The sequence below is a fragment of the Nicotiana tomentosiformis genome, chromosome 11 (genome assembly GCF_000390325.3).
Source record: "Nicotiana tomentosiformis chromosome 11, ASM39032v3, whole genome shotgun sequence".
Taxonomy (NCBI): domain Eukaryota; kingdom Viridiplantae; phylum Streptophyta; class Magnoliopsida; order Solanales; family Solanaceae; genus Nicotiana; species Nicotiana tomentosiformis.
This window is the reverse complement of record NC_090822.1, coordinates 83,596,344-83,668,432: the sequence shown is the minus strand read 5'-3', so window position 1 is coordinate 83,668,432 and position 72,089 is coordinate 83,596,344. Positions and strand designations below refer to the sequence as shown.

The 72,089-nt window shown below is 37.7% G+C and overlaps 3 protein-coding genes across 4 annotated transcripts; 1 reads left to right on the top strand and 2 right to left on the bottom strand.

Moving 5' to 3' along the window:
• Positions 1-37,127: 37,127 nt before the first annotated feature.
• LOC104114300 (protein SLOW GREEN 1, chloroplastic) lies at positions 37,128-38,577 on the bottom strand. Its single transcript, XM_009624705.4, has one exon. The coding sequence runs from the start codon at positions 38,355-38,357 to the stop codon at positions 37,404-37,406; it is 954 nt and encodes a 317-aa protein (XP_009623000.1). The 5' UTR covers positions 38,358-38,577; the 3' UTR covers positions 37,128-37,403.
• A 7,543-nt stretch (positions 38,578-46,120) lies between these two features.
• Positions 46,121-50,047, top strand: LOC104114301 (zinc finger CCCH domain-containing protein 17). The gene is made up of 3 exons (XM_009624706.4): positions 46,121-46,448; positions 47,582-47,692; positions 47,871-50,047. Exons 1-3 carry the CDS (start codon positions 46,317-46,319, stop codon positions 49,770-49,772), a joined length of 2,145 nt encoding a protein of 714 aa, XP_009623001.1. The 5' UTR covers positions 46,121-46,316; the 3' UTR covers positions 49,773-50,047.
• Positions 50,048-53,827: 3,780 nt separating this feature from the next.
• LOC104104975 (uncharacterized) lies at positions 53,828-66,488 on the bottom strand. Of its 2 annotated transcripts, none has more exons than XM_009613197.4 (6): positions 66,303-66,488; positions 65,762-65,894; positions 64,719-65,330; positions 56,408-56,888; positions 54,716-54,797; positions 53,828-54,169 (listed from the first exon to the last, which is right to left on the bottom strand). In XM_009613197.4, the coding sequence occupies exons 1-6, from the start codon at positions 66,336-66,338 to the stop codon at positions 53,966-53,968; spliced, it is 1,548 nt and encodes a 515-aa protein (XP_009611492.1). In that variant the 5' UTR covers positions 66,339-66,488; the 3' UTR covers positions 53,828-53,965. The 2 variants fall into 2 exon arrangements, with proteins under 2 accessions (XP_009611492.1, XP_009611493.1); XM_009613198.4 differs by lacking the exon at positions 66,303-66,488 and adding an exon at positions 66,201-66,298.
• Between the last annotated feature and the right edge of the window lie 5,601 nt (positions 66,489-72,089).

The following is a 72,089-nucleotide window of genomic DNA, read 5'->3' as shown; positions in this document are numbered from 1 at the left end:
CCATCTGCATTTTTGTTTATGAATTTTATGTTTCTTTTGTGCTTTGGCAGATCCACTAATGGCTATTAATCAAATTGGGATAGCAACAAATTAAAGTGGTCCAGATTCAATGAAGCCATGATTTCTCTTGCTTTATTTCCAAAAGTCATAGTGTTAATGAGCACTGACAATCTCCAGGTTTTATATTTAATTCTTTGTCATAACAAAGTAATAAATGTTATGAAAATAATTATATTATGGATATTTATTTATTACTCAGCTATAGATAATTTTTCTGAAGAAGATTATCCATTTAGTACTCTGTTGAAGTTTATCTACAAGCAGCTGATGCAGACAGGTTGCAAGCAGCTCAATGAAATAATGTGCAGCAGCTTCTTATTAAACAGGCAGGTTGCAAACAGCTCATGCAGATAGCTTACAAGCAGCTAAAGAAAAGTCTTGCCGCTGCTTCCTGAAAAGCCTCGCAGTTGCTTCTTTTATTCTTTAAATAGAGGAGTGTTCAGTTCATTATGTACATAAGTTTGAAGTTTGAATAATATATCAGTTTCTCTCTATACTTGTCTTTACTTTACAGTTTTTATTTTATAATACGTTATCAGCACGAAGCTCTAACCATCTCGAGAAAATACTTTGAAAGTATCAGAGGTACGAACTTTCTTTTTCTAAATAATGTCAAATCTTTCTAAACTTGAGTTTGTAGCCCTGGATATATCGGGCAAAAGCTACATGTCTTAGGTGCTTGATGCCGAAATTCATCTTGATGCGATGGGTCTGGCAGACACCATCAAAGATAAAAATCAGGCATCAAACCAAGACTGTGCCAAAGCAATGATATTCCTACGCCATCACCTTGATGAGGGCCTAAAAATAGAATATCTTACTGTTAAAGATCCAGTCACACTGTGGAATAATTTGAAAGATGGATATGACCACCTGAAAATGGTCGTTCTTCCACATGCACGTTATGATTGGACTCATCTAAGGCTACAAGATTTTAAATCTATCAGTGAGTATAATTCTGCTATGTTCAGAATTATTTTCCAATTGAAACTATGTGGTGATAATATTACTGATCATGATATGCTGGAGAAAACTTTCACCATTTTTCATGCCTCGAATATGCTCCTGCGGCAGCAATATCGAGAGATGAGATTTAAAAAGTATTCTGAACTTATTTCACATCTTCTTGTAGTCGAGCAACATAATGGGCTATTAATGAAAAATCATGAAAGCCGACCTACTGGTTCTTATCCATTCCATGAAGTGAATGAGACGAACTCCAACCAAGCTAAGCGTGGAAGAGGACGTGGCCCAAATTGTGTTCATGGCCGTGGTCGGGGAGGAAACTCTAATCGTGGTAATAACAATGCACCAAAAAACCCTCCTCACCACCAGCAGTGAAAAAGGAAGGAACAAAAGTATAAAGCGGTGCAAGCAACAAAGCCAGAAAATGCATGTTATAGATGTGGAGGTAAAGGGCACTGGTCACGTACATGTCGTACGCCAAAACACCTGGTTGAGCTGTATCAAGCCTCCCTGAAGAAGACAGAGAAAAATGCTGAAGCAAATTTTATTTATGAAGATAATTTAGACTTCATGCATTTGGATGTAGCTGATTATTTTGCACTCCCAGAAGGAGAAACAAGTCATGCGATCGGTACTGAATATGTAGAAATGTAAATATTTTAATTTTTGTTGTTTGTAGTAGATAGTATGGTTATGTAATTCTTGTACATAAATAAAAGTTATGCTTTGATAATAATATTTACTATCATATTTATTTTGTTTATGTCATTTTGAAGAATATGGATAATCCTCAAATTATGTTTGGATCAAAGACCAATCATGAAGATATTTGTGTAATTGATAGTGGAACAACACATGCCATATTCAAAGATCAGAAATACTTTTCTTATTTAAATAAGGAAAAAGTAAATGTTTCTACAATTTCTGGTAATATAAGTTTGATTGAAGGCTCCGGAAGAGCTATTGTATTTCTGTCCAAGGGAACAAAACTTATTATAGACAATACATTATTCTCCTCCAAGTCCCGAAGAAACTTGTTGAGTTTTATAGATATCCGCCGAAATGGGTATCATGTTGAGACAATAGATGAAATGAACATGGAATATCTTTGTATTACAAAGAATATTTCTAGCTAGAAATGCATTGTAGAAAAGTTACCAACTTTATCTTCTGGCTTATACTATTCAAAGATTAGTACAGTTGAAGCACACTCTATCGTAAATCAGAAGTTTACTGATTCAAATACTTTTGTGCTTTGGCATAGCCGTTTGGGCCATCCTGGATCAATAATGATGAGGTGAATTACTGAAAATTCGAGTGGGCATCCATTAAAGAACCTGAAGATTCTTACAAATGATGAATTTTCTTGTGATGCTTGTTATCAAGGCAAAATGATCACTAGACCATCACCAATGAAGGTTGGCATTGAGTCCCCTACCTTTTTAGAACGTATACATGGGGATATATGTAGACCTATTCACCCACCAAGTGGGCTGTTTAGATATTTTATGGTCCTAATAGATGCATCTTCAAGATGGTCTCATGTTTGCCTACTATCATCTCGCAACCTAGCGTTTGCAAAGTTATTAGCCCAAATAATTCGATTAAGGGCACAATTTCCAGATTATCCTATAAAGGCTATTCACCTTGATAATGCAGGAGAATTCTCATCTCAAGCTTTTGATAATTACTGTCTATCAGTTGGAATAAAAGTTGAACATCCTGTAGCTTATGTTCATAATCAAAATGGCCTTGGAGAGTCATTTATTAAACGACTGCAATTGATAGCAAGACCACTACTTATGAAAACAAAAATTGCCCACTACTGTTTGGGGCCATGCTATCTTGCACGCAGCATCACTTATCCGTCTCAGACCAACACATTATAATAAATATTCTCCGTCACAATTATTTTTTGGTCATGAACCAAATATTGCCCATCTACGAATTTTAGGATGTGCTGTATATGTGCCAGTAGCACCACCATAACGCAGTAAGATGGCCCTCCAAAGAAGGTTAGGAATATATATTGGGTTTGAATCACCCTCTATTATTCGCTATCTTGTACCATTGACCGGAGATTTATTTACTGTTCGATTTGCAGATTGTCGATTTGATGAAATAAATTTCCTACAATTAGGGGGAGAGAAAAAGGAAATCAAAAGAGAAATTGTGTGGAAAATTTCATCATTATCTCATTTTGATCCACATACCCCTATATGTAATCAGGAGGTCCAGAAGATCATCCATTTATAAAATATAGCAAATCAAATGCCAGACGCGTTTACTGATTTGAAAAGGATAACTAAGTCACATATCTCTATAGAGAATGTGCTTATACGAATTGATGTCACAGCAGGACCATCTACTAGCATAAGAACTAGTGAACCTAAAGCATGCCTGAAGCGTGGTAGGCCTTTAGGTTCTAAGGATCGAAATCCTAGAAAAAAAAAATCGACAAATGATCAAAATGATATTATGAAGGGATCTCCTAAAGAGACCCAAGATCTAATTAGTTATGAGATTCCTGAAGAAATTAATGAACCCGAGACTCAAGTGAGTGAGGAACTTTTAATAAGTTCTACTAGTGATGGGATTAATTTAAATCGATCTAAAATAGTGGTGGATAATATTTTTGCATATAATGTTGCACTTAACATTATGCAAGATAGTGAGGATTGTGAACCCCGATCTGTCGAAGAATGTCAACAAAGATCTGATTGGCCAAAATGACAAGGGAAAATTCAATCAGAATTGAACGCACTTGCTAAAAGAGAGGTCTTTGGACCAGTAGTCTAAACACCTGCTGGTGTAAAACCAGTTGGTCATAAATGGATTTTTGTGCAAAAAAGGAATGACCAAAATGAATTTGAAAGATACAAGGCTCGCCTTGTCGCACAAGGATTCTCACAACGACCTGAAGTCGATTATGAAGAAACTTATTCACCAGTTATGGATGCCATAACATTTCGATATCTCATCAGTTTAGCCTTACGTGAAAGACTTGAAATACATATGATGGATGTGGTTACAGCTTATCTGTACGGGTCACTTGATAATAAGATTTACATTAAAATCCCTGAAGGATTTAAAATGCCTGAAGCATATTCAAAATCTCGGAAAATGTATTCAATCAGATTACAAAGATCTTTGTACGGTTTAAAGCAATCTGGGCGCATGTGGTATAATCGCCTTAGTGAATATTTACTGAAAGAGGGTTACATAAATAATGTTATTTGTCCATGTATTTTTATAAAGAAAATGACATCAGAATTTGTTATACTTGTTGTTTATGTTGATGACATAAATCTTGTTGGAACTGCAGAAGAGCTCCAAAAGACAATTGAATATCTTAAGAAAGAATTTGAGATGAAAGATCTTGGAAAAATAAAACTTTGTCTTGGATTGCAAATTGAACATTTAGCAAACGGGATCTTTATGCATAAATCTGCCTATACAGAAAGGGTCTTAAAACGCTTTTACATGGACAAAGCGCACCCATTGAGTACACCAATGGTTGTTCGATCACTTGAAGTGAATAAGAACCCGTTCCGACCTCCAGAAGAGGATGAGAAACTCCTTGGTCCTGAAATACCCTATCTCAGTGCAATTGGTGCACTTATGTATCTTGCTAATACTACAAGGCATGACATATCATTTTCTGTTAATTTACTAGCAAGATATAGCTCTTCTCCTACTCAGAGACATTGGAATGGGATTAAGCATATTTTGCGATATTTAAAGGGAACTTTTGATATGGGTTTGTTTTATGCTAACAAAGGTAGTGCATATCTTGTTGGTTATGCAGATGCAGGTTATTTATCTTATCCCCATAAAATTCTATCTCAAACCGGGTACGTGTTTACATGTGGAGGTATTGTCATATCATGGCGCTCCACAAAGCAGTCAATTGTTGCTACTTCTTCAAATCATGTTGAGATAATAGCTATTCATGAAGCAAGTAGGGAATGCATATGGTTGAGATTAGTGATTCATTTTATTCAAGAAAAATATGGTTTGGAGTGTGATAAAAGATCCACAATTTTATACGAAGACAATGCTACATGCATAGCCCAATTGAAGGGATGATTTATAAAAGGAGATAGAATGAAGCACATTTCACCAAAATTATTCTACACACGCGATCTTCAGAAAAATGGTGACATTGATGTGCAGCAAATCCGTTCAAGTGACAATCCGACAAATTTATTCGCTAAATCTTTGCCAACTTCAACTTTTGAGAAGATGGTATACAAGATTGGAATGTGAAGACTCAAATATTTGAAACAAGGTTTTCATCAGGGGGAGTAAAATACGCGATGTACTCTTTTTCCTTACTAAGATTTTTTCCCACAGGGTTTTCCTTATAAGGTTTTTAATGAGGCAGCTAGAAATGCGTATTACTAAATATGTGTACTCTTTTTCCTTCACTAGGATTTTTTCCACTGAGTTTTTCCTAGTAAGGTTTTAACGAGGCATAATACATTTTAATGAATATCCAAGGGGGAGTGTTATGAAAATAATTATATTGTGAAAAGCACTTTTGAGAAAAATACATTTAGAAACAGTTTTTAAAAGTTTGGCCAAACACTAATTGCTGCTCAGAAGTATTTTTCAAATTAATTAGCCAAACACAAATCGTTTCTCACCACTTTTGAGAAAAACTTACCAAAATAAGCTGATTTTTACAACTCGGCCAAACATGCTACTAGTATTGTTATCACCCGCGCACACTAGCATGCTACAGGTCACCCATTCATTTGATTAACATCTATATTGTACAACTTATAGAACTTTATGGAAATTAATTCACTTAAGTAATCAAATTTAGAATTTGATGAGAAGATTTTGTTACCAACCGAACCTTTTAACCATTATTTTCATATATTCTTCCACTATAACTAATGAAATATATACAACATCTCAAAGTTTGCTTTCAATTAAGCATTCTCATATAAAATGAAACAGATAAGATGACATTATTTTGCAAAAGAGAGTCTAACTGTCTGATCCTGTAGAAAATCAATTAAGTTGGCTTCAATCATAACTAAGTTGGAAGTCCATTAAAAGTGAAGCAAAGATGATATGATAACATTGATTTTGTAGACAATTAGAATAGTGTTATCACTGTCAGTGTATTAGCTTTTACATTTTCAGGCAACAGTGGATTTGTAGAGTTTCTTAGTAATACTTATAAAAAGAAAAGAAACTATATGGACTTTCTATCTAGTTTTGCGAAATACTGATAACTGTATTGACTTATTAAGTTATCCCGATGTTAATAATAATAGGAATTAGATATTGAGATTGATAATGACGCGCGAGATTATTTAGTGAATATGCTTTTATTGGTAAATATTTGGTTAGTTAAACTAAAAATGAAATATACGATGTATAATATAAAATATGTGTTGTTCTTTATTATTAAAGTTCATTTATTGAAAGCATAGAAAGAGTTCGAGGAGGATTATTACAAATTGGGATTAATCTAAATAATTTAATCCCCAACAAGTTTTTGCGATACAAAAATAAAATATGCGAAGGAAGGAAATTTCAGTATAGGGTATCCGAATTGATTCCTATCATTCTTCTTGTCTTTGCATTCTACACCAAGGAGTCAGCTACCTTATTAGCTTCCCTATATGCGGATAGTTTACCCGTAAAACATTACAATTAAATTTGTAACGTAATTTACAGACACGTGAATTAAATTGATCCGAGAAGATAAAATGATAAATAACAAAATTAAATAAAGTAAGAAACAATTGAAGAAAAGATGAGCCTTGTCCTCGAATTAAGCTTTTCCGGTAGCAAGAACATATAAAGAACAAAGTACTTGGCAAAATAATGTCAACAGAATAAGAAAATAAGTTTAGCCTCTTTTCATACAAGTATTTCATGTCCTTTCATGAATGCAATTTTTTTTCATGTCCTTTCATGAATGATTTTTTTTTAATTTATAGCTAAATTAAGGGAGACAAAATCTCTAAATCAATCTCCTTTTTAAAGTGAATAAAGACCCATCTTGATAGCTGCATATTGGTTGAGCGTAAATACTAAGATTTTATATAATGGTTGTTCCTTTAATGCTGACTTCTTCAACCGGTGTCTTGCTTTTAAATTCTTCTCTCCGGTCTTGATGACATCGGGACTCGTGCAATTCCGACCACATGCTTAGATCTGTTGTCTGTTATTTGCTGACTCATCTCCTACGTGTCTTTACTACCATGTATTCACTTGACGAACATCCATATATCATATGCTAATTTTACCCTATAGAGATAGTCCCCCTACTTTTCGGTGACTCAACTTTAAGTGACCGAAAAGTAGATAAGACCCCCTTTTATTGGCGGAAAAGTTCTTGAACGGTTCCTGACACTTGAAAACACGCACGTCTTTTTGCATTTAATGAGCCAAACACGTGTTTTCATGTGATTCAAAAAGTATTTTGCTAGTTATCTAGGTAATGATGGCCTTGCATTATGCCGACTATAAACATCTCTCTTTTCATCACTTTCATCTTTCACTTTACAAACTTCCTTCTTCGAGTTTTCTTAAAGGTTTTCTGCAACTCCCCTCTTCTCAATAAAACTTTCAAATTCATAATTTCCGTCACCATGTCTTCTACTATTTCTTCCTCCGGTTACACATGCACTTACATCGGTGGCGGCCTATCCAAGATGAATAGGTCCAAGAAATCCGACGCCGGTCCTCCATCTACAAACATGATCACCCTTTCTCAATTAAGTTACGAGACAGATCTCCATGTTCAAAAGGAACCCTCTGACCTTGAAAATGACATAAATAGAGTTGTTGGTAGATACCGCTCTTTTATTTCCCCGGCCAGTATTTCTGTTGTAAAAAAAAATTGTGGCTGGAACAATATTGAAGTTTTAGCCCCTAGTGAAGTGGAAAGGATTACTTTAAGCAAACCAGGGTACATGTACGTTTACACGTACTCTTTCTCTTTAAGGCTTAGAAAGTAATAGATCCCATCATCTTGGAGTTTCGCCGGAACTACTGAGTTTGTTTAGTTCAAGTAGGACTGTCAATATGGCGAACAGTGGCTTGTCTTCAGTTCCTATGTTCTCGGGCATGTGTAATCCTTACTCTTTATCATATGATCAACCTCTACGCCCCTAAGATATTCTTTAGAGGTATGGTCAAACTTAGAAAATACGGTCACCATACCATCATCACTAGTGTTGATAATGACAATGATCGTGACTGGATGAAGAGGTTTGTTGTTGTCGCTCCTTGGGACATTTTACCGACGTCAGCATCTCTTATCCTCGAATCTTGGAACTACACTCGTAAGCTTTCTTAATATCCTTCCACGTGTTGAAGGATCCCCCCTACAAAACTTTATTTTATCTTATTTCAGTCACCCGTTGGTTTCCTCCAGTTGTTAAAAACCAACCTAATGGGTTCAAGAAATTCTAGATATTTCCATATCGGAATCTCGCAAGTGGAAAGAAATTTCAATTAGATTCAACTAGAAGGCCAAGAATCATGGTTAGTAAAACTTCCCATTTCCTTTCTTAATCTTCAACTATATTCAGTATTAATCCTGCTACGGTCGAGGAGAAGAAGGCAAGAATTGAGGAAAGGCTCAAAAGGGTCACAACGCAAAATCGCAAACACACGAAGACCAATACTGATCTTTGCCGGACCTATGATATCTTAAGAGTTGATAATGATCTGCTACAGTCAAAAATCCAAAAGCTCCAAGCCAAACTCCAAGATCAAGAAGATTCTTTCCTGCTTGAGAAAACTCATGCAGTTTATCTAATCCGGAGAAAAATTTTGAAGGATGCCAAAGAAGGCATTTCAAACATAGATGAATGCATCGCCGAAGCATTTAATTTGGAGACAACTACCTTCGAGAACATTCCTTCCCTACCCACTGCCTCAAGCTCCTCGACACTTACTTTGTGTCCTCTAAGACCGAGGAAGGAGTTTAAGATGAAGATGATCAAGATAAGGGCAAAGGTATTGAACATAATATTGAGCAACCTTCTTCTTCGAAAACTGCAGCGGAGACTTCTCATCCTCCGGACTCTGCTGATAAAATAAATTATTGTATTACATATATTTTTTTCCTTTTTGTAATTATACCGGAACCTCTATTGGGTTTGGAGTTTTTATTTTTGATTGATAAAGTCTGGAGATTTTTATATTCTGTTAAATTTAGTATCGGGCATTCCTACTTTCAGTTTTTACCATTTAATTATGAGGGTATCATAAGAGATAGTCCTTATGTTTACGGTGCTCTTGAAGAGGACGTCTCATGTTTTTTTCGACACTTACATTTGAAGGTTAAGTAACATTAAAATGAAAAAGAACAAGTCATATCATTTGGAAAAGAAATAAGATAAAAAATGGGACTTTATTTATTCATTGTATTTCAAAAATACATTTACATAAGCCAAATTTTTTTTAAAAAATCGCTTAATTAAATAAAGCTGCCAATACATGTAGCTAACTTGTACTACTTATTTCTACGAGATTGTTCATGCATTCCCCGATCCTGACTCGAGTTCTTTCAAAAGACCTGAACTTTTAAGTTCAACATATAATTCCCAGCTCTAGCAACCCCCTATTTTATTGGCACTTTTAATGTTCTGATATACAGTAGTTTTCCTCCCCCAGTGTTTGGATACAAAGTATCAGAATTCGAACACTAGAGTTCTTGTTGTCATCAATGATCCTTCTTCGGAGTACGCTTTATGTTGTTATCTCATTAAAAATCTTGCAAGAAAAATCCATTTGGGACAAAAACTGGACGAAGGTAAAAAGGGTGCAGTGCATACTTTCAGTATCATTAAGGATCTTCAACAATAATACCTTTTGAGGTGAATTACGTTTAAGTTGTTTGGTAATTTTACTCCATCTTAATTTTTCAATTGATATGACCATTTACCGCTTATAGTTGACATTCGATAAGGTTAACCAGGTTGGTCTCAACTTTCCAGCATTGACTTCTCGGGTATTATGAGTTACCTTCCGTAAAACTAAATCTCCGATTTTCAAATATTGAAGATTTGCTTTGCGATTACAGTATATTTCCATCCTTTGCTTGTGTGGCACCATTCTTACATAAGCCAAGTTCTCATGCTCCTCTAGCAAGTCCACCTTTATTAACATTGCTTCCCCATTTTCCTATTCGTTTGCTCGGGAATACATCATGGTCAGTTCCCCAATATCCATCAGAATACAAAATTCTGCACCGTACACAAGAGAAAAAGGAATTTCTCATATGCTTGACTTTGCCGTTGTTCGATTTGTCAATAATACTCCCTGCAACTCTTCTGGCCATCTGCCTTTTGCATCCTCTGATTTGTTTTTGAGGTTTTGAATTATCACCTTGTTGGTTGGCTCCACTTGACCGTTAGTACTTGCGTGGTATGGGGAATATGTGATCCTTTAAATCATCAATCCCTCTAGGAATTTTGTTATTTTGGAACCTATAAATTATGGCCCAATGTCACAAGAAATGTCTTTTGGTACTCCAAACCAGCAAGTGATATGATCCCAAATAAATCAATCACTTCTTGCTCTTCAATCTTCTTGAAAGCACATGCTTCAACCTACTTAGTGAAATAATCAGTCAAAATTAAAAAAAAAATTACCTGCCCAATCCCTTGAGGCAAAGGACCGACTATATCCATCCTTCATTTCATGAATGGCCATGGTGACACCACTAAATGCAAAAGCTCTGTCAGCTGATGCACCAATTGAGCATGACGTTGGCATTTGTCACATTTTTGTACAAACGCCTTTGCATCTTGCTCTATCCGGGGCCAATAGTAACCGACCCTCATTAATTTGAGCACAAATAAATCCACACCGGAGTGATTTCCACAAACTCATTTATGAACTTCTCTCATCACGTAAGTGATAACTTATTAGTACCTTCTTCCTTTAGTTTAAGTCAGAAAGTAGTGATTTTCGTTTTCAAATCTAATAAAATTGTATGAATTTCAGGCATGTTGGAGGATTGGAGAGTAACGAAGAAGTCTAACTCAAAAAGAAGTATTCCAGCTCAACAAGGAAAAATGAGAAGTGCAAGCAAAATTTCGGTCCGCAGAAGTAATTCTACGACCGCAGATTATGCGGTCTACAGAAATAGAACTGCGGCTGCAGAAGAAGCCCTGAAGCCTCAGAGGAGCTTTGTAAAAGCACGGCCGGCACACCAAATTGTGCGATCGCAAAAGCTGATCGCATTGACAAAGTTTGAAAAGTTTAGAGAAGCTGCAAAAGACCAAGTATGAAGCCTCTTGAAAGTGCGGTTTGCAATCAAAATATGCGGCCACAGAAGCTGAAGTGCAGTCACAGATGGAGTTATGCAACCACAGATTTACTACTCATGCAAGAGCAGAAGAAAAAGTGTGGTCCGCACATGGAATTGTGCGGCCGCAGAAACTCCCGAAGGATATTTTTGTCAGCAAATTTTTTAGCACTATAAATAGACGGGAAACACTTTTTAGAGAAAGTTTTGTATTCCTAGCAGCTGTAGCGGTTATCTTTTACCCTTTTGGTAAAGTAGTGATCAACCCTAGTGAGTAAATCTTATGGGTTATTAATTCTAATACTTGCTTATGATTGAGTGTTTGTTATTTAGCTTTGTTTATAAAATATACCTAGAATTAATGGTTGCAAACATGATTCATGCTTATTTGACTTAGTTCTTACTTGAGAAAGAGGAACTTAGTCTAGGAAAATTTGGCTGACGAGAAATCGAGCTAGTTAAAGTTTTGGATAGTTTGATTAAAGGGTGTGAACTAGATATAGGGAAAACCAGACTTGGACTTATATCAATTACTTGGGTTGCTACCAAATTGGACTTGAAAAGGCCAATTTGGGCATAACCACTTTATAACCGAGAGGTATTGAGTGGTTACTTGAGAATTGAGAGTTATAATATACTCCAATCCACAAAATAATTATTAAATTAGTATACCCATTAGGTTCGCACCTAAGTGAAGGTTACACCCCTAGGCTTTTCTCCAATTGTTTAAAAACACAAAAAACAATTTTGCTCTCTATCTCTAGTTGCTTTTACTAAGTTTAATTTCTTAGTGTTAAAATTTGATATCAATCACCTTTTGTTTGGAATCATATTTAGTTATTTCACTTTCTCTCTTCAAGTATCTACCTCAACACCCATTGTAAACTCCCTGATGAATTCGACCCCGACTTAGGTTGGGTATTATAATTGCAACGACTATTTTCATTCATTATTGAGTGCAGATTGGACGTGGAACAATTTGTGGCGATGTTGTTGGGGATTTTTTATGGTATTAACTATATATTTTAGTGTTTTCTTGAAATATCTTGTTATCCTCCATGATACTAATTTGTTGAAGTAATCGTAGGTACAAAATGGCGAACAATAATCTCGAAATTTACCATTGGGCGAGGTGGATGACGAAGAGGAGCAACTCGAGGAAATGCCTCAAGCCCCACAAGAAAACTGCTGAGGCCGTGGTCCACAAGCCAATGTGCCTTCACCTCCCCCACCTCCACCACCACAACCACAAGCAGCGCAACACCGGATTTTTCCCAACGATGGTTACACAAGTGCAATAGTCCCCTCTCGCATTAGGGCGAAAAACTTTTAAATTACCAATGTGATGCTAACTTTACTTGAGCAATGAGGCTTTTTCACTGGGGCGCTGAATCAAAAGGCTTATAAACATTTGAAGGGTTTTGTGGATATGTGTTAGGGGAGCAAACAAACAAATGTTTCAGAAGATACTTTGAGGCTAAGGCTTTTTTCCTTCTCTTTATGGGGTAAAGCTTTAGATTGGTTGGAACGCCTGCCTAACCATTCTATCCATACCTGGGATGAATTGGCAGCAAAGTTTATTGCTAAGTTTTTATCTCCCAGGCACATGGCTACTCTTAGGGATGAAATATTGGTGTTCAAGCAAGATACCAATGAACCTTTGCATGAAATTTGGGAGCGGTATCAGACAATAGTGAAGGAATGACTAAACAATGATACGACCGACAACATGATCCAACAAACTTTCTTTCGTGGTATTAATACTACGAACCAATGTGTGGTCAATCAAATGTCCGGAGGCAACTTTATGACAACACCTTATGCGGAGGCATGTGAGATTCTAGATGAAATGATGGAAACTTCTTCGGCTTGGCAATCCCGAGCTAATGTCCCCCAAGGTAATCCCAAAATGATTCATCTTCATAAAGACTTTCAAGATCATTGGCAAGCCATTGCCTAATTGACAACAACTATGACCCAACTCGCTAAGGCCCAACTTCATCAAGTTCAAGCTCCTAAACAAGTTCATCCTATGGAAGGGGTAAATGTGTTAGTCAACAAGAAGAGGACCAAGGGTCCACGATTTCAATCCCGAGTGGAAGATTATGCACAAGATGATGGTAATTTTGATCAAGATGAGTCCTATCATGAGCAAGGAAAAGAGGTACAATTGGTGAACAATTACCAATGGCAACATAGCAATTTCCAAGGCTCCAATCAACAAAAATGGTGTTCTCAAAATAACCAAGGCAATTGGAGTCCTAACAATTAAGGGAATTGGCACAACAATAACAACCAAGAAAATTAGAGTGGAAACAACCAAGGGAATTGGGGAGGAAACAATCAAGAAAGTTGGAAAAATAATAACAATCAAGGAAATCAAGGGTCGGGTTTTCAAAGGCCCCTAATGTACCAACAACCTAATAACCCACCTCTTTATCCTTCCCATGGTTCAAATTATTCAAACAATGAGATGGGACACATTTATAACATGTTCAAGTAAATGATAGAGAAGAATGTCGATTCATATGCCCAACTTGCCTCACATACCACATCAATACGTAATCTTGAAGTTCAAATACGAAAAATCTCTCAAGATCTTAATACTCACCCTAAGGGTGCACTACAAAGTGGTAGTAAACCCGAAGGGTGGTAACAACACGGGGCATGCCATGGCGGTTATCACAAGAAGTGAAAGAGACGGGAATACACCCAACTCAAATGAAAGCGACTTGTGGATAATGACCAAGTGATACAAGAGAAGAAAATCTCAAACAATGATGTTCAAGCAAGTGATGAGGTTTGGATTGACATTGATGATAGTGTGAAGGAGACCCAAGAGGAGATGAACCCGTCTAGAGATTACATTATTGACATACCGGAGCCGGTAGTGCAAAAGGCTAAGGCACCCTAGCCTAATCCTCCACCTCCTTATCCTCAAAGACTTGCCAAGCAAAATGGTGAGAATCAATTCAAAAAGTTTATTCAAATGATTAAAAGTATCTCTATTAATGTGCCATTGTAGAAGCTTTGGAATAAATACCCGGTTATTCCAAGTTTATGAAGGATATTGTGACCAAGAAGAGGTCGATAAATTTTGAAACTATCAAAGTCGCTCATCAAACGAGTGCAATTGTTCATTCCATGGCTCCTAAGTTGGAAGATCTCGGTGCTTTCATAATTTCTTGTACTATTGAGAGTGTCAATTTTGCTAAAACTTTTTGTGATCTTGGGGAAAGTATCAATTTGATGCCCTATTCGGTGAGTAAAACTTTGGGAATTAGGAAACCAAGACCCACATCTATGAGGCTACGAATGGCTGACTGTACCATGAAGAGGCTGTTAGGAGTGATTGGGAATGTTTTGGTCTGGGTTGATAAGTTCATGCTTCCGACAAACTTTGTTATTCTATTGCGAGGTTGATTATAAAGTGCCTATTATTCTTGGGAGATATTTACTTGCTACGGGTAAGGAGCTTTCTGATGTGAAAGTCGAAGAACTCACTTTTTGGGTTGGTGATAAAAAAGTGATATTTCATGTGTGCTATGCGACAACCAAATAATGATGAGGTGTGTTCTTTTATGGACTTGATGACTAATGTTATTGTTGATGATACAAGTGCTACAATCAATGTTGGTGATATGTTGGAAGTCATTTTTCTCAACTTTAATGATGATGAGATGGATGGTTTTATGGAATGTGTGAACTCTTTACAAGGAATGGGTCGTACAACTATGCACCTCGAAAATTATCTTTGGATATTGATAATAGGAAGACTCCTCCGACAAAGCCTTTTATTGAAGATCCACCTACTTTGGAGTTGAAACCATTGCCACCATACCTTCGATATGAATTTCTTGGCCCTTATTCTATTTTACCGATTATTCTTTCCTCTTTTTTGACTAACGTGTAGGTTGATTCCACATTGGCGATGTTGCCAAAGAGGAAGAAGGTTATTGGGTGGATTTTGGTGGATATTCGGGCTATATGCCCCACATTTTGCATGCATAAGATCAAGTTGGAGGATGGTGCTAAACCGTCCATTGAACATCAAAAAAGACTCAATGAAGCCATGCAAGAAGTGGTCAAGAAGGAGATTATCAAGTGGTTGGATGTTGGGGTTGTCCACCCCATTTCCGATGGTTCATGGAGCTCTCCGGTTTAATGTCTCTCAAAGAATGGGGGCATGAAGGTTTTTACCAATGAGAATAATGAGTTGATTCTCACAATAACGGTCATTAGTTTGAGAGTTTGTATGGATTATTGTAAGCTCAACAAAGTCACAAGGAAGGATCACTTTTCACTTCCTTTTATGGACCAAATGTTCGATAAATTGGCCGGTCGTGCTTTCTATTGTTTCTTTGATGGTTATTTGGGCTACAACCAAATTATTATTGCTCCAGAAGATCAAGAGAAACCCATATTTACATGTCCTTATGGTACTTTTTCTTTCAAGCGGATACCTCTTGGTTTGTGCAATGCACCGACGATTTTTCAGTGGTGTATGATGGCTATTTTTACGGATATAGTGGAAGACTACCTTGCGGTCTTCATGGATGACTTCTCGGTGGTTGGGGATTATTTTAAGGATTGTCTTGCAAATTTGGACAAAGTATTGGCTAGATGTGAAGAAACTAATTTGGTACTCAATTGAGAGAAATGTCATTTCATGGTTGAGAAAGGCATTGTCCTTGGCCATAAGATCTTAAAGAATGATATTGACGTTGACAAGGAGAAGATTGAGGTTATTTATAATCTTCCTCACCTTGGTGAAGGGTGGGCAGAGTTTCTTAGGCCATGCAACTTTCTACCGTTTCATCAAAGATTTCTTTAAAATAGTGAACCCATTGTGTAAGCTTTTTCAGAAGGATGCTATGTTTCATGTCAATGATGATTGTATGAGAGATTTTAAACAATTGATGCTCAAGTTGATAACTACTCCTATCATTACCTATCCAAATTGGAGTTTGTCGTTTGAGCTCATGTATGATGCAAGTGATATAGTGGTTGGGGTTGTTTTGTGGCAACATGTCAACAAAGTTTTTCATTCAGTTTACTATGCTAGTAACCCAATTATTAATGCACAAGACAACTATACCGCTACGGAGAAAGAGCTCCTTGATATTATGTTTGCAATTGAGAAGTTCCACATATACTTGATAGGTGCCAAAGTTTTTGTCTACACGGATCATGCAGAGCTTCGCTATCTTATGAGCAAAAAGGAATCTAAAGCTCAGTTGATGAGATGGGTGCTCGTGTTGCAAGAATTTGATATTGATATTCAAGATATGAAGGGTAGTAAAAACCAAGTGGTGGACCATTTGTCTTGTTTGGAATAGGAGGGGAGGCCACATGATGGCCTTGAAATCAATGACTCCTTCCCCAGTGAGCATCTTTTGGCACTATCAATGGAAGAGGTACCGTGGTTTGCGGATTTGGAAAATTTTCTTATGAGTGGTATCATAACGAATTGAGTTCTCTTCAAACTTACGAAAGAAGCTCAAAATAGATTGTCTAGGCTACTAATAAGATGAGCCATACCTTTTTCGGATTTGCACGGATGGGGTAATTAGGAAATATGTTCCAGAAGAAAAGCAAGGTTATTTTCTTAGAGCTTGTCATTCTTCGCCATATTGTGGTCATCATGGTGGAGCAAGTACAACAACTAAAGTTCTAAGTTGTGGTTTCTACTGGCCTACTCTCTAGAGAGATGGAAATGGCTTGGTGAAAAGATGTGATGAATGTCAATGGGCAGGTGGAAGTTCAACGAAAAATGAGATGCCTCTCAGAATCATCTTGGAGATTGATATTTTTGATGTTTGGGGAATTGACTTCATGGGCCCTTTTGCGAGTTCTTGTGGAAACACTTACATTTTGGTCATGGTGGATTATGTGTCCAAATGGGTTGAGGTTGTTGTCTTACCCAATAATGAGGCTAGAAGTGTAGTGGCTTTCTTGAAGAAGAATATTTTTAAAAGATTTGGTACTCAACGTGCAATCATAAGCGATGGGGGGTCACACTTTTGTAACAAGGCTTTTGATACTTTACTTAGAAAATATGTTATCACTCACAAGGTCACGAATCACTATCACCCACAAGCTAGTGGTCAAGTGGAAGCCTCCAATCGGGATAAAAATAGTATCATGAATGGTGAATGCAAATCAGACGGATTGGTCCAAGAAGCTTCATGATACGTTATGGGTATATCAGATGGCTTACAAAACACCTATCAGAATGTTCTCATACCATTTAGTGTTCGGTAAAGGTTGTCATCTTCCGGTGGAACTAGAGCATAAGGCAATGCGGGCCTTGAAGAAATTGAATCTTGATTGGGATGTAGCCGCTAACTTGCGGGCTACACATTTGAATGAATTGGATGAGTTCTGGTACCATGCTTATGAGAGTTTGTCCTTGTACAAAGAAGAGATGAAATATCTTCATGACAAGTACATCAGAACAAAGAGTTCAAAGACGGTGATCTAGTGTTGTTGTTTTACTCAAGGTTGAGGATGTTTCCGGGGAAGCTTAAGTCCAAGTGGAGTGGTCCGTTTGAAATTGTTAGTGTGACACCCATCGGTGCATTGGATTTTAAGAACAAGAACAATGAAATATTTTGAGTCAATAGTCACCAGGTGAAGCACTATTTTCCTAATTTCAAGAATTTTAAGATAGTACATAACAAAAAAAATTTATAAAAATTAAATTAAAATCATAAAAGTATAACAAATAATCTATTTAAAATATTTATAAATTATAATTCAACTATGAATAATACGAAAAGTATGACATATATCATAAAATAAAAATTAGTTGCAACGTCATTACAACTCAAACATCAAAATGTACTGTATTCGATGCAAAATCTTATATGTATCTCTTAAGGCTCTTAAGGAGTAATGAATCTTGAAAGAATTTAGAGAAAAAAAAATATGCACTATTATATAATAAGGACATAACAAAATTTAATAAATAAATACTTTTAAATGAAAGATTTATTTAAAATTTACTATCATAGCAGTCTCATAGATAACGTGCAATAATTTTTATTTTAATTATGACATAAAATACTCTCAGCTTAATGATTTATGATTAAGAAAAAAGTAATTTTGAATAGTCAACGATTTATTAAGAAAATTTGAGGATTTACAATGTTAGTTACACACAATTGTATAAAGTTCTATTAGGCGAGCCCAGTACGCTGGCCGTTGGGTGTGTCTGAGGCGTAAGCCCCGATGATCGAAGCGTAAGTCTCACAGAACTAAGCCCCACACATAAGCCCAGGGGCGTTTTACGAGTGCTCTGACCCAATGCGAGCCCCGGGCGAGTCTCAATTCTGCCTTTTAAAACAGAGGATGTTATTTGTTATTTTTAACTTGACTCGAAGTGTGCTACAGGGATGAGTGTTAGATGAAAAATAGAAGACAAGGATGTTCCGTCAAAATAAAAATACAATGCGGACCGCACTTTTTCTTTGTGCGGACGCAGAAAAAGATTGCCATAGAGAAGCCCTTGTGCGACTGTAGATTTCATTTGTGGACCGCACTTGCAGGAGCAAACATAGATGTCAAATGACAGGTCCTCTGAACTTTTCACCTGTCAGTACGAGGAAAAAGTGCAACTTCTCGAGAATTGTGTGGCCGCACTTGTAATTGTGCGGACCTTGCATTAGTTGTGGAACCCTGAAGGCCAGGTCGAAGAGTGCGGTTCGCACTTGATATTGTGCGGACATACTCGCCTCTTTAACCCTCCAACTTCTCTGAGTATAAATAAAACTTAGACCTCATTTTACACTTTTCCCACTTTAAAATTTTACTGTTTCTCTGAGAAGTTCAAGTGTGGAGGTTGCACTTTATAACACTCACCACCATTTGCACCCACTAGGATCTTTGCACATTTACACCATCTGGTATGATTCATTCCATGTTCATTTTATTTTATTTTAATTTTTAAATTTTTTAGGCCATGTGTTGTTATTGTCCTTCATTGTATCCATGTGGGGTAATTTTGTACTGGATAATTGATAAAGCATGCTAGAGTTGGTTGGGTTAACTGATTTCTATATGTATACCATGTTGCCAAGTCGTTTTGAATAAGTTTTTGCATAACCTAGGTAAAAATAAGACATGCACGTTGTGTTCTTGAATGTGCGGACCGCACTTGAAATTGTGCGGTCTGCAGTCTACTAGTTAAGGCAACTTTGGTAGCAGGTTGAATATGTGGCTGCACATTAATTGCGCGGACCGCAAAAATTCTAGAGAGCTCGCACAAATGGTACATACTATCTATCAGAGGCTTGACCTCTAAGCTTCTAAAGTGCGGGTCGCACTTACAATTGTGCGGGCCGTAGATGAATTCTGCAGTCGAAATAACCTTCGCACTGTCATTCAAGGAAGAAGCATCAGAGCCCCTTTCACATCTGTGCAAAAGTGCGGCCGCACTTGGAATTGTGCGGTCCGCACTTCCACTATGCGGACCGCATTTCAAATTGTGCAAACCACACTTCCCTCATTCCTTCTGCATGTTTATCCAATTGTAACCTCACTGCTTCACTGCTTCTATGTTGTTCTCACTCACTTACATAAGTCTTAACTATGTTGAATCATGAATTTCAACTGACAATTCTCTTTGTGATTATACAAATAAAGATACGATCACGAGGTCGAGGTAAATCTACCAAAGGTAGAGGTGCCTTGCCCTCAAGTGTACAAAAAACTATATCCAATAAAGTAACAACATGCCAAGGGAAAGGTAAAGACCTCCTACAGTCTAGCTCATGTGCTCCGTCTAGGGAGGCCGCCGAGGGAAACTCTATATCAATTTTGGAGGAGCATACTGATGAGAAATCCAGGTGAGAGAGGCATCCTGAGTCTCTGGATGTACCTTCTACATCCCACAACACTTCCCATGGTTTGGAGAGTGCCACTCAGGAGTCCAATGTAGCTTATGCGGGTTCTAATTCTGATGATGAATACTGATAAGCAATCCAGGAGAGAGAGGCATCCTGAGTCTCTGCATTTGCCTTCTACATCCCACAACACTTCCCATGGTTCAAAAAGTACCACTCAGGAGTCCAATGCAGCTGATGCGGGCTCTACTTCTGATGATGCCCCAGATGCTGTGATATGGAGTATAAGTGCACAGATAGGTTTGGGTAGGCTAAAGAAGAATAAGGTCTGGAAAGATAGATTTGTGAGTCGTCGGGCTTTCTATGATTTTCGGATGTAGTGGCCTCTTTTGTCCTTGACTCATGAAAGGCAGTTCTTACTAAAAGACCTGGACAAGTACAATCCTGCTGTTCTAGAGCAGTTTACAAAAACGAAAGGGTGGATGATATTTATTGAAAAGCTAGTGGATGTAAAGGAGCACCTTGTCTGAGATTTCTATGCCAACATGACGCATATTCTCAAAGGAACAAAGGTCACCAAAGTACGCAACTTGAAGGAGAAATTTGATCAGCATACTTTGAATACGTACTTGGGGTTTGACGATGTGGATCTAAAAGAGTACTTAGAGAAGTTGGCTCTGAAAGAAGAGGCTAGGTTGTGGCTTGCGGAGATTCTAGCATCGGGACCCACTCATCCTTGGATTGCTGCCGGGTGCCTATCCTTCGAATTAATCTAAGATTTGAGGCCAAAGGGTGGCAAACCTTTGTATGCAGCAGGCTTGACCGTGCCTGAATCAGAACAACCTGCCCATTCCTCGAGCTATTTCGGTGGCTTCTATAATGGATGGGTATCCGATCAATGTGGATGTCTTGATGTCTGCCAATATCTCCCTCATGGAATAATAGGTTAACACCTCATATCCTTATCCCAGCACTATCACTAAGTATCTCACATATGCAAAGGTGGAGCCCAGGCCATTTGACACCAAGGTCAAGTCGACAGGGCCATTTGAGTAGTACAAGCTACATGATCTGAAGAACCCGAAGAGGAGTGCTCAGCCTTCTACTACTATTGGTCAGTCTGAAGAGCAGTAGTGGTAGTTTCTGCTATGTTTGATATTCCATCCACATCAGTTGAGCCTTCTACTAGTGCAACAACTGTTATGCCTGAGCCACCATCATCACCTCCTCCTAAAGCTCCTCCTATTATATTACCTACTCTAGCTCCAAGGCTGGTGCTCATGCCTACAGGACCACTATCTGCTTTGCGAATCTCGTCTCAACAACTGGATGCATGCAGCTACTTCAAAGTTGTCTTTTGTGTGAACCATGTGACTCTTCCCGAGGATGAATGGTGTGACAACTTTCTTAAGGGAATAAGTTTGTTTTATGTTTAGGTAATAATAATAGTAAGTAGTAATGAATAAAATCCCTAATTAAATCATTCTCTAAAAGAGTTATTCATGCTTCATTTGGCACCAACACACTTAACTACATGCTTATGATTTGAAGCAAAGTTTTTGGAAGAAAATAGCTCTATTTAGTGACTTTGAGCTTCTTGAGTTGACTTTGATAATCATTAAGTAGTTTATTGGACCATAGTGATCTTTAACTTGAGTGTGATCATTGTAAGCTTTAGACTCTATTCTTTTTACGGTCAGGTTGCATGAGAGGTGAGGTGATTTTTGTTGCTAGTCCAAGTACTTGAGTGGATAGTCTAGAACTTGCCCCAAATATGTTTCAAGGCAAAATTCTAGGTTTGTTTCGTTTGGAAGATGATTGTTGGCTTTCCTTGGACCATTTGAGCATTCTAATGTCACCCTATGTTTGTTATCCCTAGTCAACCTCATTGAGACATTAGCCTTTCTTTGTTGGTAACTATGCTACAAGCCTTTACCCGTTTTGTTTATAATCCTCTCTTGGCACCCGAACCTTCTTTAACACTCTTATGTAATAAGTGGCTTAAGGCATAAGTTTGGGAGGAAAGTTGAGGAATCTAAAAAAGGTATCAAGGCACCAAAAATAGAGGAAAGAAATGATCTTTATGAAAAGAGAAGGCAAAAAAAGAAAGAACAAAAAGAAAATAAAAAGGTAGATTGATGAAATAAAAAAGAGGCAACTATCTCTAGTATGAGCATCATGGGAGAAAAAAGAATGAAATGAACGATAAAGAGTGATGACAAGTCTCTCTATCCCCGAGGAAAAAGAAAATTCCTTTAAGGGTTTAGTAAATGTGAGCCAAGAAATAAAAAGTGGAGTGCTTAAGGAAAGGTGTAACCACTTATCCCATATGATATCCTACCCCAATCCAAAAACTTTCATTACGACCCGAAAGAAGTCATACTTGATTTTGAACCGAGTGAGCTTATATTAATGGAGATCTACATGAGGTGCAAGTCTATGGTACTTGAAGCTTTACTTGTGACATTCCTTTGTGAAAGAAAAGAGAATCCTTTATTGCTCTAGAAATTAAGTGTTAATTCTTGAAGTGGACATGGAAAATGGAGGGTAGAGTAAGAGTTTGGACTCCACCATGATTTACATGATAGAACAAGAGTCCTTGACGAGTGAAGTCAATTCTTGAAGCTCAAATGTCATACTAAAGTTATATGCACGTAATACACATTTTATCACCTTGTTAAAAATGCATGAGTATTGTGGGTAATTCTTGGTTCCAACTGAGTATGAATGACATACAATTCACTATTTCAAATGACCTTTCACTTAGAATAGGTAGGAACTAATCTATTTTCTTGAGAATAAGCAAAGACTTAAGTTTGGGGGAGTTGATAAGTGTGAATTTTAATCACTTATTAGTACCTTCTTGCTTTAGTTTTAGTCCGAAAGCAGTATTTTTTGTTTCCAAATCTAATGCAATTGCATGAACTGAAGGAATGTTGGAGGATTGGAGCTTAACAAAGAAATCTAACTCAAAAAGGAGTCTTCCAGCTCAACAAGGCAAAAGGCAGTAGTGCAAGCAAAAGTGCGGTCCGGGGAACTAATTCTGCGGTCGTAGATGATTATGCGGTCCGCAGAAATCGAACTGCATCCACAGAAGAAGCCCTGAGGCCTTGGAGGAGTTTTGTAAAAGTGAGGTCCACACACCAAATTTTGCGACCGCAAAAGTTAGTCGCACTGACAAAGTTTGAAAAATTCAACGAAGGTGCAAAAGACCAAGTATGAAGCCTCTTGAAAGTGTGGTCCGCAATCAAAATATGCGGCCGCAAAACCTGAAGTGCAGCCACAGATGGAATTATACAGTTGCATATTTACTCCTCATGCAAGAGCAGAAGAAAAAGTGTGGTCCACACATGAAATTGTGCAGACACAGAACCACCCGAAGGGCATTTTTGTCAGTAAATTTCTGAGCACTATAAATAGACGGGAAACACGTTTTAGGGCAAATTTTATATTATTAGCAGGTGTAGAGGTTATCTTTTACCCTTTTGGGAAAGTAGTGATCAAAATTGACGAAGACCCATTAATTTTATCTTTTAATTATAGTTTATGGCTTTAATTACTTCTTCTACTTTATTTTGTATGTCTTCCAGTATGAGCATCTATATTTTATCTAGGGTTGTAACCCAAACCTAGAGTGTTAATATTATGGGTTATTAATTCTAATACTTATTTATGATTAGGTGTTTGTTATTTAGCCTTGTTTATGCATTATATCTATAATTAATAGTTGCAAATATTGATTCATGCCTATTTGACTTAGTTCTTACTTGAGAAAGAGGAACTTAGTCTAGGAAAACTTATCTAACAAGAAATTGAGCTAGTTAAGGTTTTGACTAGTTTGATTAAAGGGTTTGAATTAGAGATAAGGAAAATCCGACTTAGACTCATATCAATTTCTTGGATTGCTACCCAATTGGACTTGAGAAAGCCAATTTGGGCATAGCCACTCTATAACTGAGAGGTATTGAATGTGTACTTGAGAATTAAGAGTTATAATACATCTGATCTGCAAAATAAATATTAACTTCGTATACCCATTAGGTTTGTACCTACGTGAAGGTTACACCCCTAGGCTTTTCTCCAATTGTTTAAAAATACCAAAAATAATTTACTCTCTCTCTAGTTGCTTTTACTTAGTTTAATTTCTTAGTGTTAAAATTTGATATCAATCACCTTTTTTTGGAAGTATAATTTATTTATTTCACATTCTCTCTACAAGTATCTACCTCAACACCTATTGTAAACTTCCTGGGGAATTCGACCACGACTCTAGTTCGGTATTATAACTGTAATGATCGTTTTCACTCATTATTGGGTGCGGATTGGACGTGGAACAATAATCAGCCTCCGATGTCCCTAAAAACCGAGCCAACGTACCCTAGAAAGACCTTCGGTATAATTTTTTCCATCAACGAGATAATACCGGGCAGCTTTTGTTTGTAATGCCCGGGAGGCTTTAGAATCTTCAGGCAGTTTTTCGTGCCTTAAATATTCTATAAACTCGTTTCTTCAATTCCAAATTAGGTTGATTGAGTTAAGTTTATAGTAGCTATCCACATCTAGGACTGAATGCAACAGTTGAACAACCGGAATTAGCTCCGTTTATTTTCGTGGACAAACCTAAAGTGGCCAATGCACATGCCTCCACGTTTTCTTCTCTTGGAATATGAATCACTGACCACTCCCTAAACCGGGAAAGTAAAGCTTACACTTTATTCAAGTACTGTTGCATGCGCTATTCTTTGGCATCAAAAATTCCATATATCTTATTTGCCACCAGCTCGGAGTTGTACTTTATTTCAATCACCTTGGAGCCTACTTCCCGAGCGAATTCAAGTCCTGTAATAATAGCCTCATACTCGGTTTCATTGTTAGCCAATGGAACAATTCTTATGGACTATCTCAGGGATTTTCCTAAAGGAGTGATTAGTACTATCCCAAGACTGGAACCTTTTACGTTGGAGGCTCTATCCGTTAATAAGGTCCAACACCGGAGACATTTTTTGATATCAAAATTGCTTCTTTAGTGGCGAAAGGCATCATTCCTAGACATATGGATGTCAATGGGCGGTGCACGTGCGGGGCAGTGCGGGTTTAGTTACATGTGGGACGGTGTGGGTTTAGAACATACGAGTGTTGTGCGAGACGGGCCTTGTTGAAATAAATAAAGTTTAACCTTGTGCGGGTTAGGATTTAATTGTTTTCAAAAATTAAAACTTTTAAGCTATTGCTAATTTTCTTTGGCCTTCGCTCTTCGTCTCTCAGCTCTTTATCTCTGTAATTTTTCTGAAAAGTTGCAATAAGGTTTTTAGTAAATAACTTTTAGCTTAAGGTTTCTAATTGTTCTCTTAATTATCTAGAAAAATTAGTTTTTTGCTTGCCTGCACTGTTTCTTGTCTCCGTTACATAGAAATACATACTTTATTGTGATCAATTTCAACCTCAACAAATAAATAGAAAATTTCTCAAAGCAACTGTATAGCTCTTTGTTTGCTTGCTGATTGTATTTGCCCATAAAAGCAAGTTCATATCTCTTGTCAGAGTCTTGTAAACTAAGATCATGGTCTCTTCATTTAGTTAGTTGTTTATCCTAATCATGGTTTCACTCACAAATACCATAATTCATCAATAAAATATACTTAATTAAATTATGATAGCATTTCGAATATTTTCAGCATGTGTTTTATAAGATGGTAAAAAATATTTAAAATAATTTAATACTACTTTACAGAAAAATAAAAAGAAATTTTATGACGCTCATATTCTACTATCAAATTCATTCAAAATAATTGAAAGAATTTAAGCGGGGCGGGGCTGGTTCATGAGGGGCAGGGCTGGTTGAAAATAGCATGACTATGCTATGCGAGGTAGGGCGGGACGTGTTGAAGTCTTCGAGGGTTTTTGCGAGTTTGCTACGCACCATTTTTCATCCCTACACGGGCAAAAATCAGCCACAAAGTCGGCCAAAACTTGTGCCTTAATTGCAGTCTGAGATTTATATTCAATATCAAATTTACTAATCTCAACTACCCATTTAGCCAATCGACCTAATAATTCAGTTTTATGAAGGACGTATTCAAGGGAAACATTATCACAACAACTATTGGATAACACTGAAAGTAAGGTCTAAGCTTTCGAAAGGCGATTACGATACCTAGAGCCAACTTTTTCAAGTGTGGATAACGTGTTTCCGCACCCGATAAAATTTTAATAACATAATATATAGAGAATTACGTATCTTCTTCCTATCTTACTAGGACTGCACTTACCACAACCTCCGATACTGCTAAATAAATTAATAATTGTTCTCTGTCCTTCAGTTTAGACATTAACGGAGGACTGGACAAATACCTCTTCAAGTATTTCAACGCTTGATGGCATTCTGGAATCCACGAGAAGTCATTCTTCTTCTTAAATAGCGAAAAGAAACTGTGATATTTTTTCGATGACCTTGATATGAATCTGCTAAGGGCTGCCAACCTGCCGGTTAACTTTTGTACCTCCTTTACACTTTTTAGTTGGTCATGGCTATCTTTTATGGCCTTAATCTTATCGGGATTTACTTCAATTACTCTTTGAGAAACCAAGAATCCAAGAAATTTTATGGACCCAACTCCAAAAGCGCATTTCTCTGAATTGAGCTTCATGTTGTACTTTCTCAAGATGTCGAATGTTTCTTGAAGCTAGGTCAAATGATTCCATGCATTGAAAGAATTAACCAACATGTCGTCAATATAAAATTTTAAAGTTTTACCTATTTAACCCTCAAAACATCTTATTAATGAGCCTCTAATAAGTGGCTCCGGCATTTTTAAGTCCAAAAAGCAACACATTGTAGCAATATGTGTCAAACCTTTTGTAATAACTGAGGCTTTTTCTTGATCCTTCAAGTGCATCCTAATTTTATTATACCCGGAGTATGCATGAAGGAAACTCATTAACTCATTCCCATCGTAGCATCGATCATGTGGTCGATGTTTGGCAATGGAAAAGAATCCTTAGGGTAAGCCTTATTTAGATCTTTATAGTCTATACACATTCTAATTTTTTTTTGTACAACCACTACATTAGCTAACATATCAGAATAACTTACTTCAAGAATTGAACATATATTTTGCAATCTGGTTACCTCTTCTTTTACAAACCTATTTCTGAACTCGGGTATCGGCCGCTTCTTCTGCTTTACCGGGAGAAATTAGAGTCCAAACTTAATTTGTGGACAGCCAATTCTAGTGGAATACTTGTCATATATCAATGATACCATGCAAAACAAGCAATGTTAGTTTTTAGAAATTCAATAATTCAAAGCCTGAGTTTGGGGCTCAACCTCGTTCCCAAGTAAACCTTCATTTCTGGGACTTCTGTAAGCAAAGCTTTTTGTTAAAGCTCTTCTGCGATTGACTTTGTTGCATCCGCTCCTTACGATACTTAGAAAGATATGGGCACCTAGTAAATATCTGATATTTCTTCCTCTCCATCAACCTCTACCGGTACTGGATCAAAAGCTAACACTAGTTCTTGGAGTTGCTATTTGTTGATTCCCTCCACCATGCTGCTAGATAAGGTGATTGCATTTATTTCTCTTGCAGCAGGTTATTCACCCTTAATATGCTTGATCTCATCTAGTGTATGGGACTTCAGCAATTGATGATAAGTTGATGGCAAAAGCCTTAATTTCGTTAATCCATGGCCTACCAAGAATCATATTGTAGCCCATATCGCCATCCACAACTTCGAACAAAGTGGATTTCGTCACCCCTTTGGCATAGGTAGGCAACACGTTCTCTCCTCGGGTAGTTACGCTTGTTAAGTTGGACCTAGACATAAGCTTTGTCACCGAAACTATATTTTTGGTTAGCTTTTCTTGTTCCAAAACTCTCAATTGGATGATATTGGCCGAACTACTTGGATCAACCAGCACACGTTTAATTTTAAATTTTAAAATATTAGAGATATTATCAGAGAATTATTGTGCGGTAAAATAAGGACATACGCATCTTCCTCCGTGAATGTGATTTTATCATCTTCCGATGTTTCTCTGATTCTCTTGCCATGAGTGAATAATATCTTCATCGTTTTAACTGCCGAAAACATCACCCCATTTATTTCAACCCTACCAAAGATCATGTTAATCGTTAAGCGGGGAGACCATGTGGTTGTTTTTTTCCGGTTCCATTGCATCTCGACTCCTCCCATAATTGTTCTTAGCCCGGTCACTTAAAAATTCTCTTAGGTGATCATTTTTCAATAGCATTGCAACCTCTTCACGTAGATATTGGCAGTCCCCAGTCCTATGATCATGTGTTCCGTGGAATTCGCACCATAAATTAGTATCCCTTTGACTGGAATCTGATCGAATTGGTTTCGAAAACCTTGCCTCCTTGATATTTCTCATAGCCGAAATCAACTCTACCAAACTGATGTTGAAATTGTAATATGATTACTCGGGATATCCTGAATTTCGGGACCCTGATGGTTCTTTATCCTACAAAACTCTATTACTCAATCTATTTGGTCTTAATCTTTTCGTGACTGAAAACCTTTAGCTTCACGCCCATCAGATCTTTCATTTGATAAATAAGGTTGCAAATGACTCATGGATGATCTCCTGTCTACATCAGAATCATTTTTTAACTTTTTCTGATTCCGATCGCGATTACGACCCTTAGAAGACATCAAGGAACTCAATTGATCATCTTCAGTTCTAATTTTTGATTCATAACGATTATGGACATCAACCCATGTGGTTGCCTGAAATTCAAACAAGATTTACTTCTACTTCCTCAAGCATTAGAGCTTAAAGGATTGAGGCATTTGTTGAACGCCTCTGCTGCCGATTTATCCGTTATTGCCGGCAATAGAATCCTCTTCTTTTGGAACCAGATCACGAATTCTCGTAGCAATCCTGATTCTCCTGGAGTGATTTTGAATATATCCGTCTTCCTATCTTGGATTTTTCTTACCCTGGCATGAGTTTAGATAAAAGAATCTGCAAGCTTTTTAAAATAATCAATTGAATGTTCATGTAAATGAGAATACCACGTTAAAGCTCCCTTCATTAGGGTTTCGCCAAACGTTTTTAGCAAAATGGATTCCATCTCTTGCAGAGCCAAATTATTTTCCTTTACAACTGTAGTGTAAGTTGTGATGTGCTCCTATGGATCCGAAGTTCTATCACATTTTGGAATATCTGGCATCTTGAACCTCTTTGGAATCAACTCTGGGCCCTTCGCGTTTTGATTCATCCGATCATTCATTTTCCTCATGAGCTCAGTTTTCAAAGAATCATTTGTGTTGTTATCATTTTCGGATCTACTGCTTGTACCACCTGCTTGATTATCATTAAATTTGAACTCCTTCATTGAGGCGATTTTACCGGTTCTTTGCGCTGTCTGATTTGCTGGCACACTGGGAGAGGCTCGAACTCCTCCATTGGAATTATTTGAGGCAGTCGATAGTGCTTGCTAGAGCTTAGTCATTATCAGATCCTGTCTTGAGAGATGATTCATGATTTCCCTTTAATGTGCTCTCAAAAATTTCACTATCTCAAAAACGGGTTCATCATCCACATCATCAGGGGTAAGACTCCCTACACGCCGAGTATTTCGTTCTTTCTGGACTGGAGTTGTCTCATTTCCGTCCATGCGGGTTTCACTGATCGAATCATCGTGTTGATCTCCACCAAGAAAATTATCCTCACGCTCGTTGTTTGTTCGAACATTAAGTGAGTTGATGACAACATTAGGTGCCATATCTGTTTCTTGCTTTATTAAAGAAAAACGTCAAAATACGTTTGTAAAAGATGAACGGATAAAAGTAATACTACAATTGTCTATGCCCCACGATGGGTGCTAAACTGTTTACCCGTAAAACGATACACTTGAATTTGTAATGTAGTTTATAGACACGTGAATTAAATTGATACGAAAAGATAAAATTATAAAGAATAAAATTGAATAAAGTGAGAAACAATTGAAGAAAAGACGAGCCTCAACCTCGAATTAATCTTTTTAGGTAGCAATAACAATACGAAGAACAAAGTACTTGGCAAAAGAATGTTAACAGAATAAGAAAATAAGTTTAGATTTTTTTCATACAAGTATTTCCTTTCATGAATACAAATTTCTCAATTTATAGCTAAATTAGGGGAGACAAGATCCCAAATCAAGCTCCTATTTAAAGTGAATAAAGACCCCTCTTGATAGCTGCATAATGATTGGTGTAAATATTAAGATTCTCTGTAACGGTTGCTCCTTTAGTGCTGCCTTCTTCAACCAGTATTTGCTTTCAAAGTCTTCTCTCTGGTCTTGATGACATCGAGCCTCATGCAATACCAGTCACATGCTTAGATCTGGTATTAATTATTTGCTGACTCATCTCCTACATGTCTTTACTATCACGTGTTCGCTTGACGAACATTCACCTATCATCTACTAATTTTACCCTATGTAGGGGCAGTCCCCTGCTCTCTGAGGAGAAACTTGCAATCATTTAGCAAATGTGAGAAAAATGCAGTTTTTGTTGGTATTGTGGTTAGGTCAACCAATACTTGTGAGTCTGTTTTCACTAGTATAGGGAATAGAGTTTTTATAGAAGCTAACTCTAAGCCTTGGTGGAGAGCTTATGAGTTCAGCATGAACTGCTGAAGTTGCTTTGGTTTAAACAAGATAAAGTTAGATAAATTTTTATTCTCAATTTTAACCTTTCTTAAAAAACTTTGTAGATTGACAAATGTATTTTTTAGTGCTTAATCACGAGATTACGACTTTTGGAATTGTTATCCCAAATAGAGTGTAAGATAAAAATAATACTTACCACAATTGTGATATAACTATCTCAACATTACCAATCCCAAAATAAATAAATAATTCCTACTAAATGTGAAATAAGCTAATCTCGAATTTAATCTTTGAATTACAATCTCTTATCCCTCAAATCAAACAACCACTAACATTTCAGAGCCTTTATAGTAGCATATATTTCATCCTATTCTTGATTTTCTGCTTGATATGCCTTATCGACATGCAAATTTTTAAGTTTTTCCTGTACATTTCATATAAGAATATTTCACAATAATTATTTTCAAAAGAATTTAGAAATTTGTCGTCTACGCTTGATTTACCGAAAGGGGATTTATACACATTAAAATATCTGACACCTAATTGTTTCTTAGTTGAAATATTATGAATAACTGCATTTTGGCTTTTCCCCCTCTATTTGCTATACATCAATTATTATATTTTTGGAGAACCCTGGTTATTTAAATTAATGTTTATCCCACCTATATTTGATAGTTTTCGCCTGTCCTAATTTAGTAAATTGGAGAAAGTAAATTAGACTATGTATGTTGTATGCTCAACAGATTTTCACTACGGAAGGTTCTCTCACCTAGGTATCGATATTGTTGTGCGATCTTCTTTTGTTTTAATAGGGAAGAATAGGGTACATTTTATCTAAATACTAAACAGGATTTCTGATGAAATGGAAGGAATTCTGAGTCTAAGGAAAAGAGTTAAATTTGCCCAAATACTATATGAAATTGAGGCATTGTCTTTTATTAAACTTTTGGTCTACTGTTACCTTTGCTGTTAAGGAGCTCCAACTTATGAGTAATTTTAGGCATTCATAAAAAGTTTAAGGTAAATTTGGACCATTTTTCTCGAAGAATTTGAACACGTGAAGTTCACTCATTATGCATTGGAACTTTTTAGTGGTAAGAGCAAGAGACGATTTGCTAGCCGTAAACATATGAATGAATAAAAAAATGTAACAGAAAGAGAGCAATTTCAAATAATACATGAGCAAATTACTACGTATTCACTCGTTTAAATTCAGAACACACTGTGCCAAAATGATCTAAACTTGACCTAATGATGCCCAGCACTCCACTGGGACCATGCTGAGAGACTAAAAGTCATAATCCACATTAAAAAGATGGGTATGACATTATTATTTCTGCTTAAACTTTAATTTCTAGCTAATAATGGGTGATCAATTGCGCTCCATATGGATCATAGAAAAAAGATTAAGTGCTTTATGTTGTACGAGACAATCTCCAAAGGTGCACTAACTCTAAAAGCTCAAGGACAAAAGAGAGGATTTGCTTATTATACTGTACTTGGTAGTTTGCCTTTTAATTTGATTAAATTTATTAATACGAGTTTTATTTTTTTTCCCTCTTCCAAAGTTCGATAGTATTGAGGCCCAACTAATTTGTATTTGTGCTACATAAGGCTTATTAAAAGAAGAAGTGCTCCCTAGCTACTAGGATTTTTTTCATCGTTAGAAGTTGAATTTAACACTTCTGGTTAAAAGTGAAAAGATCTTATTCATCTCATTACAATTTTTGACAGTGATACAAATTTCACTGTCTCACATGGATTATGCACCAATGTTTGACTCATGCTTACTCTTTTAGGGGGACATATTTTGTTAATTAAATATAAGGTAAAAAATAGGAGGAAGATGTGGTGTCAAATCTCCATACAAACACATATCATTGACAACCTATATATACAAAACTATACTTCTTTACAAGGTTTAATTATTCTATGAGAAGTGGACTTTACAAAGTGCATGAAGATAATGCAAAGTTCAAATGTTATATGAAGTATATGTTTTCTTTTTTTCCCCTCGGTTCCGAATAATCTTATTTTACATCTCTCAAGAGACCAATTTAATTACTTTAAAACTAAGGTCAAATGCAAAAATTAAATCCTTAGAAGCAATATTTTGCGATTAACAAATTATGTAAAAGTTTTACAAGTGTACATATACCAAAAGAACTGTTAACTTCCATGGCTATGGCGGTTAAGCTGGAGAGGAAGAAGAAGGCAACTCGATAGAACAGTAGGCACATAGAGAATAACCAACTCTATTGAAATGTGAAAATGATTGTACAAACTAACTTGTTGCTACAGTGTTCTATTTATACACATTTGTAAATCAACTAACTAGTCGACTCTGTTAACTACTCTAATAAACTTAACCACCTACAGTTACCATAGTTAGATAGACTTGAGTACACTTAACACTCCCTCTCAAGTTGTTGGCTTGAATAGATTTTATACTCCAAGTTTGCTTAGCAGGTAATCATGTTGAACCTTTCCTAAGCTCTTTGTGAGAACATCTGCTAGTTGCTCGTTGGTTGAAACATGTTCAATTCTCAGTATTCCCTACATGATTCTTTCTCTTACAAAGTGGCAATCAATGTCTATATGTTTAGTTCTCTCATGAAATATTGGATTGGTTGCTATCTGGATTGCAACCTTGCTTTCACACCTCAGCTTTACTGGGAATTCCACATCTACTTCAAGCTCTTTGAACAATCCTATTTGCCAGGTTATCTCAGTTGTGCACGAAACCAAAGCCATACTCCTGAATTCAGCTTCTGCCGAACTCCTAGAGATAGTTTGTTGTTTCTTTGACTTTCAAGATATTAGTGCACCCCCAAACTTGACCAAATAGCCTGTTACAGACCTCCTGGTTTGCAAACAAGCTCCCCGATCTGAGTCACAATAGGCACTCAGTTGATTGGTGTCTAGTGTAGGCATTAGCAGTCCCAACCGTGGAGCCTCTTTTAAGTACCTTACTACTCTAAGAGTTGCTTCCGTGTGAGACACTTTTGGACAATGCATGTATTGACTTAGCACTTGAACCACAAATTCCAAGTCTGGCTTGGTCATGGTTAGGTATAGAAGTCTGCCACTAATCTTTAATAGCCCCTGGATCTTTGAGGAGTTTATCCACATAGTCCTTATCACTTCTTATATGTTTGTCATACTTTTCATATGTCAGCTTTTGATTCAGTTCAAGTGGAGTGCCAACTGGCTTTGCTCCCCCTAGCCCTGATTCAGAGACAAGTTCCAAAGCATACTTTCTCTGGGACATCATAATACCTTCATTGGATCTTGCAAACTCAATGCCAAGGAAGAACTTCAACTCACCTAGGTCTTTCATCTTGAATTGATTCTATAGGTTTTCCCTTGTTTGATTAAGTAGTGAGGGATTGTTTCCTGTGATAACAAGGAGTAGTCAAAATGACTTTGTTGGAAGCCCATCTAAGATTCGTGTTCCACTGTCTTGGTGCTTGTTTGAGACCATACAGTGACTTGTGAAGTTTACAGACCTTCAATGACTCCCCCTGTCTGGTAAACCCCTCAGGAACTTGCGTATAAACTTTCTCTAGTAGATCACCATTGAGGAAAGCATTGTGAACATCCATTTGGTATATCAGCCAATGATTGGCTGCAGCTAGAGCAACCACTGTCCTGACAGTCACTATCTTAGCTACATGGGAGAAGGTCTTTGTGTAGTCAAGACCTTTCCTCTGACTGTAGCCTTTAGCAACCAGCCGAGCTTTATACATTTCCACCTCCCCTAAGGCTATGGCGGTTAAGCTAGAGAGGAAGGAGAAGGCAACTCGATAGAACAGTAGGCACAGAGAGAGAATAACCAACTCTATTGAAATGTGAAAATGATTGTACAAACTAACTTATTGCTATAGTGTTGTATTTATACACACTTGTATATCAACTAACTAACCGACTCTGTTAACTACTCTAATAAACTTAACCACCTACATTTACCATAGTTAGATAGACTTGAGTACACTTAAACAAAATCTATCTAAATATACAAGAAAACTGAAAATTTAAAGTTACATTCAATTCCCTAAAGAATTTACAATCAATAACATGTCCTGGTCTACACGTGGATCGCGTTTCAACTATTTGTAGTCGAGTTTGGAGTTGAAATTACAGACTTTAATGAAGTAATTAGTTAAAGCAATTAACAGAGAAGGAAAGAATACTTAAACAGTAAACAAGAAAGACTAGAAAATAGATAAAGTGCCTTGACTGCCTTGAGGAAGGATTACTTCAAAAAACAGGGAATCTCCATCTCGTTTTTTGAAGAAAAAGGACGAACCATAAATTAAAAGAAATTGAAGATTTAAGTTACTTTAATTTCCTTTAAAAAAAACTTAAGATCAATTATGACGAATAAATAAAGACGCATATGTCCTGGTTAAATGACTTTGATCTGGTTTAACTATTTTTAATCGAGTTTGGATTTCACGTTACGACAATGGTGGAAAAATGAGTTGCCCCTGCCAGTTAGAACTTAGAACCCCACCTATGTCTCAAATTCATAATAAGAAATTCACTAACCAAAGAAAATAAGCTTAATCAACAATAGGATTATTTCATGTTCGAAGCAACAACAATGGAATCAATCCAAGTCCTCTCAAAACCTTTAATCAAACCAACACAATGGAAAAGTTAAGGCACTTATTACGGTAGTTCGAATGAAATTCTTGAGATCTACATATTTAATTAACGTGTAGTCTAATTAACGTGTTAATGGAAATGAATTTCACTTGAAACAAAAAAAATTGTGAAAGTTCAACCAAGTATGTACCTTGCATGGTTCGCATTTAATCAACCAAGCTTTTATGAAATCAGAAGTTTCCTTCTAAAGGATCCTTACAATCTCAGAACCAAGGAGAGACAAGGTGGTGAGTTTACACTAACAACAATTATCTAAAACCAAGGAGGAGAAATTTCATCACTGAACAAAAGCATCACACAGCTATTCCATACAAATAAAAAGTTTTTCTTCCATGGGAATTTTCGACACGATTATGATGATATTAAAAGCTTGGTTTCATCTGAATTTGATCTAACCAAATACCAATTAACCAAGTAGGTTCAAGGAGTTGATTAGAACCTCAGCTTCTTTAAACAGCTTTGTTCATTTCTACATAACCAAAAGAAATTTTTAAACAACTACATAACTAGAAAGATATGGGGGAGAATGCAGTTTTTCAAAGTTAATAGACTAGCAACAATCTGCAGAATTAGTTAACAGAGAGATAGTAGGGATTTCTAGCTTCTGCAACACAACTTGTGAGACTGTAATATAAGCAACAGACGTTTAGGGAAAAGTCATTCCTTTTACTGATAAGTAATTTAGGAGTAATCATATCCCAGATGTTTTCTACAAATTTAGACTGCCTGCTTCAGAGATGTATTTTGGCAAACATAAAAATAACATACATAAACACATGAAACAGAAAGACTAGCAACTTCTTCTCAAATAACAAACTGACACCTGATATTTCAGTATTTCACACACTGATAAAAACAGGACAATTTGGAAAAAAACCTGACTTTTGGAAACCTTAAGTATGGAACAAATACAATATTTCATAAAACTGGTACTAAAATACCAAAACAAATAAAGAATAGTGATGGACTTCAGTTGTAGGCTAATCTTTTCTTCTTTTCACCAATGGCAACCAGACGTCCCACAAGTAGAACACACAAAGGTTGTTTATAAAGTTAAGCCGTGCTATATTAATTAACAGTCTATAACTCAATTGATCCTCTAAAACAAATGTTTGGTGCTACGTAATATGGAATATAAGAAGCACCCAAACCAAATACGAGAGAAACTGCCTTCCGTATAGGCTCTATCCTTTTTTCCCCCTCTTATTCTCCTATTCACCTCACAGAAAATAAATTCCACTGAGAAAACACATATCATCCACAAAGATCTGATATGAAGTTATGGCATGTTAAAAATGTTTGAATCCTTTTATTCTTCTGATAACAACGGTTTCTAAACCACCTTGCGCACACATCTACTATTCTATATAATACCTGCATCCTCACACTAACACAGGTACCAGCAATTCTGTCCGGATGGGAAAAAATTGCATAATTTTTTTTTACCTCTGTGATTCCAACTCTGGTCTCTCGTGGTGTTTATTCCAATTGGGTCACACCCTTGGTATAAAAGTTTGATTCATATATGCATAATCAATTAAAGCAACATTCATATTTGGAGAAAAATAAAGCATAAACATTTCCTACTGAACTTACTTGCCCATACGGATAAACAGAGACCTCGGCCTAGGATACATAAATAAACTTCAGCTAGCTAATCAAAACAACAGGACATGCAAAGGCAAGTAAACTAAATTGACTGTAACTTTAAGTCAAGAGTCAAAGCAGAAATCACCTGCTGATGTTCATATATGAATCCGTCTAGAACATAACTAGACTCTAGCAATTATTCTTTTATTTCATTGCCTAATTTATCTTCTTCACCTTATCTTCATATAATTCAAAAATAAGTAATGTATACCAAAGTTAAAGCTTCCACCTTCCTGGAAAAAGTCATTTGCTGCTTAAAACTCCGTATCGGACAAACCATAAACTCCATTTCAATCAAATTCAACTCTCTTTCTCGTCAGTTCCAAAGAGCTTCATTCTTGACAAAGGCGTCTGCAGATAACCTTCCACCTCAAATTTCTTAGGAGAAAGCTCGCGATACTTTGCGAATTGGTCTCTAGCCTCTTTATTCCTATCAAGCAAACTGTAAATCATCCCTTTACAAAAGTAAGGCCTGAAATCTTTGGGGTCCTCTTTTTCAAGCTCATCATAACTCCTCAATGCTTCCTCAACATTCTTCTGCAAGAACTGTACTTGTGCCATTATAAACCTAACATCCCTACCTTCTTTAACTTTGTTTTCATCCTCAGCTATCTTTAATGCTTCCTCTAACCTCTGAATCACTTTCACCCCTTCTCCACTCCTGTCCATCAACAATGCATTCTCAAACAATGCCTCGAACGAAAGGGGATTCTTCGATAAAATCTCTTCGAAAACTTCCCTTGCTTCTTGTACCTTCCCCATTTCGTTTAACAATCTTGCTGTCAAGAATTTCCATTCCGTATTCTCCGGCTGGGCAGAGGATAATTTCTTCAGTATTTTCAGGCTCTCCTCATCCTCCCCTGCCTCCAACTTTTCCTGGAGGAGATTTTTCAATGTTTCAATGGCTTCAGGGCTGAATTCTAAAAATTGGGTCAGTGGAGAATCTTCTTCTTGTTGTTGCTCTTCCTGATGTTGCTCTTCTAATACAGCTGATGGGGTTTCTGCTCTTGCCAGTGGCGTCGCTATAGAGAATTTTCCTAAGGCCACGGCGGCGAAAACAACGGCAACGCCGGCAGTTTTGAGGGTAGAGATTAATGGGTTTGAATTAGCATTGGCGGAGGCCTTTAGGATAAATCCTTTGTTGTGGGTCTTAGCAGCAGTTGTTGGGATAGGGAAAATGAAGGGACGGGATGGTAAATTGGGGTTAGCGGTAGAGGGGAAGAAGGATGAGCCAAGAGACAAGGTGGAGTTCATGGTGGTCGCCGTTGGGTGGTGGTGGTGTTACCGGCGGTGATGGAAAGTCTCCGGCGGAGTTTTTGGAGTGTGTTTTAGTGCTGCTGTAGGGTTTAGAGTTTCAAAATTATGAGAAGGATAAAAGAGTTAGGTGAGCAGGTGAGAGTTCTTGTATTATTCTCGTGAAGGAAATTGATCTAATGCGGAGTCTGATTTTGTCCTGTTTTAAAATTTCCTTTTCCTCCTCTTTTCTTTTGAGAAAAAAAAGGGGAAACGAAGAGCGACTAGAAATGAAATGAATTATAGGTGTAGCCGGACCAACCTACTCTATGTAACCACTCGTCCATAGCGCTGTCAAAATGGACCGGTCCAGTCCAGCCTTAGCGGATTGAGAATTTAATAGCCCAGTCCAACCCTTCATATTGAAGAGCCTACGAAATGCGGGGAATTTGCATCTATACCCAGTTTTTAGGTCACCTTTTAACATATATCCGTTTTGCAAAACAAATTACAAGCGTACTCACTTTTTGCGTAATTTCAGACATACGGGTCTGAAGTAGCAAAATTTTATTTCTGAAGTTTGAACTTCAGAATGTTTTGTCTGAAGTGTAGCCTTATCAAAGCAAAACTTCAGATATTTTTGCCTGAAGTTTGGCCTGACTTGCAAAGGCAATCATGCAAATTTCAGTTCATAGTGCAATGAAAAACTTCAGTTCAATAATTACTGAACTTCAGCAATTTTGGCTGAAGTTTTTATTTTGTAATTGTTGAACTTCAGCATTCTAGGAGCTGAAGTTTGTTTAGTATCTGTTGAACTTCAGCATTTTAAGAGGTAAAGTTTGTTTAGTATTTGTTGAACTTCAGCTCCTAAAGGATGCTGAGATCATGATATATTTTTGTAGAGCCCGAGTGCACGGAATACCTAGAAGTGTGAGCCTCAGTCATGATTCTTTCCAGGAGACCATCCACATTTGAAACACATAACCGCCCTTGGTACCTTAGCGTACCATCATCCAAGCCGAGAGGAAAATCCATAGTCTTATGTTTATGAATCCCCTCCTTCAATTGCACCAAAAATGGATCATTGTATTGCTTCTCTTTGACCTCCACAACAAGTGATGATTCAACCATATTTTGCACAATTACCCCTCATTCACTAGAGTCCGCAAGACGAACTCCCAAACTAGCCAATCGGTAAACTTCCTTAGCCAATGGCCTTTGATATGCCTCCAGGTGAGCCAAACTACCCATAGATTTTTCGTTAAGAGCATCCGCCACAACATTGACCTTTCCCGGGTGATACAAGATATCGATGTCGTAATCTTTGAGTAACTCAAGCGATCTTCTCTACCTCAGATTCAGCTCCTTCTATTTGAAAATATATTGAAGGCTCTTATAGTCCGTGAATATATCCACATGGACCCCATAAAGGTAATGATGCCAAATCTTTAACGCAAATACCACCGCTGCAAGTTCTAAGTCATGTGTTGGATAATTCTTTTCATGATTCTTGAGTTGCCTAGAAGCATACGATATCACCTTGCCATGTTGCATTAATACACACCCAAGCCCAATTCTTGAAGCATCACAATATACCACAAATCCATATGCACCCTCTGGTAAGGTCAACACCGGTGCCATAGTCAATCTTGATTTCAGCTCCTGGAAACTCCTTTCACAAGCATCTGACCATTGGAATTTAACTGCCTTCTGAATCAATCTAGTCAACAGAGAGGCAAGGGTAGAAAACCCCTCCACAAATTTTCTGTAATACCTAGCTAAGCCTAAGAAACTGCGAATCTCTGTTGGAGTTGTAGGCCTCGACCAATTCCTCACAGCCGCAATCTTTTGAGGATCAACCATAATTCCTTCACTAGAAACTACATGACCCAAGAATGTACCAGATTTAAGCTAAAATTCACACTTTGAAAACTTTGCATATAACTTGTGCTTATATAGGGTTTGCAAAACTACCCTGAGATGATCAGCATGGTCCTCTCGATTGCGTGAATATACAAGGATATCGTCAATAAACACTATCACAAAGGAGTCAAGAAAAGGCTTGAAGACTCGATTCATAAGATCCATGAAAGCTGCTGGGGCATTTGTTAGTCCAAAAGACATTACCAAAAATTCAAAGTGCTCATATCGGGTTCTAAAAGCTATTTTCAGAACATCCTGCTCCATGATCTTCAATTGCTGATATCCGGATCTTAAATCGATCTTGGAGAAATACCTAGCACCTTGCAATTGGTCAAACAAGTCATTTATGTACTTATTCTTGATTATGACCTTATTAAGCTTCCGATAGTCAATACGCATTCTCAGTGACACATCTTTCTTTCTTACAAAAAGGACCGGTGTTCCCCAAGGCGACACACTCGGCCGGATAAAACCTTTTTCTAACAAATCTCTCAATTGTTCCTTTAGCTCCTTCAATTCTTCCGGTGTCATTCTGTAAAGTGGAATAGATATAGGATGTGTGTCTGGCATCACGTCAATCCCAAAATCAATCTCCCTGTCTGGTGGGATCCCAGGGAGTTCATCCGAAAAGACTCCTGAAAATTCATTCACAACAGGCACAGACTCAAGTGTACGTGCCGCAGCATCGGTGTCCGTAACCCAGACCAAATGATAAATACACCCCATGTTGATCATTTTCGTGGCCTTAAGGTAAAAAAAATAAACCTACCCTTCGACACTACATCATCACCCTTCCACTCAATAACTGGCTCGTTTGGAAATTCATACCTCACAGTCCTGGTTCGGCAATCAAGCTTGGCAAAACAAGAATAAAGCTAATTCATCCCCATTATCACATCAAAATCGACCATTCTCAATTCAATAAGATCTTCCACGGTGTCCCGACCACGCAACGTGACAACACAATCCCTATAAACCCGCGCGGCCAAAATAGATTGACCAAGTGGAGTAGATACATAGAACAACTCATGAAGTTGTTTCGGTTCTATCCCAAATTCCATAGCAACATAAGGAATGGCATATGACAAAGTGGAACCGGGATCAATAAGAGCATATACATCAAGGAATTGGACAGACAATATACCTGTGACAACATCTGGAGAAGCCTCTGAATCTTGACGCCTCCGCATAACATAAAATCTGTTGGGTCCTCCCGAATTATGTGCACCACCCCTAGTTGCACCACGCCCTGCGGGTGCTGGGGTGCCTCTAACTGGAGGTGTTGTGGATGTAGTAGCTGTAGAATTAGCTGGTTGCACCGCACCTCTGTCCAAAATTCGGCGGGACGAGCGGAAATCCCTCTGAATGTGACCCCTCACACTACACCCATAGCATACAGGTAGGTCCATGAAGTAGGACCCAAAGTGCATCCTCCCACACTTAGGGCATGAGAGCCTCCACTGCTAAAACCTTATGTCGGGCCGACCCTGCTGATGAGGTCATATGTTGCCCTTACTAGGTTCAGATGACTGTGCACTCATCGAAGACTGAGAGAATGATTGAGATGGTACTGATGACCCTCCCCTGAATGCCGACCTACCACCACCACCATCACCGAAAGAACCACTAAAGTTTCCCGCGGACCGGGCCTTGCTACTACTCTGACGCTCCATTCTACTCTTCAATTTGCGGGTCTCTGTGGCTTGAGCAAATGCCACCATCTTACCATAGTTCATATCGGAATTCAAGGCAGCTGTAGTGGCGTCATTAATAGCCAAGGGGCTAAGGCCCTGTACAAACTGGCGCACTCTAGCCTCCATAGTGGGCAACATGTGAATAACATACTTGGACAGGCGCGCAAACTCCATATGATACTCTCACACATTCATACTACCCTATTTTAGGCTTTCAAACTCGCGGCACAGGCTGCCTTAGTTTCGGTAGGCAAGAAATGATCCATAAAGGCATCGGTGAACTCACCCACCTTGCCAAAGGGCTTCCCTTCTCAAGGGATTCCTCCCACGACTCAAACCAAGAATAGGCCACCCCTTTCAGGCGGTAGGAGGCCAACTCCACTCCCTTCATCTCTGTAGCATGCATAACCCAGAGAGTCTTGTGCATCTTATCAATAAAGTCTCGGGGGTCCTCCTCGGGATTAGTACCCGTAAACACTTGAGGATCTAACTGAAGAAACTTTTTCACCCTAGAACTAGCAGATTCCCCTGGCTGACTGGAAGAAGTAGGCCCAACACTCGATCTCTGGGCTTGAGAAGTCACTATATGTGTCAACATCTGTATGGCTCCCCTATGATCAACATCAGACACACCAGAATTGGAAGCTAGAACTGGAGGTGGAACTAGAATATCAGTTGGAGGAACCGTTGCACCTTCAGTAGGCGTAGGGACAAGTGTGGTCTGATCAGCTGTGGTGGGGAATATCCTCACCCCTTGGATGCTCACCCACATCATCAAATATAGGATCAACTGCCACTCCCGTGGTGACATTGGCTCTTTGGCTAGCTCTTTCCTTCTTTTTAGGTGCCATGTACTGAAATTTAGAGCAACGCACGAGTTAAAGGAGGAACAATTTTACAATCAGCTTTATCGCACGATCGAGAATATGAAAGAAGGGTATTATTCCTAAATGCCCCAAATAGCATCCTAATTATATATGTGGTCGACAACACACCGATAAGAAGGACTCTATTAGACACAGCTCCGAGACATCCTAGGACACTTTGAAACCTTAGGCTCTGATACCAAGTTTGTCATGCCCCAAAATCTGGGAGCGCGACTGGTGCTCAACCGAGTGAACCCGGCCGAGCAAGCCTGTTAGATTTCCTTCTACCCAAACTCATCCATAAATAAGGATAATACATATTTTCGTTAATTAGATAATAAGATGATCGTGTCTACAATACCAATTCATTATCATTAGTTACTCCATTAATTTGTCTCAAAGCGCACACATACACACACACCTTCATGGTTCAAAGTGTAACAAGTGATTTAATCATAACACAACTTGTTTAACATTTCCAATACCCATACACAACACAGACTTAGTCTACGGAGCCTCTACAAATACCAAAGCGTACAATGATAGTGCCGACAATAATGTTCCGGCTATACCTCAAAACACGATAACACATACGAAACAAAAGACACACAACCCCGGAATGAGATGGGGCTCACCAAGTCAGCTGGGAAAGATGAGCACTGCTATCACTGGTCAGGATCCTCCGCTGTGAAACCATCTGCATCCATTAAAGATGCAGCATTCCCTGCAAAAGGGATGTTAGTACATGTCGAATAGTACTAGTATGAAAACCAAACACCAATTTAAGAACTCGAAAATACAATATGAATATGATGAATCAAGGTGACAATAGAATAACATAGATAGCCGTTTAAACCAAAGCAAGCTTATCAAGAGTTGTCATTAACATTTATATAATTTAAGATGAGATACTCTGTAACCATTTTCACACAAAGCGGCCCTGCTGCCTCACCCCAATATATGCAGGTAGAGGTGTAAGCACAATACTAAAACTCTACTCAAGCGGCCCTGTCGCCTTACCCTAATGTATGCGGGGTGGATGTGTAAATACAATACCAAAACTCTACTCAAGTGGCCCTGCCGCCTCACCCCAATGTATGCGGATGGAGGTGTAAATACATTACCAAAGCTCTACTCAAGCGGTCCTGCCACCTCATCCCAATGCATGCAGGTGGAGGTGTAAATACAATACCAAAACTCTACTCAAGTGGCCATGTCGCCTCACCCCAACGTATGCGAGTGGAGGTGTAAATACAATACCCATTTTCACACAAAGCGGCCCCGCCGCCTCACCCTAATATATGCGGGTGGAAATGCAGCAACGATCCCACAACTCATTCTTTATCATTTTTAGCTCAACAATTTTCCTACACCCTTTGATAACACATACATGCGAAATAACCAACTCCCATACCCAATAATCATTTTACTAATTACCCAATTCTAGATAAAATTCGAGATTGAGGGTTAGGGTGTAGAATCTTACCTCTAGGATGAAGACCTAGTGAGTTTTCCTTGTTAATCTTCAAAGATTCGAGCAAGAATTGAAAGACAATTTGTTGAAGATCACTCCCTCACTCTCAAAATGTCAGATTTTAGCTCAAAAATGGGACAAATCATCTATTTAATGAAGTAGGTTCGGGTTATAATAACTCAAAAATGAAGCTCCGGAACAGGGCATGCGGTCGCATATGCGACCGCAGAATGGATATGCAGTCCGCATATCGGCCGCACAATTTGATGCCAAAAACTAGGGGAAATCTGCCTAGGTCTGCGGTAGTTATGTTGCCCGCATACCTGTTCTGCGGTCGCATAATGCACTGTAGATTTTTGCCCAAACCGCCTCGCCCCTACTTCATTTTGCGACCATTATGCGGTCCGCAGAGTGATTCTGCGGCCGCATAGTGGGCCGTAGAAATGTATTTTTCTGCCTAAATTTTTCCTTCTCTTTTCAATGCATTGTTCAACCCAAAAAGCCCGAGTCGCGACTCGCAGGCTCACAGCGAAGAATTTCTATAACCCTCAAACACGTAAGCACAGTTCGGCACTACGAAACATTATTTTTCCTTTGCGAATTTTTACGGGGCTTACAAAAACACAACAAGAGTATTTGGTTTCTAAGCCGGGGTTGCTTAACATCTTTTTACCCTCCAACTTGAGGGGAACTAATGAGACTAGTCATGTAATGCCTAGGTTAGTAAAGTGAAAATAACTTTAAGTTAGTTGATGTATTTGTAACACTTAAAAGTTAGCAACTACTTACACGCGTGTTTGCTGTTAGAGGTTTAGTGGTTAGAGTGAGCTGCATATATAGTGAAGAGTTAATGGAATAGGAGATGTAATTTTCATTTTCCCTCTTAGCTGAATCAAAGAAGAAATTGTTGAGCTCAATCATCTCTCTTCGATTTCATCTCTCAGTGTAAGTTTCATCAATCCCCTTCTTTATTAATGCGTAGTTGGTTTCAGACTAGTATTGTTAGGAGCAACATCAAAGTTAAAAAGGAAAGGATTATCATCATAACAAATTGGTGAGGATTATATGAGATTGTTTTAAAATTAACACGATATTCTCCTTCAAAACTGTTAGATATACGAGTAGACGAATATGAACTTAAGAGATAAATGCAATTTCAAAAATGGACGAATTTGTACTCAATCAAGAAACAATAATCTATTTATCAGCATTTAAAATCATTCATAAATTATCAGCACGTAACTAGAGCAAAACCACCAAACTTCCCACCTAATTTATCTCCCAAGAACTATAATCAGATAGCATAATACAAGTTCATTCAAGGGTATCACTGTATACGCAACAATTATATGTCTACTTTGAATATTTGAGCCTTTGCACTGCACAAACAATATGCCATTTTCAGATAAGGAAAAGAAGAAGTTATTACTGATGAAATTTGAATCCTACACCTCAATTGTAGAAGACAAGGAGTTTACATAGTCGTAATTTATTTCATTAAGTTTCTTAATAACAAATTAACAATGCATATTTTAGGAAAAAGTATAAAGGATGGAAGAAAGGGAAATAAGAATGAGAGAAACTAAACTTTTTTCCAAAAGAGGAAACTACGATGCATTAATTCTCGTTACTTTTATTTTGCAGTATATAGAGAAAACTTTTTTTTTCCCCGACCTTTTTAGGAAAGTTGAAATTACTACCCCATATTCACAAGAAGAAGCAAAAAATAGAAACAAAAAGGAAATAGGGGCAGAAAAAGGGAAAAAAGAAATTTAAGAAGGTCCAGTCCACCTGGATATTAAAAAGCCTCTCTTCTCTTCACACAGCGTTACCTCATCTTCTTCTCCTCTCCCAAACCCTGCAAATTATTCATTCACATCACAGATGTGCCGTTAATTACACACACAAACACGCATTATTTGGTGTACATACCGGAGCGGTGCCGCCTCCGGAAACCCTAGATCCACCCCTCAAGATTTTTGTAGGATCTCTTTAGGGTTCAATTCAAGAAACCCAAGCCACCATGGTTGGCCCTACGCCGCCGCTGCCGCAATTGCAAACTCAGCCACCGGCACCTTCATCAGCTGAAGATGAAGCTCTCAAGAGAAACACCGATTGTGTCTATTTTCTCGCTTCTCCTCTCACTTGCAAAAAGGTCCAATCTTTGGCTTTTGGTTCTTCTACATACCTTTAATTCTCGATCAAGTGTTAATTCTATTGAATTTGGTGCCTTTTTAAAAAAAAAATCGTGAAGTATTGTGTGGCTGCTAGTTGAGGATCTGAGTTGCAAGAGATAAAGATTGTGTTTTCTATTCCTTTTATAAAATTTTAAGATGATTTCTTTTTACCGCTTTTATTATCAGTAAACCCTATATTTGGCGGCTGTCAGATTACAGCTTAAAAGATTCCTCTTGTCAGAAAATCTTGGCAATATTTTAGTAAATTTTTATGTCGAGATTTATCTACATAATACAAGATTTGATGTATATATGTATAATTTGCCACAAATATTATGGGCTGGGATATTTGTTTCAAATTTTTGCTATGTTTGTGTGGCTGCGATTATAAAACTATCTATCGCTTGGGATTATTGAACTTCTTGTGGAACTTTTTTGATTTCTGCTGCTGTGTTGTCTGGATTAGAAGAGCTTAATTGTTTTGTCTTCGAAATTTGTTTTGTTTCTGCGGCTTTTATGTTGGTTTTGTCAAACTGGATGTAGACAATCTTGTAGCGAGTTTAAAGTTGGTGACTTGGATTCCGACAATAAATGTTGGTTTATGCCTCCAGGAACACATATAATCTTATTCGGGCAATCACATTTGTCTTTATTTTCTTTGTCGGATTGTTAGTTTTGCAATTGAATCTATCGGCTGCATGTATGCCTCATTATTTTTATCATATAAGACAAAGTTAATTGATGCAACGCGTGCAATTACTGAATTATTTCTCTTTTCATAATTTATTTTCTTTGTCGGATTGTTAGTTTTGCAATTGAATCTATCGGCTGCAAGTATGCCTCATTCTTTTTATCATATAAGACAAAGTTAATCGATGCAACACTGCAATTACTGAATTATTTCTCATTTATTTCTCTTTTGATAACTGTTTGGGAAAAAGCAATTGCTATACAGATGCCTTAGCATCTTTCTTTATTATGGATCTGTGTCCCTTTTTGTGTGAATACGTTTATGTGCATTTCTCCATGCTATATAATGTTCTAATTTAATTAATTCGCCTCCATGGATCTATTTATACTTCCGCTGACGCACTAAATATTTTGTTAACAGGGAAGCGAGTGTGAGTACCGCCATAGTGACATGGCTCGGCTTAATCCAAGGGATTGCTGGTACTGGTTGAACGGAAACTGCTTAAACCCGAAGTGTGCATTCCGGCATCCTGTGAGTTACTATTTCTTTCTCAACATGCTCTAGACTTTTTATCATCTCTGTGCTATAAATACGCAAAGTATCTTGTTATCATGTACGTTTAGAGTTTCTACTTTTACTAGCAGATGTATATTGCTCTGTTTTGGCAAGTTAATCATTCAATTGATCATTATTAACCTCCTCCTTACAGCCTCTTGATGGATTTTTGGAAGCTCAAGCTCCAACTGTTATAGGATCTTCTGTAGCTCCAGTGGTGTCTGTTGCACCTATGCCACAGGTTCCTTATGCTTCTAGTAAACAAGGCGTGCCCTGCGTATTCTTCCAGAGAGGGATTTGTTCAAAAGGTGATAACTGTGCATTCATGCATGCACCGAACTCCATTTCTAGCAAACCTTTACAACCTCCAGTGTCTACTGCATCTAGTGAAACACCAATTGCTAAGAATGCATTTGGTGGGATTCAAAATGCTGTGCAAGGGAAGAAACTTCCGCAAACAAATCATCCGAAGCCCAGTGTACTGCCTAAACCAGTTTGGAAACTGGAAAATCATCTGACTAAGAAAGAGAATACCTTTGATGAGAAGGTACTGCCACCAAATTCTGTCATAAGCAGAGAGAATACCAGGTACAAGCCAACAAGTATGCCTGCAACCAATGGCAATTCGCTCAGTGGCCCCAACAGGGTGCAGCAGCCCATTGGCCTTGATGATCACAGCAGCATGCAGAACAAGGATGATGAAATTTCAAGAGAGCCTTCTCCTGGTTTTGATGTTCTTGTGGACGATGAGCTAAGAGGTTCAGATTATTATCATGATGAAGATCAGTATGGTGGAACAAGGAGCAATGGGGGGAGAAATGAATATGACATGGGCGATTCTGCTGATTATGATTCAGTGGCAGATATTGACCGAGATATGTACCGTGATGGGCATGGATACGACTCATATGACAGGCTACAGAGTCGCTATGCTTGGGAGCAGCCTATAGCTTCTTCTGAGAGAATACCAGGGGGGTCAGCTCATCTTGAAAGGAGACGATATGGTACAGTAGATAGACCTGAACAAGTTAAAATGTCAGATCTGAGACATCGGTTGTCGAAGCATAGGAGAGGTAATGGTTTGAAATCTGTCATTGGTCATGACTTTTCAAGTGAAAAGAATGTTGAGGATCGAGCCAACAAGAGTTCTAGGAGGGATGCACACTATGTACCTTCCCATGATAGTTCTCTTAGTGGTCGCCTTCGAGGAAGAATAAAGCTTCCAGTTAGGTCATCTTCTCCGACTGACAGGGCTGAATTACGGTTGAATAGGGAAATGGATAGGGCAAGATATCGTGGTAGGTTGTCTTCAGAAAGGCCACAGCTGTCCTCTTACCAAGGAAGGCTTCAAGACAGAATAAAGGGAAGAGTGCAAGAGGATCTCAGTAATGGTGACAGAAATAACAGAGGTCCTCGTCTAAGAAAAGATATAATAAATGACAATAATTCCAACTTTGTGCGTCCTAAAAGTCTTGTTGAACTTAAAGTTGGGAAAACTGCGGAGAGCAATGAGCAAAATCTCAACGAGCAACAACACCTGGGGAAGCGTAAGTTCCAAAAGCTTGATAGTGGGGAGGATCAATCATTTAAAGGACCAATGTCTCTGCAAGAGATTCTGAAGAGGAAAAGAGAGGGTGGAGCTGGTATGACATCTGGTGGTAGCGAAGACTATGAACATGAAAGAAAAGGCCAGACAGTGATGACTTCCATGACTACAGGGAATATGGTGGATTTTCCGTCTGCTATCATCAAAAATGGATCTGGCCTTTCTATTCAGCAGGAGGAAGAATCTAAGCTTGCTGCAGATCACCAGTCTCCTTTGCGCCGCAGTGCAAATGAACTTGAAGCTGAAGAAGAGATGATTGTGGAAGGAGCAGACGCTCAAGGCCACGACGAAGGCTATGATCAGGTAGATGGCGATGATGACTATGAGCCGGTTGAGGGTGAAGATTACACATTAGATGAAGGTGAGAATGGTGACCTTGATGACGAATACCTGGATGATGATGATGATGGAGATGACTTTGCAAAGAAGTTGGGTGTTGTTTCCTCATAAATGTCGGGACATTCATTTTCTATACATCTGTGAGCTCTTTTAGGTTTTTTAATGAGCAAATTTAACTCTACTGGTTTTGAGTTTAGAAGTAGAGAGAGTTCTTTTCTTGCTCTTTGTCTATTAGAAACTTTTTCTCATTTATTTAAATTCTCTGACTGGATGGATAATTTTCCACCAGTTAGTGGCTCGGGGCAGCTTTATCATTCAGGTTTTGCCCAAAAGGGTCATCATGACTGTAACTTTTAGAGTGTTAAACAGAAAGTATCTTTGCTATATCCTCTCCTTGCAATTGCCTGATCAGGTTAGCTTAGTGGAATTTCTTTTGCATGATGAATAGTGTTTGGTATTGATAAATGAGAAAATACATGAGTTGCCTCTTAAACTTATACGGAAAGGTCATTTATACACCTTAACTTCAGACCCGTATATAAACGGCTAGACTTACAAAAATTTATCAACTTCGGCTATGCCTTACATAGGAGTGGCTATCTGTGCACTTCCCCAACTTTGGTCTTGACTCTATTAAAGTAATAGTAACTTGTTAGCGAGCAAATCCTTCAGCCTGGATAGTGGACATTAGTTCTTCAGGTCATCTTGAGGAATTTCAAGCTACTCTAAAAGATCTTTCAGGTCTAGTTGGTTTGCCAATATTGAAGTCTAACCTCGCCTCTTTAGTCTCATTATTCTATTTTTAATAAGGAAATAGACAAGCCCTCTAGGAGGATAAAATTGTAAGAAATATATACGAGACCTAAGACACAAAAACATAAAGATACAAAGGTTATAAACAATTAACCTGTAGTCGAAATGTCAACAAAAATGGCATGCAAAGAACTTTTTGTAATTATGGCCAATATTTTGGCTAATGGAGTCCATCTCACATAAGCATAACTATCTTTGCAAATTGTAGACTTTGTTGGCAATATTCTTTGGGACCCAAAAATATTGCGGACATCATTTGCACAAGTTGTATCTCTTCTTTTACACCTAACAGGCCAAGACTTTTTTGCCTATAAAAGGGAAGACAATTAGTTCATTTTAGACACACTAACAAGACTTGAGTTTCATTTCTTGTTTCTTCTTTTCCTCCATTTATTAAGAGTGTTTTGTATGAGAGTTAAGTGTTGGGAAGCACTTGTGTGAACCCTTTCTTTAGAGTGATCTTGTGAGTTTTATTCTCTTGGGGTATTTGGGAATTAGAGTATTTACTCTAATTTTGTACTCTCTTTTGGACTCTTATTGGTATAGTGAAATTGCTCCTCTCCGCTTGTGGACGTAGGTCACTTTGATCGAACCACGTTAAATTTGTGTCTTCTTTATATGCTTTAATTGTCGTTGTTATCAACTTCCATTGTCTTTGTTATTGTCATCATACCATTGTTTGGCTAAATTTCGCACTACCCGGGTTCCCGATCCTAACAAATTGGTATCAGAGCCCGATCTAACCGGGTTAGTTTCAATAGCCAAAATGACTCTAACAAAGACCTATGTTGAGAAATTTGATCGAAGTGCAAACTTCGGAATGTGGCAATTAAAGATGGAAGCTATCCTAATTTAGGATGGCTTAGATTTGGCGTTGCAAGAAAAGGAGAAGAAGCCGTATAAAATGACGGATGAGGAGTTTGCCGTCATAGACAAAAAGGCAAAAGCAGGTATCATTTTAAATCTATCAAATGAAGTTTTACGTAAAGTTTCCATAGAAACCACAGCCAAAGGCATGTGGGAAAAATTGAAAACCTTATATATGAAGAGAACAGTGAAAAATAGACTTTACCTGAAGCAGAAACTTTATACAATTCGTATGGGTGAAGGTACCTCTATTCTCTCTCATCTTGACACATTTGATTAAATTCTTATGGATTTGAGTAATATAGATGTTGAAATTAAAGATGAGGATCAAGTCGTGTTACTGCTTTATTCTCTACCCCCATCTTTTAAGCATATAAGAGATACTATGCTTTATGCAAAGGATAATATCTCTTATAAGGATATTAAATATATCTTAAAATCAAAAGAACAAATAGATAGCGATATTACTGGGGAAGCTAGTGGAACTCAAGCGAAAGTTGGCTTATTTGTTAGGGGCAAATCCGACTCCATATCCAGATACAATAATTTAGAGTGTCGCTATTGTCATAAGAAATGTCATATAATCTCTGAATGCTATAAACTGAAAAATAAAGAAAAACATAAAGAAAGAAAAAATGAGCACAAAAATACTGACACCGCTGAAACTAGTGTAGCAACTGATGAGATTGAGGGAACTATATTTTTAGCAACTGAAACTAGTTTCAGATCAGAAAATGAGTGGATCTTAGATTCCGGTTGTTCATATCATATGTGTCCTAGTAGGGACTTATTTTCTACATATGATTCAGTTGCAGGTGGAGTTGTCCAACTGGGTAACAATGTTACTTGTAACGTTATTGGCAAAGGTACAATTTGGATCAAAATGCACGATGGTGTGGTGAGAATTCTCACCGATGTTAGACATGTTCCTGACTTAAAGAAAAATCTCATCTCTTTGGGCACTCTAGAATCTCTTGGGTGCAAGTACACAGGTGAAGGTGGAGTTCTGAAAGTTTCTCATGGTGCTTTTGTGATCATGAAAGCACACAGATCTGGTTCGTTATATACTTTATTGGGATCCACTGTTATAGGCCCTACTACAGTTTCGGTATCAGACAACTTGTCTGGTTTTGATGGCATTAAATTTTGACATATGCCCATTGGGGCTTTTGCGGAGAAGGTTGAGCAAATTTACTATATCAGCCAAAATTAGGCCAAGGTGGAGATTTATATTTATGGCCAATATTTTGGCTAAGGGAGTCCATCTCACATAAGTATAAGCATCTTTGCAAAATGTAGACTTTGTTGGCAATATTCTTTGGGACCCAAAAATATTGCATTATGTGGTGGACATCATTTGCACAAGTTGTATCTCTTCTTTTACACCTAAGAGGCCAAGATTTTTTTGCCTATAAAAGGGAAGGCAATTAGTTCATTTTAGACACACCAACAAGACTTGAGTCTTCATTTCTTGTTTCTTCCTTTCCTCCATTTAGTAAGAGTGTTTTGTATGAGAGTTAAGTGTTGGGAAGCACTTGTGTGAACCCTTTCTTTAGAGTGATCTTGTGAGGTTATTCTCTTGGGGTATTTGGGAATTAGAGTATTTACTCTAATTTTGTACTCTTATTGGTATAGTGAAATTGTTACTCTCCGCTTGTGGACGTAGGTCACTTTGACCGAACCACGTTAAATTTGTGTCTTCTTTATATGCTTTAATTGCCAGTTATTATCAACTTCCATTGTCTTTGTTATTATCGTTATACCATTGTTTGGCTAAATTCCGCACTAACCGGGTTCCCGATCCTAACACTTTTCAGTTGTGCATAACCAAGGTAGCTTTGGAGTGGACAACAAATTCGAATTAATAATCTTGATGGCCACGACAGGTTTCTGAAAGGAAACTGACTTCTCTATTGCAGATTTTTTTATATATATAAAAAAAATGAATAAAATCCATCATATGGAAAATATTTTAAAACGACGATAATAATGAGTTAATGATCAACTAGGCAGTCTAATCATCTGAAGTTAGAGGTTAGGTTACATTAACAGGTAATGATAGATGAGGGTGATAACTGAAAGAAAGCATCCTAACGAGTAATGAGCATTTAGAACATGTCAAAGAGGTGAGATTGGTCCTCTACTTATTACTCCTGTTGTCTCAATTTATGTGAGGCGCTTTTCTTTTTATTTTGTTTCAAAAAAAATATATATCTTTTTATATTGAGAAGCAATTTACCTTTAAACTTCTCATTTTATCCTTAACGAGATAATTTATAAGCACGCAAATATCTATAGCATATTTTGAATGTCTTTCTTAAACACTGTAACCAGTCGAAGTGCATCACATAAAATAGAGTAGAGTAGAGGTGCTTTTGGCAGTAGAGTAGAGGTGCTTCAATCTCAAGCAAAAATGTGGCACGAATTCTTTCTCTACACTGTTTCATTTTTATGATTTGTAGGTAAAATCACAAGTGGCCCTAATATAATGCCTGAACTTCAACTTCCATTAAGCAACAATTACATGTAATGTACCTACCAGTTGAGTTTGTGCAAGAGCTCAAGCATACAACGCTATTGAAAAAAGGAAAAATATACAGAGCATTTAATAGTGATTTGTAGCTTCAGAAGCACCAGCGGCAGCAGGAGAATAAGCGGGGTAAGCGGCCAGTTTTACGAATATATTCTGCTTGCTTCTCTATTTTTACAACATGATTATTTCTCCTAGCTTCTGCTGCTGCCAGTTTCTCTTCAGCTTTGTGCCTCACAGCAGCTAGCTTGTTCATTAACTTGTCTTGTGCTCCTGCCCTCATCCTTTCCACCTCCACCTGAAACCCAAAATGCTTAGTTTGCGACAACAAATATAACTTTCCAAGCAGTTTGGACATATCTTTTAAAATATAATACTACCTCCATTCCATTTTAAGTGATGGTGTTTGACAAGGCACGGAGTTTAAGAAAGAAAGAAAGACTTTTGAAACATGTAGTCTAAAACAACTCGTATATATTTGTGGTTATAAATCATCTCATCAAGGGTAAAATGGGAATTGTTTCTAAATATAAATTGGTGTCATTCTTTTTGGAACAAAGTGAAAAAGTATGCAACATCAAAATGGAACAGAGAGAGTACCTTTTATTTGAAATTGCACCATCAGATAAAATAACGAAATAAAGTCAGGTTTTACACCAGACTCAATAATTTGGACTATGGCTTGTGGTTTCAGGGTACTAAATTAGAGAAACAAATAAAAACGTGTAAAGTCTAAACAGAAAACATAGAAGTCATGTACTCCTGGTGCAGAGCTTCAGAAGTGAAATATGTATAGTGTAGATGGCTGAACTAGAAGCATGATAATCACGCAAAAGACAATCACCTCATTTTTCCTCATCTCGGCTTCTGTCTTTGCTTGTTGATGATTTTCCCATGCTTGTATCTTGATTTCTTCTCGTTTAAACCTGAACAAAGATAAGCAGCAAGTCATATGCTATGTGGCAAAGAAATAAGCAATTACTCAGAATTATCAGTCATTATCAACTAGGATTTCGTTATTAACTTATTATTGATTTATTGGTTAAAAGGGTGACCTGATGCACTAGACTCCCATTATGCGCGGGGTCTAGGAAAAGGCCGGACCACATTGGGTCTTATGTACGCAGTCTACCAGGGGCAGCTCAAAGGCTAGGCCAGTGAGGCTATTGCCTTAGGCCCCCAAAATTTGAAGGACCCCCAAATTTACTTTAAATTATTGCAAGAGTATATATATTTTTGTTATTTGATTGAGGTTATTTTATACCAATAAGTTCATAAATTATGATAATTTCCTTCACGCATTAATTAGTATATTTGTTTTACTCTTCAACTTATGATCAACTTAAACGATAATTGTAGTTCATTCTTTTAAGTAGCACTTATTGGTGAATATCTAAAATTAATTGTAAATAACCTAATATAATATGTTAAATTGCATTAAAAGAAAACCGATGCATGAATCCTTTTGTGTTCATGCAATTTCAGAGAAGATTGTACAAGAAATTCATTATTTGATTGAGGTTATTTTATACCAATAAGTTCATAAATTATGATAATTTCCTTCACGCATTAATTAGTATATTTGTTTTACTCTTCAACTTTAATTTTATCCTTTTTATACAGGAATTAAGTTATATACATCGACAACATAATGAATTTCTTTTACAATCTTCTCTGAAACTGCATGAACACAAAAAGATTCATGCATCGGTTTTCTTTTAGTGCAATTTAACATATTATATTAGGTTATTTACAATTAATTTTAGATATTCACCAATGAGTGCTACTTAAAAGAATGAACTACAATTATCGTTTAAGTTGATCAGAAGTTCTTTTATAATCTTCTCTGAAACCGCATGAACACAAAAGGATTCATGCATCGGTTTTCTTTTAGTGCAATTTAACATATTATATTAGGTTATTTACAATTAATTTTAGATATTCACCAATGAGTGCTACTTAAAAGAATGAACTACAATTATCGTTTAAGTTGATCAGAAGGTATAAATATTTTTGAAACTGTCAATGCTCAATACTTAAATTATTACGTTATCTAATTTTATTTTATTTTTAAAATTTGCTTTTTTGTCTTAAATGATTAATTTGTTGTTTAGAAAGGATTTTTTTTGTTAGTATACAAATTTTATAAAATAAATTTAAGAGCCTCTCAATATGGTTTCGCCCTAGGCCACGAGATTCGTTGAGCCACCCCTACATTCTACGTTACATTTATTGATTTATTGGTTCTTTTTTTTTGGGGTGGGGGTGGGGGGTGGGGGGTGGAGGTGGGGACAAAATGAGCAATACTTAAAGAGCATCAATCACCATGAAAATAAGAAGTGCGGCCGCGGATGAAGAGCATCTTAGGGATAACTACAGAGTTGAATAAGATAGCAATATCTTTTTTTTAAAATAGATAACAGGATCAATGTCATTAATGGGGCAACAAGTTGGTCCAAGAATAAGCTAGCATGACTTGTAGCTACATTCTAAACTATGACCAAAAGGCTCAATAACTAAATTAAGAAGGTATTACCTGGCCATGTACTTTGCTTTCTCTGCGTCCTCCCAAGCAGCTGCACGTGTCTCAGTGACAGTTGTAGTTAGTTGCTCTTGCTTATCAGTTTTCAGTAAGCTGGACGCATTTCTATCCTCGCCATCCTTGCTAGCCCAAGCGGCTATATTCATCTTACCAAGTTTAGTTCCAAGTGCCATGATTTCTCTTCGAGTTTTCATCTGTAATTCCTGGTCAGTCAAGTCATCTATGCGAGCCTCCAAATTATCATTTAAAGGAGAAGAAGCTGGTGCAGCTCCTGGAGTTGATGGCCGAGAAGAAGTTGGGCTGCGAGTTGGTGTTGTTGCTCTCACAGGTGTCCCTGTTCTGGAAGGTTCCTGGCTTGCAATTGGAGTCATTTCTGTGCCCATATCTCTCATTGAGACTGACCTAGCAGTCGATGGTTGGGGAATGACGGTTGCACTATGGATAGAAACAGACGAATCATGACGGCTCAGATTTACTGCAAAAATATACAATCATTTTTCATTGTATGCCAAAAAGTTCATCAGATTTCAACAATTTATTGCAGAAGATTATGAATCGAGTAAGACGTAAAGGCACCAAAAACCTTAAGTTCCATGCTAATTTGAATTTATCTGTATCCGTTATCAAATTAAACATATCAATGCTATCAACAGAAAATATGAACACAATCGTCAAATGATATTCTTGGATATTTTTTTTAATATTCATAATTAGTTAAGCTTACTTTTAGCTTCAATCACGACTCAAATGCCAGATGTACATTTTAGGAATGGCATCATATTAATAGACAGAGCATACTGTGACTGATGATTTTGAGGTGTTGTGACCTTGACATGCAAAATTCTTGGTAAGAAAAGACAAGGTCCTTAGAGTTCAACAACTTCATAGTCACAGTCATAGATTTGGAGGACAACACAGACAATAAAATTTTGCCTTGTTATCTTAAGAATTTCATAATAACTTTTATCCAAATTGTTCAAATACTACTTTAATGATCTCTCTCTATATAGTTGGTGTATAGAAATAAATTTAATTATTTGCATGCTCATGTGTATAAGAAATCTTCCACTCTCTGTTTTGAGCATGTGCCCATACAAGAACATCAGTATATCTAAGCCTCATGAAACTTCCATTATAAGCAATCATGATTCAAGATCTTACTCAAGCCCCAATTTATTTCGACTCTAATAGATTCTTCAAATTTTAGATGTATCAGCTGTAATCCAGTAGAGAGCAAGTCACATCTCAAAATTTAGCACACCAATCCTAGTTTCACAAAGAATCCAGAAAATGGAATTGGTATAGGAAATTCATCAACAGAATCAGCTGAACCTTAAGAAAGAAATATAGAAATGTCACTGTTACTAATCATGAATAAGGTCATGAATCTCTTTCTCTGTTACATCCACACAAGTGTGAAAAAGGAATACCAAATCCAATTCTAGCTGCAGCCAGAACCTATAGGACTAAGTTGGTATAGAAAATTCATCAAAAGTTGATGTGCTGACATAACGAAAGAATGAAAAAGGAAAGATAGCAAAGATAAAATATCAGACAGAAGAACATCGTCATCCATGTAACGACATACATCTCTATTCTTTCTTCTTTTGAGAATGGTAACACTAATAATGACATACATCTTTCCTGTCAAAAACTAATGACATACATCTTTGTTTATAAGGATAGCAAACTTCATGGCATTATCTGTTGGTGCCTCATTTTTAATAGAATTTTCAACGAACGTTACCTATCTTAAGGAATAAGATAACAGTTTTTATTCTTTTTTATATTCATGAAGCGCCGCAAGTTTCTCAGGTTGTAGAACTTAGTATTCAATCGTGTACCTCTAAGACCTCAGTGCCCCCAGCACATCCACAATTGTTAGGTTATCCCAAGAGTCTCTTGGCATTCCCCTAATGCAAAATTTTGTAGTTTCGTCTTATAGAAAAGGAATGGGGAGGACTTGGAGTGAATAATCTCAAGGTTTTCAATAAAGCTTTGCTAGGGAAGTGGATATGGAGATTTGGGATGGCGGAGAATGCATTTTGGAGGAGGGTGATAGCGGAAAAATATGGTATTATGGAAGGGAGTTGGAGGACCAGAAACATCACAGTACCGTTTGGGTGTGGTTTATGGAGGAGTATAATGAAGGGTTGGGAAGACTTTAGTGGACATATTTCTTTTAGGATTGGAGATGAAAGCAGGATTAGTTTCTCGGCGCATAAGTGGTGCGGGGAGAACGAGTTGAGGGAAGTCTTTCCTAAGATATGTCGAGTATCATGTCAAAGAGAGATGACAGTCCAACAAATTCATACATCTCACGAGGGGGTAGTTCATTGGGATTTGAGATTCAGGAGGAACCTAAGGGATCGGGAGATGGAAGAATATCACAATTTGGTCGAGTTATTGTATGGGCTGGGTACACCGAACAATATATCAGATGTATGGAGACGGCGAGAGAATAGAGATGGATTGTTCACTGTTAAATCTTATTATAAGAGGTTATGGGAGAGAGGAATGTGTTTTCCCTCATCACTCTATTTGGATTCCTAAAGTACCAAGAAAGGTGTGTTGGTTGGCAGCAAGGGGAGTGATTTTGACAGCGAAAAATCTGAGAAAGAGGAGGATCACCTATGTTGGTTGCAAAAGCTCGGGCGAAGATGTAGATCATCTCCTATTGGATTGTCAAATGGCTAATCGTTTGTGGAGGGTGGTCCTAAACTTGTTTGGGATGCAATGGGTGATGCCTGGAACAGTGACGGAGGCGTTGCATAGTTGGCTCACAAGGGGGGAACAGAAGTCCATGGGCATGGAAGGTTGCCCCACTAGCAGTTCATGGGAGTCGGGAGTAAGGAGAAAAGGCATATTTTCCCATCCATCAATGAGCTGGCTAACTTAATAAATATAGATTGAAGATCAATTTGAAAATGAGCACCTTTAATTCTCATAAAGATAAGTCAGGACCCAATGGTCCAAAAGTTACTTTCATTGTCCAATTACTGAGTATGAAGAATGATTCATGCAGCTTTGAACTTTTTAGCAACATAAAGGATGAGGATCTAATGCAAAGACTTTGACTAAATGATAACGTACTCTGTCTTCCAAATAGATTCTCTTGCTCATTTTTTTTTTTTTTAGTCAGCCCAATATATTGTCTACTTTCCTTAAACGAAAAACCTTGTCCCTTTACAATTCATTACTCCTTGAATACATTGGTAGATAGGCTTAACCATGTGCAATGCAGAGTTGAGAACAGTGGTAAACTTCGAGAAAAGGGATATAGAGTTTATTTAATAAACATATTAGCCTAATGTAAAGAGCCTATGAATAAATATGTGTGTATCAGCCTAATGTGAAGACTATAAGAACTGTGAGAAAGCATGGGAGAAAAATATTATTGATATTCTATTAAGTGTTTTACAATAGCCCTATTTATAACTATATACAATACATATTCTGTCTTTGAGCAGAGGGTCTCCCGGAAACAGCCTCTCTATCCTTCCGGGGTAGGGGTAAGGTTTGCGTACATTCTACCCTCCCCAAACCCCACTAGTGAGATTCTACTGGGTGGTGGTTGTTGTTGTTGTTGTATACAATACATATTCTACTCCTATTCCATGTGGGATTAGGGTTATTTATATAACTATCTAACACGCCCCGTCAAACCGGTCCATACAAATCATATGTACCGAGCTAGTTACATATGTAACTAATACGAGGACCAGTGAGGGACTTGGTGAAAATATCTGCAAGTTGATCATTCGACTTCACAAACTTTGTAACAATATCTCCTGAAAAAATATTTTCTCAAACAAAGTTAATCTCAATGTGTTTAGTTCTCATGGAACACCGGATTTGATGCAATATGAAAGGCAGCTTGATTATCATACACAAGTTCCATCTTGTTGATTTTACCAAATTTCAACTCCTTAAGCAAATGTTTGATCCAAACTAGCTCGCAGGTTGCCACAACCATTGCTCGATATTCTGCTTTTGCACTAGATCGAGCAATCACATTATGTTTCTTGCTCTTCCAAGACACCAAATTACCTCGTACTAAAACACAATATCCAAACGTAGAATGCCTATCACAAGGTGATCCTGTCCTGTCAACATCTGAGTATCCAACAATTTGCTCATGGCCTCGATCTTCAAAGAGTAATCCATTGCCTGAAACAAATTTTATGTACCGAAGAATGCGGACAACTGCATCCCAATGACTATCACAGGGAGAATCCATAAACTGACTCACCACACTCACAGGAAAGAAAATGTCAGGTCTAGTCATTGTGAGGTAGTTTAATTACCAACCAACCGCCTATATCTTGCAGGATCGCTAAGCGGCTCCCCTGTCCTGGCAGAAGTTTAGTTTAGAATGCGGATCCATAGGAGTGTCAACAGGTCTACAGCTTCCTGTCTCCTCAAGAATGTCTAAGGCATACTTCCGTTGTGAGATCACAATACCTGAGCTAGATTGAGTGATCTCAATACCCAGAAAATACTTCAATCTGCCCAGTTTCTTAGTCTGAAAGTGCTGAAAGAGATGTTGCTTCAACTTAGCAATACCATCTTGGTCGTTGCCAGTAATAACAATATCATCAACATAAATCACCAGACAAATACAGAGAATTGAAGTAGAATGCCGATAAAACACAGAGTGATCGGCTTCACTACGAATCATGCCAAACTCCTAAATAATTGTGTTGAACTTACCAAACCAGGCTCGAGGAGACTACTTTAGACCATAGAGGGACCGACGCAACCGACATACAAGGCCACTGGACTCCCCCTGAGCAACAAAACCAAGTGGTTGCTCCATATAAACCTCATCCTCAAGGTCACCGTGAAAAAAATATTATTAATGTCCAACTGATAGAGAGGCCAATGGTGAACAACAACCATGGATAGAAAAAGGCTGACTGATGCTATCTTAGCCACGGAAAAGAAAGTATCACTGTAATCGAGCCCAAATATCTGAGTATACCCTTTGGCAACAAGACGAGCCTTAAGTCGATCAACCTGACCATCTGGACCAACTTTGACTGTATACACCCAATGACAACCAACAGTAGATTTATCTTAAGGAAGAGGAACAAGCTCCCAAGTACCACTCGTATGTAAAGCAGACATCTCGCCAATCATAGTATGTCGCTATCCTGGATGAGACAGTGCTTCACTTGCAGACTCAAGGATGGAAATAGAGGACAAAGATGATACAAATGCATAATGGGGTGATGACAGAAGATGATAACTTGAACCGACAGGGGATTAAGATTAAGTGTGGACCGTATACCTTTCTGAAATGCAATCGGTGGACTAGGAGGAGATGAGTCCGCAGTAAGAGCAGGGTCAGGTGCAGGACGTGAATCGGCTGGGCCTGGACGACGATGATAAGTCAGGAGTGGTGGAGCTGTAGAAGATTGAACTGGACTAGGTGATGGAACTGGAGCTATAGGTGGTGGAGCATGAAATGGAGTTGCAGGTAGTGGAGCTAGAACTTGAGCTGTAGGTGGTGGAGCTGGAGTTATGGAGGAAGATGAAGGGGAGATAGTGACTGAATCTCCAAAAGATGGAACTGATAGCACCTCAGAAATATCTAAGTGATCGCCTGGACCTGTGAAGTATGACTAGGTTTCAAAGAAGGTAACATCGGCAGACATAAGGTACTGCTGGAGGTCAGGTGAATAGTATCGATATCCCTTTTACATTCACGAGTAACCCATAAATATGCACTAAGAGCACGAGGAGCTGACTTATCTTTTCCCGGAGTAAGGTTATGAACAAAACATGTGCTCCCAAAGACACGGGGTGGAAGAGAGAATAAAAGTGAATGGGAAAACAAGACAGAGAATGAAACTTGATTCTGAATAGCCGAGGATAGCATACGATTAATAAGATAACACGATATGAGAACTGCATCCCCCCAAAACACAACGGAAGATGAGATTGTATAAGTAGGTTACGAGCAGTTTCAATGAGATGTCTGTTCTTTCTTTCAGCTACCCCATTTTGTTGAGATGTGTACGGACAAGATGTTTGATGAATGATTCCATGAGAGTTCATAAACTGTTGAAATGGGGAAGACAAATACTCTAGGGCATTATCACTACGAAATGTGTGGATAGAAACCCCAAATTGATTTTGAATTTCAGCGTGGAAGGTCTAGAAAATAGAAAACAACTCAAATCGATTTTTCATCAAAAATATTCAAGTGCACCTGGAATAATCATCAATAAAACTGACAAAGTAGCGGAATCTCAAGGTAGAACTGACCCGACTAGAACCCCAAACATCTAAATGGACTAAAGTGAAAGGTGACTCTGCTCGATTATCATGACGCCGAGGGAAATTAGAGCGAGTATGCTTACCGAACTGACATGACTCACACTCTAGAGTGGACAGGTGAGATAAACTAGGTACCATTTTCTGAAGTTTTGCTAAATTGGGATGTCCCAACCGTTTATGTAATAAATCTGGTGAATCAGTAACATGACAAGTTGTTGAAGGAAGACAAGAAATTAGTCCATGTGATTTTGCAAGGATAAGGTAATAAAATCCATTTGATTCACGTCGGGTACCAATGATCCGCCCCGTATGTATCAAAACAAGGCCATCAAGAAATAGAACAGAGCATTTAAGTGACTTGGCTAAGCGATTAACGACTATGAGATTAAAAGGACTACCGGGAACATAAAGAACTGAATCTAAAGGTAAGGAAGGAAGTGGACTTGCTTGACCTATTCCAGTTGCAACAGTTTGAGACCCGTTGGCCATTGTGACTGTTGGGAAAGATTGAGAGCATGAAATAATAATGAAAAGAGATTTATTGCCAGAAATGTGATCAGATGCACATGAATCGATGACCCAAGACTCGAAGGTTGAAGATTGGGAGACACAAGTCACGCTACTACCTGTTACGGAAGCTATCTCTGAAGATGTATGTTTACATACTTTGGTCAGAAGAAACTCAATATAATCCGGTAGAGAAACCATCCAACTATTCTTAGTATTGAATCCCATTTTGCTACAACCGATTTCTCAAATTCTTGAACAAGTTAATCGGGAGACTTATTCCCTTTTTTTAGGAAAACACTGTTCACTCGCCGGAAAATAAAAAGTTGTCGAAATTTGGTGTAACCTTGATGGGTAAGCTCGGAAATACCTCGCGACCAAACTGTCCTCAAGAAGTTTTGCCGGAAAGTGGCCGGAAACACCTCCACGCGACAGCGCGTGGGCAGACGTGCCGGCAAAACTGTGGCTTTTGAGGGCGCGTGGGAGCACGTGTGACGTCCGTTGCCGGAGATTCTAGCTGGGGTTTGCTCGCCAGAGGGTGCTTAACCTTGTGGTAATGTTGGCTTTCGCACAACACCAACAGAAAAAGGATTGACGCCGAACAGCCACCGGAATTTGCACAGAGACCTTTTTTTTCTTTCCGGAGTTGCTGGTATTTTTGCACAGTGATGAATCTCTCATGTATGCTCTGATATCATGTGAGAAAGCACGGGAAAAAAATATTATTGATAGTCTATTAAGTGTTTTACTATAACCCTATTTATAACTATATAAAATACATATTCTACTCCTATTCCATGTGGGACTAGGGTTATTTATATAACTATGTAACCAGAACAAAAAGCAAAACTCTCCCAACAATCTCTGTGTGTGGTATATTAATGAAAGTTACATATTCCTTTTCTTTTATGAGGTAAAAGTGAAAGTTACACATCACCAATCAAAGAACAAAACAATAAAAGCAAAGCTTTGCAGCTTTAAAGAGGTGCACTTGCACTCCTAGCAATATGCAGTCGTGTGGCCAACTAAATCTTCTGTTTGAACCTAAATCATAGGCTTTTACATTTTCAGTAAGATTTGAGTTATTCTAGAATATTTGAATGCTTTCAAGTATCAATTTCTTTTTATCAGTGCCTCAGTAATCTATGTTTATTTTTAATATTCTCAGAAACTATTAGTCAACACAATACTTTGTGCAATCATCCCACTAAGAGAAGAAATGTCTTGGAGTGTATGGAGGAAGACAAGCATTAAAAATTGCTTGTCATATGAGACAACTATTAAATATCTCTGTGCAACCTCTAAATCGAATTTCTTTACACATCAGAATACAAACTAGAAACGATGAGTATATCCATATAAAGAGTACACATAAATTAGCAATAGCACTTTTTCTTGTTTTTGTACACTATTTCATCAAGAGGAAATAGAATTTTTTCCAATTATGGTAAAACATTAAATCTACAGTGCAAGGTGTTGGGTGATAGATATGGAACGTCAAAATTAGTCTTACTTGCTGATTGTCCAATAGAATTTTCAATCATGAGCACTGGCTTCGGATATGATTCAGCAATTGGGTACGGCTCAGCTTCCCAACTCACAAACTTCTGAACTCCACTGTCCTTCGGTTGGCCTGAGTCTATCTGTTTTGTGTCGACAGGCTCCTCATAAGGAACCAATTGCTGATCAGGAACCTCAATTACAACCTTTGTAGGTTGTTGTCTATAGCCATATCCAGAATGACTAGTCTTGCGTGATCCAACAACTTGACTGCTCTGCCCAGTCCTTGGCCGGTTAGACGTTGGGCTTGCTATCCATTTCTGCGCATCATCCCATTTAGAAGGAGCAGGTTTTGAGAAAGGAGCTATGGGCACTCTCTGTGCAGCCCGCTCAGCCTTTTGAAATTCAAAGAGTGGAGATATAGTACTAATACTATCGAACCCACTATCACAGTCCAAAATACTGTCATCTTGAGATCTAATTCTTGAATTGACCAACGATTGATCTTTGATTCTCATGTCATTCATCATCTCCAAGGAAGCTGGCGTATCAACTGCTACGGAAGTCGAGCTCTCAGGAACAATACTTACAACATTTACATCTTTGCATTTCTCCAAATTACAACCTGGTAAGCAAAAAACAAGTACTTGCATTCATACTAACGAAATTAGAACAAGCCAATAGCAGACCATGCCTATCTTTGCAACTGTATTATCATTGGAAATTGGAAGGCTTGAAGAACCCACAACTTCTTTAGGCTCTTTTGATTAAATATGAGTCCCTCTGTCCAATTACGTGGCACACTTTCCTTTTTAGTCTGTCCTAAAATAAATGATACGTTTCTATATTTAGAAACAATTTAAGTTTAAACTTTTCATCTTACCTTAATGAGATGATTTGTTACCGGACAAATATTTATGACTTATCTTGGACCACAAATTTTAAAAATCTTCATTCCTTTCTTAAACTCTATGTTTAGTCAAACACCACCACATATAATGGGACAGTACAAATCTCACTGAAATAGTATACAAAATGTGAATGCATTACAAATACCAGAGTCATGGATCTCAGGGAGTTGGGATCTCAAGGACAGAGTAGCAGATTCAAGCTCTTGATCTTCTACTATTTCTTCCCTTCTTTTCTTTTCTGCTCCCAGTAGCATAGACCTCAGCTTCCTAGGAGACAGCTATATAACAACAAACAAAATGTGACAAAAGAAGCTAAAATGAGAAATGGGGTTCACAAAGAAAGTGATAGCTCATATAATATATGCAGATTTGATAGATCAAAGGTTGATTTGTTTTGCTTCAAACAAAAGGAGAACAAAGAAAGCACAAAAAGAGAAGAAGCAGAACCAACAATAATTAAAGTGGGTAAAAACCCAAATTGTGTTGAAAACGAAATGTCAAAGCGTCGTTCTTTCTACCCTTTTTTTCTTGTAAACTAAAACCCACACTGGGGAAAGAGAAAAGTAAAAGAAATTGGTTTCAACCCAGATCAAAGATGGTAGTACATAGCTCATTAAAGCTTGTACTCTACTCCATTGCCACTGATTCTGCAAGATTCTCAAGCTCAAAATGTCAAGTTTAATTACCTGTATATGTCTCTTGTCGATTCTTTCGTACTCCATTTACGTTTCATCTAATTAAGGGTCCCTTTCTTCTTCCCTTGTAGCGTGATTGAAGAGGTGACTCTGTGTTTCTGAGAAAGAGACTGAAATACAGTGGAGAGTGGGAAGTAATACTGACCAGTGATTGAGAGGGATGAATCACTTGTCTATTTCGGAACGGACAGAAAGTGAGACTGAGTAGAGAGACAAATTGGACTTAGCCCCACTCCCTTTCCTTGGTCCCTCGCTTTCTACTTCATCTTTTGACTCAAAACTTATGATTAAAAAGTTCTACTTATTTAATATTATATCAATAGAGTTATGAAACTCCAATTTTTACCGTGTAGTAGTATTAAATAAATCTTAGACCAAAGACTAATACTCACTCCTTTTATATTGAGGTAGTATTTGGATAAATAATTTTGAGAAAACAAAAAATGTGTTTGGATTAGTTTTTGAAAAAAAAAATTCTTAACAGCTTGTTTGGATGGTTGTTACATCTCGTTTCATAATGTATCGTATTATATTGTTTGATGAATACAACGTTTGAATAGATTGTATCGTTTGTCATCGTTTCCTTATGTCACGCACCAACAATATGAAGGATAGAATTGCAATATTTCTAAGAAAAAATAGGATACGAAGTAGAAATATTATATAAAAAAGTAGAATAAATGATAAAATATGATTATTTAATAATAAGAAAGGGCAAAATAAGAGAAAAAATTAAGGTACCAGCGCCGACACACCAAATCCGTCATTATACAAAGTGGCACTTTTCATTGTTACGTAACGGCAGATTTAACGATACGATACAATAAAATTTAAGTAACAATCAAAATAAATATTATATTTAAAGTAACAATGCGATATGATACAATAGGTAACAACCATCCAAACAAGTTGTAAGTTGGACCAGATAATATTACGTCGTCTCAATTACGTGAATATCCATGCCCATGTCGTTTGATTTAAGCTTATTCTAATATTATAAACTATAGGTTTCTCTATCACCGAAAGTTTATTATGCTGACATAAGTTTTACGAGCTTCTAAAATCAGTTTATTTTTAGAAGTAATTCTTTGGTAATCTTACGGGAATGTACCAAAAAAAATACTACTTAACAATAACTATTTATTTTAGTCATGCTACCAAAAATAGCTAAAAACTTTACCAGCGATATACAACATTCAAAAAAATAGGCAAAAAAAATATTCAATGGGTATTGTTGCGATTTGTTGAAAACATATAGATGAGGATAAATTTTGACGAAGTTTGAAGGCGGGTTAGACTAGTCTAGAGTCAAAATTCATTACCAGTAATATAAAATATTAACAAATTAGGCAAAAGGGGGGCCTGCAATCAGTGGCGGACCTAAATTTTTGTGCAAGTTAGTTAAGGCAAGAACTAAAGTCATCGACATCACTTGAGAGTAAAAGCAACAAAGGCATTGTTTACCCCGTAAAATGGTACAGTTGAATTTATATGTGGTTTCTAGACAAGTGAACTAATTTGATTCTGAAATAATGCAATAATTGAAAAAATGAACAATACTTAACCTTAAAATGTAGATAAAATATCAGAGATGACAGTTCCGGAAATAAGATTTCCGGGCACAGCAATGATGAGATCAAAAAGCGGGAAAGTAAGATTGTATTAAGCTTTGTATAAAATATAGTGTAAGTTTAGGCAGAAAATTCATGTCCCCTACAATGATAACTGGGCTCACTATTTATAGCTAAGTCTAGGGAAGGAGGTCCTAGGATCGTGTCCTCCTTTAATATCAATTGTGAGGATCATTGATGAAGATGTAACGGTGAACATAAATGCCAAATTCTCTGTACCGGGTCGTCGCTCTTAATGCCGCAGAATATTTCTTATTAAATGCTATCGGGCATAGAGCATTTAATACACATTTATGAACGTTATCCCTTCCGGTGACAAGTGGAATGGTTGCGTTCGGTCTTCGGCCATCCTCGTCTTGGGTTCCACGTGTCCTTTCTTTAGATGACCACGTATTATATCATATTTCACCATATACAGATAGTCCCCCTGCTTTCTCGTGACATAACTTTGTGTTACCGGGAAGTTGGTAGAAACACTCTTTTGGCGGGAATTACTATAACTCCCTTTGAAGGCTTCTGACGGTTGATTAGACACACGTCTCTCCGCATTTAATGTCCCAAACACGCGTCATCCCACGATTCAGCACAACTTTTTTCGATTATCGAGGTTATCATGGCCATGAATTTAGCTGCCAAAATTTTACTTATACGTATCATTTTTTTCCTTTGCACTTCATAATTTTTCGAACTTCTAATTTGCATCTTTGTTCTCTATTATTTCTCTAATTCTCTTCAAACAAAAACCTCTCCCTTCTTCTTATTCAATGGCTTCTTCCTCCAAGCTTGTCGGTTCTTCAAAGAACAAGAATAAAGCCGAGAACTCTGCTCCTCCAACGGTGGGTTCCATCATCCCAAGAAGACTCAGACCGCAAAGGACTTTGAAGAGAAATTTCCTACTTCTAACCCTTGTACATGGGCTGTTAGTAGGTACCATTCTTCCATTCGTCCTTCCAGTATTCATGTTGTGAAGGAATATTGTCGTTGCCATGAGTTCGATATTATTGCTCCTGATCTATCTGAGCGAGTGACCCTTCCCAAGGAATATTTTACATACTTTTACACATATCCCTATACTTTGGGTGCGTTTTCTTTGAGTGTAGAGCTTGATTCTGTAATTGCGGAGATTTGCCTTCGCTACCACGTGTGTTTGGCATAGGTAAGTCCTTCAGTGTGGAGGACGGTTGCCTGCCTTCGATGCTTATGCATGTATACTGGAGAAGAGCTAACATTAGCTCGTATGATGAATCTCTACTCTCCAAAAATTTTCTGTGAGGGTATGATAAACCTCTGCAAACATGCTCACTATGCTCTGTTTACTAGCATGGATGATGATAACGATTGTGGGTGAACGGAACGGTATGTTGCAGTTGCCACTAATAATATCATTCCGACAACGGCTTTATCCTTTCCGGCCGCTTGAAACCGCACTCGTAAGATCTTTAGTTAATATATTTTCTTTCACTAAATATTTTTCTATGGTTGTATCGTATCTTCACCCTCCGCATGTCTCAGCAACTCGATGGATCCCACCAGTGGTGGAAGGCTTGGACCGGTGGGTTCAGAAGATCTTGGACGTAACGATGCCCGAAACTCGTTTGTGGAAAGGACTGGCCCTTAAATACGGGTGGAAGACCAAATATTATGGTAATTTTAACTTACCTTGCTTCCATTTTTTTTGTATATGTAGAACTTGGTTGTTACACCCTATATTTTCGTACGTAAAAATGCGTCGTAAGCAAACTACTGTAGGACCAAAAATGAGATAATATTTAAAAGTATATAAAGTAAGTTAATCATGTTACCTCTGAGGTTACAAATATTGAAGATCATGAACAAAAAGTACAAAGAGGGTTGGACAGTTCAGAAGCTAAAGCAATTAAATAAAATAATGTTTCATCGAAAGTCGACAAGTTGGGAATGTTATAACATGTACCTTTAGGGTGAGACTAGGGTGATTAACATAATAAAGAGATTATGTTATGATTTATATTAGTCGTATGACATCCGTGTGTTATATTTTGAAGTCAAGCAAGTTGTGGAACAAAAGTCGATGAAAGTCATCACAAGTTACATTCATAAGTTTTACTGAAACTTTGGGTCAAATGTAACTGCAATTTTCTCCCAATATACTTAGATTTATGGGGTGTTCCACCCATCAAATTAAATATCTATGAGTCTATTTTCCAACGCATTAAACCGTTTGTCAATACAACATCGGAGTAGAGAGATATGGGCATTGTTGCGATACTGCACAAGCTGCTAGGTGACAAGTAGGTGTGTCACCTACTTGCTTAAATGAAAGCCCAAAAATGGGCCATTTCGGGTCGTCCAAAGAGGCCTTTTAAAGGCCTATTTTCTCCATATATTAGACTTAAAATAGAGCATAATAACCAGACATAAGCTCTGCAAAGAATCCTCCCAAATATTTCCCACAAACCCTAATTGATTTTCTCTCCCTTTCAAGTTCTAATTGGAGGTAAAACCTAGAATTTGAAGAACCAAGATAGGAGCTGAGTTATCCAACAAATAAGGTGAGTTTACTGCTCTCTTTCATCCATTTTTTTCTGCTGTAAATTCATGGTAAGTCGTTCTATACTTGTAAGAACTCACGGGACGGTGATCGGAAGCCGTGAGTTCGAGTTATTCACTTGTAGCGGACTGTTTTGTGGACTGTTTTGTGTTGCTGTTGAGCTGCGTGTTTTACTACTGTTTTGTGGAGTTTTGGAGGAGGAAAGGGGGTGTAGAAACACCATATAAATGTAGGGTGTTTGGCAGGTCATTCGTCATAACATTTCTGGGTCGTTTGACACTACTACGGTGGTCGTTTTGTGTATGAAGAGATTGGGGTGTGTTAGGGTTGTTTTGTAGTATTTGATGGCGTATATAGGGCTGAAAATGGTGTATATATGTTATTATTGTTCTGTTCTTGTATTGTTGGTGTTATCTTGAATTTGGAGGAAGTAAGGATTATAGGGGAGATGCTGCCCGTTTTAATACAAAATAAGTTTGTCGTTCGTTGTGCGATAGTTGTACCTTTCGTAACTTAATGATAGTATTATTATCATTCTTGTAGATTAAGGTGCGAAGAGGTGAGTTCAACTTGGTGATTGGAAAGATTGTGATAAGGTATGTTAAGGCTAAGCCCTTCCTTCATTTTGGCATGATCTCATAGCTACATGTATTAATAATGAGACATAAAGAGAAGTTCGTATTCATGAATTTATTCACATTATTCTAGTCTCATAAGTTATAATATTATTCCTTATCGAGACTTCATATTCAGTTTAGTTTTGTCTTTATTCAGTCAAGAGAGTAGAGGGTCTATATATATATATATACAGTATTACACTATTTTCACCACCATCGAGCTATAATCGGTGGGCAGGCCCCTATTATATATATATATACAGTATTACACTATTTTCACCACCATCGAGCTATAATCGGTGGGCAGGCCCATATTGGACAACCTCTGATTAGATGGTAAGTTATATATACCGAGCCTACTGTGGCCGAGCGCCTATGAGCGAGCCCAGGATTGCCGAGGTACAGAGCCCAGTATGGACGAGCACCTATGAGCGAGCCTACTACGGCCGAACAGTTACACGTACCGAACCTTATAGGGCCGGACATTTATTTTACTTACTATATTGAAGGAGTTTAGTCACTATCAACAGGTAAGTATATCTCCAGACCATCTTTGACTCTCAGTTAATTTCAGTTATCATATTATCAGTTCAGTTTCATATTTCAGTTATTTTATTGCCTTACATACTCGGTACATTATTTCTTACTGACGTCCCTTTTCTGGGGGCGCTGCATTTCATGCGTGCAGGTTCAGACAGACAGACGGGTAGACCTCCTCAGTAGGTGTTTCCCGAGTTCAGCCTGATCGGTAAGCTCCACGTCTTTCGGAGTTGCCAGGTCTAGAGTTTTGTGTACATCTTATGTATATCTGTATATATGTTATGGGTAGGTCGTGGATTATGGGTAGGTCGGGCCCCTATTCCGATCACAATATATCTATCAGTAGAGGCTTGTAGACATATCATGTTGGTTAGTGCAGTATGTTGGGTTTGTAGGCCTGGTACGTATATTTAATGATTTGTCAGCTGTAGTAGCTATGACGGCCTTGTCGGCCTAGCTT

Bases quoted from the DNA above. Each gene is read 5' to 3' on its own strand.
- LOC104114300 (XM_009624705.4), bottom strand. From the start codon at position 38,357: ATGAACTCCACCTTGTCTCTTGGCTCATCCTTCTTCCCCTCTACCGCT.
- LOC104114301 (XM_009624706.4), top strand. From the start codon at position 46,317: ATGGTTGGCCCTACGCCGCCGCTGCCGCAATTGCAAACTCAGCCACCG. The intron at 46,449-47,581 runs GTCCAATCTTTG...TTTTGTTAACAG, and splicing joins CTCCTCTCACTTGCAAAAAG to GGAAGCGAGTGTGAGTACCG. The intron at 47,693-47,870 runs GTGAGTTACTAT...TCCTCCTTACAG, and splicing joins AGTGTGCATTCCGGCATCCT to CCTCTTGATGGATTTTTGGA.
- LOC104104975 (XM_009613197.4), bottom strand. From the start codon at position 66,338: ATGGAGTACGAAAGAATCGACAAGAGACATATACAG. The intron at 56,889-64,718 runs GTAAGACTAATT...ATATTTTTGCAG, and splicing joins TTCTATTGGACAATCAGCAA to TAAATCTGAGCCGTCATGAT. The intron at 54,798-56,407 runs GTAATACCTTCT...ATCTTTGTTCAG, and splicing joins AAAGCAAAGTACATGGCCAG to GTTTAAACGAGAAGAAATCA.